Source organism: Ochlerotatus camptorhynchus, unplaced genomic scaffold, assembly GCF_037179485.1.
Source record: "Ochlerotatus camptorhynchus isolate MF236.1 unplaced genomic scaffold, CSIRO-AGI_Acam_v1.1 ptg000422l, whole genome shotgun sequence".
NCBI classification, from domain to species: domain Eukaryota; kingdom Metazoa; phylum Arthropoda; class Insecta; order Diptera; family Culicidae; genus Ochlerotatus; species Ochlerotatus camptorhynchus.
Genome location: NW_027040908.1, coordinates 337,501 through 400,670, shown reverse-complemented (window position 1 = coordinate 400,670; position 63,170 = coordinate 337,501). Strand labels below are relative to the sequence as shown.

General features: G+C 39.4%; 1 protein-coding gene across 1 annotated transcript; it reads right to left on the bottom strand.

Moving 5' to 3' along the window:
* Window positions 1-16,923: 16,923 nt before the first annotated feature.
* LOC135711110 (E3 ubiquitin-protein ligase Mdm2-like) lies at window positions 16,924-51,775 on the bottom strand. The gene is made up of 4 exons (XM_065233849.1): window positions 51,564-51,775; window positions 51,351-51,506; window positions 17,195-17,382; window positions 16,924-17,139 (listed from the first exon to the last, which is right to left on the bottom strand). The coding sequence occupies exons 1-4, from the start codon at window positions 51,589-51,591 to the stop codon at window positions 16,924-16,926; spliced, it is 588 nt and encodes a 195-aa protein (XP_065089921.1). The 5' UTR covers window positions 51,592-51,775.
* Window positions 51,776-63,170: the final 11,395 nt, after the last annotated feature.

The following is a 63,170-nucleotide window of genomic DNA, read 5'->3' as shown; positions in this document are numbered from 1 at the left end:
GCAGATTCTGTTGTTAATAGAATCAGTTTGTCCCATAATATTGAGACATTCAACCAAGGCATCATGGGTATCCATGTATCACCGATTACGACAAAGAGGCTGAGAAGCGCGTGTTATCCTCAACAGAAAACCAAAGAAATCATGGATGGGGTTAAGCGACACATATTCGATCTTTCGGAAGATGATGACCAAGGAATCCTCAACGCCAAGGCTAAGGATTACGATGAAATGATGAGCCAACTAAAGGAAAAATACGCAGATCCGGAATGCACTTGAGAAGAAAAGACACAAGTATTATCCGTTTTACCGAAATCTTGGCCAAAGAATCATGGATGAATTCGGTGTCAACAGATATACTGCAGCACAGGTAAGATTTATATTTTTTTTAAACACCATAAAGGAAAAATTAAAAATAATTTTCATTTTCTTTCTTCCCAGGTAAATATTATGTTCCCCTCGTTCCAAAACAGGACATGGACTGAGAGCAGAGTTAGTAGATACAGTTGTGAAATTCTACGAAGATGACGATATAAGCAGGTTTATGCCGGGCCAAAGAGATTATGTCTCTGTAGTGACGGGTGGTGTACGCCAGGTAATACAAAAACGTCTACTAACAATGTCGCTCAAAGAAACATACTTGCATTTTACGGAAACCCATAAAGATATCAATATTAGCTTTAGCTCATTTGCAGCCTTACGGCCAAAAAATTGTAAACTTCTTAGTAAATCAGGATCTCATAATGTTTGTGTATGTACGATTCACGAAAATGTTAATATAATGTTGAACAGCCTGACAAAAGATCGCATATTGTGTGATCGCACTATCTATATGGAACAACTTCTTTGCGATTTACAATCTAGAACAGACTTTTGCCATCTTCGAACGTGCATGAATTGTTACGATACGTCATTATCCGAAACAAAATTATTAGAAATATTGGAAGAGAAACAAATATTAGAAGTGTCATTTGAACAGTGGACTACGACAGATAGGTGTAATATTGAGTTGAAAACTTTGCCTTCCGTAGATTTTTCATTTTTCTTTACGGAAAAGTTAGACAAATTAATATATCACGATTTTATAAAAAATAAGCAGGCAGAATTCTTAAAATAAAAAAACAAACACTAGAAGATGGCGAAGTCGTTGTTATTTGCGACTTTTCTGAAAACTACACATTTGTTCTGCAAGATGAGGTTCAAAGCTATCATTGGAATAATGCTCAATGTACAATTCATCCATTTGTCGTTTATTTTAATGATAATGGTACACTAAACCATTTAAGTTTTGTGGTTATTTCGGACATTTCAAAGCATGACACAGTAGCAGTTCAGTTGTTTATCTCAAAATTATTAGAATTTTTAAAGTCGCAAATAACAGTCCAAAAGTGTATTTTTATGTCAGATGGAGCAGCATCACAATACAAAAACATAAAAAATTTTGCTAGCCTTTGTGGATTTAAAGATAAGCATAATGTAGAAATTGAATGGCATTTTTTTGCAACTTCACACGGCAAAGGTCCTTGTGATGCGATTGGCGGTACCCTTAAGAGAATGGCAACCAGAGCAAGTTTAGCTAAGCAACACGAGCACCCTATAACGAACCCTAAACAACTGTACGACTGGGCAAATAGTCGTAAAGAAGATCTTCAAACAAAAATGTCATTTTGTTATGTTTCTACGGAAGAATACAAAAAGGCTGACACGGAATTTGATCCAATTATTAAAGAAATTGAAACCTATTCCTGGAACTCGAAAATATCATTGCTATATTCCAGTTTCAAACAACCAAATTGCAGTAAAAATATTCTCTAATTCAAACGATACACCCAAATTATTCAATGTATTCAAAAAATATGAGTTGTAAAATAAAATAATAAATATATACTGTTTCTTATCTCAACAAATCTTTCATTTGACCACATCAACGTGCTTCTCTTCCGCTGCCTCTAGATAGAAACGGGTAAGTCTGACAGCTACCATATCTGAGAATGAATTGTTTGTTTTTTAATATACAATCATGAAAAAAAATCTCGTTGCTGGACATCTCGACGAACATTTGAAAATGGCCTAAAATGTTGAAAATTGTTATAATTATATTTTTTTTAATTCGCATTAATTTGAGAACGGCTGGACTTAGGAAAAAAGTTTCTACATGCAAAGTTATCGAAAGTTATGCGTAGAATCCAAATAAATTATTATTTTACTAAAAAATATGCATTTTCATCAACTTGTAAAAATCAACAAAAATTTAAAAAATTATAGATTTCTTTTTAAGAAAGTTACCAGCATACACTTTTCACAAAATTTAAGGGTATTCCATCAATTTTCTTGAAAAATAAATTATAAAGATCGAAGGGGGGGGTGTTTTGAGATAATCATCGTTTTACGTTTTTTAAATACTAATTTACGAAGTTTTTTCTTTCAGTGTATTTTTTCCGCAAAGATAATTTAATTACCTAAAACTTTTCTCATATACCATTTTCATCAGATCAATTGTTTTCAAGTTATGATTTTTTGCAAAAAATTAATCAATTTTTATACGCCCTTTTCAAAAGTTACTCTGGAGGAAAAAATCATATTTAAATGAAAAATGCAACCATTAGTAGCAGCGAACACGTGAGCAATGTTTCATTCAAATCAGAAGGGGTCGAGACAAAATTGACATTTTTTTTAACGATTTGAGCTGGAAATGCTCACTAGCAAGATCCGGTGAAATAGGCTTGCCTCTCGGAGGAAGCTCAGTAGTGCCGCTGAGCGACTGTGTCGACCCCGAGTGCGTCCCGGAGGCTGCTATAAAGGGCAGTGGCAGACAAAATGCTCAACCGGGTTCAGCATGCTGGACAGGAATTATGGAAGTCCCCATTTCCAAGGATGTTGTGTGAGAGATGGGTCTGTCTTCACCACTTTAGGGTGTGAGCGATGGTCGCTGGTTCGTCCCAACGGTGTATCTCTCCCTTGATTTTACGGATGAAAAATCCCTGGAATTTAGGCACGGACTTCAGGCCTCCCAGATGACGCGGGTGATTAAGCTTTTTAGGTCTGGGCCAGGGACATTGCGTATATACAAGGATGTAAGTCTTCCTGACGAGGCGAGGTGGTCGGCTTCAACGTTACCATGGATTCTGCAATGACAAGATATCCATGCGATAGTGGTGTTGGGTGGGGCGTATTAAAGAATGGGCTGGATCCACGGGTGGGTTGAGTCTGTCGAACGGAGGGATGTCTCCCTCGACGCATTCAGCCAAACCCGAGGTAGAAGTCAGCAAGCCAGTGGTGCAGAATGCCCTTTGATAAACCTGGGGTTAATTTTCAACGAGGGTGGCAGGTAAGCTCGATCCCGTAAGTGAGTCGTGTGTCGATGATCGCCTTAGCGATTCGGATTTGGAGTTGTCAATTGCTGTCCGGTCTGCGGTCAACTTGACATCGGCAAGGTGGGCTACAAACGAGAGACCGCGGTCAACTCGTATTCCCAGGATTTTAAGCTGCGAGATGATCTGGGAGTCGATGGTGTTTGGTTTCGTGAGGGACCGTTGGCTGTGGGCGCAGATGTGTACCAAGGCACTTTTCTCCGCCAACAGCTGGAATCCGGTATCGTTTGATCAACGGTGTACGAATTTGAAGGCCTGTGCCAAAAAAAAGTACTACTACCTACAGTTATAGAATATCTTTGAAATGGTGTTATTATTAAAACACATTAAATTTACAACAAGAAAGCTCATAATGCTTAAATTGCCCAAAGTTGTTATTTTCGAGATACTCGTTGGTTAAAATTCACTTATCGCATAATTTGAGCAATTTTCACCCTTTTAAGATGTTGTTCGTGAGTGTTTAACTTTGAAAATATTTTTAACGAAAAGCCCAATCCATTTCCTTAAACTTTGCATTTCACAGTTTTTCAATCAGACGCACAAGTCTCTATACAACAAGCGTTGAAAATCAAGCCACTGAATGTCTGGTACCTAATTGCATACTAGGTACCATCTAATTCTTCATTGATACCTAGCCACTGGGTAAGAATATTTATTTCGGTAGCAAAAACTGATATTTAAAGAGCTACTCAAGCATATCTTCATCAGTCACTAACAGTAAGCAGTCTAAGTCGTTATCTGTGGAAAATAGAAATAGTTTGAAGGACGGTGATTCAGTGCTGTTATACAAAGTTTCGTTTCTGTTAAGGTAAGCTTGTTATTCAATATAAATTTCATACGAACATAAGTTAAATGCATATAAAAAATAAGTATATTTATATTTTTACGTTTTTTTTCAGCGTTCACCAGTACAAAGATATGGATAACCGATTTGTTATGACCCAATATATTCAACCGATAAAAAATGATGATGTAAGGTATATAAAAAAGGATCTGCGAATTATTTCAGAAAATACCAAACAGAACTTGAACACGATTGGATATTCCGGAGATACAATGAATTCCAATTTACGCATCTACGGATTTTGCCGTCGAGAAGTTGAAAGACTGGCTAGAAGAGGTGAAAAACAACGTTGAAAACTCGGAAACTGTTGTTGGAAGGGTTTTGCCTGAAGTACCCAGCCTGTCAACGATACCATCAACAACTGCCACAACTGCAACAGCTGATGATGAATTTTCGCGATCTGTTAACATCGAAATATTCAACCAAGGAATTGCTGGGATTCAAGTTTCACCGATTGATGCAAAGAAGTCAAACAACGTGTACTATCCTGAACATAAAATTAAGGAAATCAACCAAGGAGTGAGGCAGCATCTTTTCCAACTAGGACCGCAGGAGGACCAAACAAGTGTAACACAGGATTTTGAAGAAATAAATTAATAATTCTTCAATTGAAAGAAAAATTTGGCAGACAAGATACCATTTATATTTTTACGTTTTTTTTCAGCGTTCACCAGTACAAAGATATGGATAACCGATTTGTTATGACCCAATATATTCAACCGATAAAAAATGATGATGTAAGGTGTATAAAAAAGGATCTGCGAATTCTTTCAGAAAATACCAAACAGAACTTGAACACGATTGGATATTCCGGAGATACAATGAATTCCAATTTACGCATCTACGGATTTTGCCGTCGAGAAGTTGAAAGACGGGCTAGAAGAGGTGAAAAACAACGTTGAAAACTCGGAAACTGTTGTTGGAAGGGTTTTGCCTGAAGTACCCAGCCTGTCAACGATACCATCAACAACTGCCACAACTGCAACAGCTGATGATGAATTTTCGCGATCTGTTAACATCGAAATATTCAACCAAGGAATTGCTGGGATTCAAGTTTCACCCATTGATGCAAAGAAGTCAAACAACGTGTACTATCCTGAACATAAAATTAAGGAAATCAACCAAGGAGTGAGGAAGCATCTTTTCCAACTAGGACCGCAGGAGGACCAAACAAGTGTAACACAGGATTTTGAAGAAATAAATTAATAATTCTTCAATTGAAAGAAAAATTTGGCAGACAAGATACCACAAGTAGTGAAAAACTACAGATTTTAACTGTGTTGCCCAAGTCATGGATTATACAAAAAATAATGGATGAATTTAACACCACAAGGTACTTCGCAACAGCAGCTAAAGAATTATTTGAAACTGATGGAGCACATTCAGCAGTTCATAGAAGATCGGGCCATGGCTTAAATGATGCAACGAAGGAACTTTTTTGAGGACGATGAAACAAGTCGGGTGATGCCTGGCCAGAGAGACTACGTGTCAGTGAAAAACGATAGAAAACGGAAAGCAATACAGAAAAGGTTATTGATGACGACACTTAAAGAAGCATACAAATGATTTAAGGAAATTAATAGTGAGGTAAAAATATGAATTTCTTCATTCGCGAAACTTTGTCCTAAATACTGCAAACTTTTAACCAGTTCAGGATCGCACAATGTTTGCGTTTGTACAAATCATGATAATTTTTATCTTATAACACATAGTTTAAAAAAGTACAATATTTTGTATGACTTAAAGTCCTTGACTGATAGTTTAATTTGTGAAAGAAAAACAGCATATTGTTATCTTAGATGTTGTGAGGATTGTCCAGACATTTCGTCAATTGAGGATTTTTTAACACAGGAATTAGAAAAAAAATGATTGATCAACTGTCATTCGAACAGTGGGTAACTACTGATAGATGTGATATAAAAACTATTGTTAAAGGGCCTGAAGATTTTGTTTCATATTTTTGTGAAAAATTACTCAAATTGATACCGCACAATTTCATTAAAAACAGAACAATCTAAATTCTTAAAAAACAACGAAAAACAATTTGCAAGTAGGGGAATTTGTGATTTTTCTGAAAATTACTCCTTTGTACTGCAGGATGAAGTTCAATCTCATCATTGGAATGTACAACAAGCTACTATCCATCCATTCGTTATATACTATAAAGAAAACTCGCAAGTGCTTCATTTTAGTTTCATAATTATCTCAGAAGAGTTGACACATGATGCAGTAGCTGTTAACCTGTTTATTTAAAAAATGATTACTTGTTTACGTACAGATCAGAGAAAAATAGTGAAGAAAATTTATTTTATGTCTGACGGAGCTGCTTCACAGTACAAAAACCGTAAGAATTTTTCTAGTCTCTGCAACTTCAAGTCTATGTATGAAATTGAAGCTGAATGGCATTTCTTTGCGACATCCCATGGCAAAGGACCGTGTGATGGTATTGGAGGTACGATAAAGTGCATGGGTACACGAGCCAGTTTAGCCAGAGAACGTGAATATGCAATTAAAAATGCCAAAGAATCATATAACTGGGCAAATAATCGAAAGGAGGAAGAGTTGACGAGTTTATCATTTGGTTTTGTAACATCAGAAAAATATAAAACTATGGCGGCAGAGCTTAATGAACAATATTGTGAAGCAAGAACAATTCAAGGAACGCAAAAAAATTTCACTCATTTATTCCTATATCTGAAAATAAAATTAAAGCAAAATTGTTCTCAAACTGTTCAGATCATGATGCAAAGGTTTTTAATTTGTTTAAATAGACGTATTAAGTATTAATGTAATTATATAATGTGAACTAAATAAATACCTAAGAACACTATTTTATTTAATAAATTTTTATTTATAAAATGAATGCCATAATTTGCGAATGGTATTACAAATCTCGGATACTCGATTTGACGCAACTGGGAACTCACCCATGCACACTAACACCACTATTAAGTTGGGGAAGGTTTCCCCTATCTGATAGTGGTGTTAGTATGCGTGGACGAGCTCCCAGTTACGTCAAATTGGCGATCGAACGCATTGTTTACAAAAGCAGATAGGGTAGAGCACTACTTCGTCGTAATCGCCCATTTCCGTTCTATCGATCAGAAAAGATCAATAATATCAATGATTTCACCATGCACAAATTAATAATAGGTTTGTTCAGATGCGTTAGTTCATTAGCTACAACATACATACATCGCATTGCATGAATTTTACGCTCATTGTTCTCAAAACAAAAGAAGCGCTCCTAGCGAAACCCCTTTTTCTACGTTTATCCGTAGGACGAAGAAAATCTATTGGTATTCAATGCTATTGGACGGAATTGAAACTCGTAGGACGAATTTATAATCAAGAAGCAGTATTACATTATACACAATATCTCAACAACGTGTGACTCTTTATCAAATCCATGGAGAGGTTATTAAATTTAGAAATCATCTTTGAGGGAAATTTTCCATTTTTTGTTCAAACCCGTTCAAAAAAAGGAGGTAAAGCACGGGTTGTGCTTAGTAGGACGGAAATTAGATCAAAAACCCTAAGTCTTTTGAAAAAGTAACCCAGATGGGGTTGTTGCGACATATTGAAAAATAAGGTTTATTGTCAAAACTAATTATGCTACGAACCGCAATATGAGCAAAAAACTAAAAAAAATTTGAGGTGGGTGGTCTTGGACTATTCTGGAGGGGGCCTGTCCGCTTTACCCGTTCCTATTGTGTAGCTACGGCACTAACAATGACCCGAAAAGGCTGTCAAACACTTCTTATGGTTGTTTTCTATTCCACCGTGGTCTTCGAAACCAGCTAGCCGTATAAAGGGCCAAATAGGAAAATACACACTCTAAACTACAATATATATAAAAAAAAAGAAAATTAAAAAAATATGCAATTTAAGTAGGTAATTTAATTTTTTTTTTTGTAAATAACAAAATATTTTTTTACAGTGCATATTTTTTCTTGAAAGGTCTTATCCGCAACTTCACCGAAGACAGCATCTCGATCAAACAAATCGTTCGCGAGATATATGTTTTTCTATTGATGCGTATCATTTTTGCATAAGCCCTTTTCAAGTGTTAGTCGTGTACAAAACTAGGCATGTTGGACAATAACAAACAACTGTGCAAAGTTTCAACATAATCGTAGAAGGTCGATCAAAAAAATTTAAAAAAAATCGTCATTTGAAATGGAACTGCCAACATCCAATACAAGTTTGATCATTGTACCCAGTCCCTTCGGGGGGTATTCTTACGGTACCCGATGAGATCCTACGAGGGGGGAACAGGGGTGGAAAACCGTTTCTTCAACAGGAATTTGCTGAGGCTCAGAAAATCATTATCACAGATGCCGCATTTGAGGGCAAGAGGTAACAATCCGATAGCCTTTTAAACTAGTGATTTTATTATTGTTGCATTTTCCATTGCATTTATTCTGATTTTTAGACCACAGATTTATAATTTTCATTATACATTTCAATTTCATATGTAAGCCGTGCTAACAGCGAGTCGTTAAGTTCTCAAGTGACTGTGTTACTATTGCTCTTTCCTGTTACAGAGACTTTACACAGTTACAAATTATTACAGACTTTGATAAATTTTACCGAACTTTCACCAGCTTTCGTTAAACATCAGACATCTTAAATCATTAGTTTCACAACTTCATCAAAATGGAAGAACCCGATTATTTATACGAGCCTGATAGTATTTTGAAATTAAACTTTAGTGATTCAGCTTTTGAAATAAAAAAGTTTTAACGAACGCTGTTGAAAGTTCGGTAAAAAAATACCGAAGTCGGTAATAATTTCTAAGCGTGTAGATTCTATAGATAAGCGGAGGCACACACAGTTTATTTTGGCAACCATGAAAAATAAACGCTCTTACTGCCATCCGTGAAAAATGTTCATGCCATAAAAGAGCTCTTCGTTATGCAGTTTTGATTCGTGCGCAAAACTTCAAAATTAAGTGCAAAGCAAAATTAAGTGCAACAATGAAGAATCGCGGAGTGGTTTGCGTATTATTTCCTCTTCCGTTTTCCGAAATCAATGGCTATTTAGAGATTGGTATAATTAAAACTGTGTCCTCAATTAATTAAAACTTTCCAAGTAAATAAATGTAATTTACTGTTGACAAACATACACTTTCGATTTATTTTTAAACAAGAAAATTAATAATGAAATGAAAAAAATTAATAATTTTGCTAATACTATAATACTTTCCCGGCACAAAACACCATGATGACGTCATGCTCGTTTGGCCACACCGACAGTTCGTTTGGCTACATTCTTCTTCGTCTCCGCTTATCTATGGGATCAATAGTATCTATATTAACTCCTATGGAAAATTCCTTAACCAATTGTCATTCTGTGCATGAAAAATAGCAGAATGTCCATTGTTCTTTCGCTCCTAGACGAATTATGAGCCATCAAATTGTCATGTCAAGCTGTCAGAGCAGATGTTGTGTTCATATGCAGTGATGACGAATTTTCTGAAAGAATTTGTTGAAAAATCTCACGTTAGCGAATGAATGTATGAAAAATCATGTTTAAACTTTTTCATCTAAATCCATCTACTTATATCGCTTTTCAACTATTTACAGGAAATCTTCAAAATATTCATCAATCTTCTTTCTATCTACTAAGCGGGCGAGCATCTCATAACAGCAAAGCGAAAATTTTCCTGCATTTCACTTTAGATAGAGTCGTCCCCCACGTTTTTTTTTCTTGATTTGTTTTCCGTCGATCTCGCCGTGCTGAGCACCAATGCTACCGACGCCAGGGAGGCAGCTCCCACACCTGGAGCCTACCTATCGACCCATCAACTCATGAACTGGGGACCATCAGCTTTAATTCCTTTCCGAAAGAAGGCGTGATCAGAGATGTTATGCCTCAGAACATCCCGGCGGCACCGACTGGGATTGAACCCAGGCCTACTGGGGTGAGAGTTAATCACGCTTACCACCACACCACCGGCACCGCTAATCCCCCTCGTATTTATGTTTGTTAGTTTAATAAACCACATTCTGGTAAAATGTCATGGATTTTACTAATTCGTTTGTTTTATTAAAAATATTTTAAAATTTCGCGATCACTGCAGATCGCAAGATCTTTAGGCCTTCTTCAACAATTGCTTTCTCGGTTCATGCATTTTGACGTTCCACTGCAAAAGGCTGTTCGGACTGGGAGGGAACTTTCCCTTTTGATAGTGGACTGTATCGGCAGGGTGGTGGAGGAAGCAAGCGTCGATCGGAAATCAACTCGTAAGGGCTTTTAAAAGAGCTGGGGATTCGACGTTGCTCCAAACCAGGGATGTGTGCAGCAATAAACTTGATCGGAACGGCTACGCTAACAACTGTTTATTCTCTCCTCTTTCTCTCTACAAATTCTGCTTCTACTGCTGCTGATGTCGGAAAAGAACTCTTTTTTGCACGGTGATGCATGCCTCTTTTAAAGCGGCGAGCGATGATGTGGTCATCGCTGATTGGTGGATGTAGTAGCCTATTGATGCTCTCCTTCTTCGCTACTTGTTGGTGGTGATCGTAACAGTTGACTTTCGGCAGAGACGGAACATACTCCCCCGGTTGAGGTAACTCAACGATTAACAACGATTGCCTAGAATTGCTGATTGGGCGTCGGTATCTGGAAGTTCCTGCAACGGTTGTGATACGACCCAACTTCCAGTGGGGGCTGATTTTTCGATGGTAGTGGAACAACCAGGTTTTCACGGATGATCGGCATGGTTCATAGGTTCTTCTTCCTGGGTAGTAAGGTATTCATTTCTGGGTGGGTACTTTGGAAAATAGTACCATTATCCGAATGCTGCTGCTGCACCATTCCTCGTCGTCCAATGAAACGCTTGAAGAATGCCAGGAAGGCATCGGTGCTCAGATCGTATAACGCTTCTAGGCCATCAGTGTAGATCGGATGCAGGTTTGCCAATTTATTACAAGGGCCGTCTGAATGTCTTCCGCCAAATGGGCAAACGGAACCACTTGGGTAATAGTTTCGGTTGCCTGACGTGGGTGCGGGATGATCAAGGGCTGCTTTTTCTTCAGATCGACTGGGTCATCTGGGTTGACGATAACTGCTTTCAGTGCAGGTAGCATCTGGTCTGGAACATTTTCGGGTAGTTCGATGTTGTACCTTTCTCTCTGGAGGAACTCAGGACCACTCCACCAAGACACGATATCGGTTTGTTTCTGGATCACAGCGATTCGGTTTTTTTTTCCGAATGACTGTAGTTGGTTCAGCACTATCGTACTTTCGCCCCATAGCACAATTTCTCGGAACTCCATATCCAGGACTGGTAATACCTTCAGTACTAACCGGTTTAGCAGGTGAGCGGCGCAAAGTGGTGTTCTCAGTCTGAGCTTGCTGGCTCGATGTAGAATGGAAAGATCCTCTGGTGGTGGCTCCTCAGGCTTTGGTATTGGAACGATATCAATGGAATCAGGATAGGGCATCTTCGGTACAGGATTAGCTGAGCTTGGCTTGTCTGGTGGATCTCTTATTTGTTGTTTCTCAGACGTCGGTAACGGAACGAGTGCACTTGGCTCCAGAGTTGGCCTTGAGTGAATTCCAGCTGACATCGAGACCGGCTTGAACATCGGACAGTTTTCGGTTGGCATCAGATACCGCTTGAACACCGGATACTTTTCGATTGGCTTCGGGTATCGCATGAATACCGAACGGTGTCCGGTAGACATCGGAAACATCGGCAGACATCGGGAACAGCTTTAATACCTGATGATTTCGAGCTGGCATCGGAAAATGCATCACCGGATGGTCTCCTGCTGACGTCGGTAACGGCTTGTTCACCGGATGGTTTCCAGGGGACATCAGAAACGGCTTGTTTACCTGATGAATTCCAAGGGTCATCGGGAACTGCTTGAACACCGGACGAGTTCCAGAGGACATCATGAAGGTCGTGACCACCAGACAGGCTCCTGTGGACATTTGGAACGGCTTGACCACCAGACGGGTCCCGGTGGATATCAGGATAGGCTTGATTACCGCTTTGGTTCCGGCGGCCATCAGGAACGGCTTGGCCACCGGACGGGTTGATCGCGGGTTGGATTCCAGCGGAGATCAGGAACGGCTTGGCCACTGAATTGGTTTCGGTGGACATCGAGAACGGTTTGACCACTGGATTGGTTCCGGTGGACATCAGGAAGGGCTTGACCACCAGACGGATTCCGGTAGACATCACAAAGAGCTTGACCACCGGCTGGATTGCAGCGGACATCTGGAATGGCTTGACCACCGAATTAGTTTCGGCGGATATCGAGAATGGCTTGACCACCGAATTGGTTTCGGCGGATATTGAGAATGGCTTGACCACCGGACGGATTCCGGTGGACATCACGAAGAGCTTGACCACCGGCTGGATTGCGGCGGACATCGAGAATGGCTTGACCACCGAATTGGTTTCAGCGGACATTGAGAATGGCTTCACCATCGGGCAGATTCCAGTAGACATCGGGAACGGTTGGACCACCGGATAGGTTCTGGCGGCCCTCAGAAATGGCTTGATTACTGGAAGGATTCCAGCAGACATCGGGTAAGGCATCAACACCAGATGGTATCCGACGAGGATACAATTCAAGACCGGTCTGAAAGTCATCTTGGAATAGCTTCGGATTGACTTCGGTTGTTTCGGGAGGTTTAAACGGTTTCGGTTTTTCATCCATGATTTGAGGTGAGTCCTTATTGACATGGTACTCGGTTGGTTCACTTGCCATGTTATTAGGCTTGATTTCTACAAACTTGGCTGAATTCTCGACGTAACGGTCCTCTGTCAATCCACGAGGAAGATAATTTGGCTTGCACGCAGAGTTGAGCTTAACATCGTCAGCTTCGGTTGGAACCTCATCTTCAATCGTACTTGTCAGCTTGGTTTCAGTATCGGCAGGATTACCGTACTCGGCCGCACTGGCAGGTGGAGGTGAATCATCGACTAGTCGGACCTCGGTCGGTCCACAATGGGAGTTCAACGGCATAATCATGGGTTTCGCCTTCAAGAGTTCGGTTGGATTATCCACTTCAGTTAGCTTCTTGATCGACTTCGTTTCGGTGGATTGATTCACAATCGTCTTCACATCGACGGTTTGGATCGGGTACGACATACGCTGCGGTGGCAACTTTATCGTCGATAACATACATGGCAGTTCCATCACGTGTGGATTCGGAACGGGCTGTTCCGTCATTCGAATCATTGGTTGATTTTGGACGATCCGAGCGTATGGTTTGCTTGTGGCCGGTGATGGTGTTCGGTGTTGGTGGTGTCTGATATCGGTATTGGAAAGGCATGCAGCAATGTTTCCACCAGTATACAGGCCTCGGTATAGAGATCATCGAAACGCAGGTACGTCCTCATTCCGCTCATCAAATTTATCTGCAGAGATGGCGGTCATAAATCTGTTGTGCAACCATTGATACTCCTGGTATTTGTGCTAGAGGTTCCTGGCGTGTATGTTGCACAACACCGGATGCATGGTGATATCGGTTTCTTGCACTTCTTTCAGGATTCGCGTTACCTTCGCCTCTACTAAGCCACGAAGTACGATCAACCTTTCCACATCGGTCATCTTTGGAACGCGTAGTAAACTTTCACACGCATGCGATTCACTTTTCGGAATATTGTTTTTCGCGACCGCTCTCACTCATACGATTCACTTTTTTGTATACTTCGCACACGATTGTCATCGGCAGCAGCGGGAGTAGTTGTTTTTGTTTGGCACTTGGCTAGCGTAGCACGTCCGTTTCTTTTGGTGGGAAATCGGCTTCGTTCCAATTTGTAGGAACATCTATGTGTAAAACTTTCACGACGAAAGCTGGCTCGTGATCCGGTTCGGATGGACTAAATTATGTTCGGACTGCAAGGGAACTTTCCCTTTTGATAGTGGACTGTATCGGCAGAGTGGTTGAGGAATCAAGCGTCGATCGGAAATCAACTCGTAAGGGCTCTGAAAAGAGCTGGGGGTTCTACGCTGCTCCAAACCAGGGATGTGTGCAGCAATAAACTTGATCGGAACGGCTACGCTAACAACTGTTTATTCTCTCCTCTTTCTCTCTACAAATTCTGCTTCTACTTTTGCACGGTGATGCATGCCTCTTTTAAAGCGGCGAGCGATGATGTGGTCATCGCTGATTGGTGGATGTTGTAGCCTATTGATGCATTTACCTACCTCGATTTTTTAAACAAATAATCAACTAATTTCATTTTAGATTTAGATCGCGAATTGGTGATTAGAACAAAAAAATGGGAAAAATGTTCTAAGTCTCGGACTTATACGGAAATAGCATAAGGTATTTATCGGCAACCACTGCACCGAATTGGACGCACCAATCTCCAAATGAAATGTATTGTGATCCTTTTGAACAAATTACACTTGTGGAATCAATCAACCTGTTGCGGAGATATGGCCAGAACATGTTCCACTGAATACGGGCCTTAATACTAGAAGCGACCTGAAACGTGTCATTCAAAACAAGATCAATGGTAGTCAAACTGAGGATCTAGGACAAGTTCCGGATACTCACGGGCCAGTTTCTAAATAGGGCCAAAAACCATCATACGACATCATGCGAGAAAAACTTCGCAATACACCCAATCCATTTTTTACGCGGGTACATTTTTCCAAATTTTCTGTTTTAAGTTCGAAAATTACTGATTGTTTGACTTCAAACTTGATTTTATTTGAACATCGGAAAATGGAAACCAATCGTAAAAAGGTTGGGTGTAAAATGCATTTGAATGTTATATTAGTCTGAAAGGTCAGATCTCACCATACCCATTACCTTATTGAAGTAGTTCCCTTTTCTTATTGTTATTATTGACCATTTCACATTTTTTATGTACGGTTGATAATTCAATTATTTTTTTTTCATTTTTCGTCGAATCGATAGACAAGCCGTTTTAGCCAAGACAAGACTTCTCCTTTCAAATTTATTCACGAAAGCTTATAAAAATAACCAATAGAATGTTCCTTTCTTTTGTAGTCGCTTTTGGGTCATTCGTGAAATGTTCGAGATAAGATGTGAAATCGTGACTTTGGTGTGAGATGTATGCGAGGACAAAAACCGGTACCGTGACAAAAACGGTAATAAAAAGTAACCTTTCCAATGATATAGAAACATTTAAAACGGATCAATAGAATTCTTGATAAATCATTTTGAAAAAAGTGTCGACTTTATGTTCAGTAAGGTTCCGGGTTTCTGCATACAAAATAATCCTCTGTAACTTTTATTTAAATACATTTACTGCACTTAGAGAAAATTTTCTCAGCTATAACCAGGGTTGCTTCCACCTGCTATAAAAAAAATTGATTTTCTGAATTTTGAAATCATTAGATGTTGTAATGATATTTTCACGCCAAGAAATGATTTTTAAATTCAAATGGATTTATTTTTGGCTCATGGCCTTATATATTTTTGGCATTGATTCAAATATATTATTCGGTTGATTCAAAGAAAAATATTTTTGAATCAACAAGCCACAAGGTTGTAGAGTCAATAATATGTGTGTTGATTCTAAAAGCCATTTTGTTAATTCCAAAATATGCTTTGTTGAAATAGTGATACAATATGTTTGAATCAATAACAAAATACATTAGGCCCTGAAACAAAACTCAATTTTTCTGCGTGTTGTACTTGTTAGATACAAGAAGGGGTTTAAAGGCCAGTGTTTGACAAATAAAACCTGTCAATTTCGATTCCAGAGTGTTACAATCAGCGATTTTATGATTTGTTGGTTTTTACGCAGAGTGAGCGCTTGCGAGTCGTAAAATCGTGGATTGTGACTGTCTGAAGGCAAATTTTACAGGTTTTATGTGTCAAGCACTTGCCTTTCAACCTCTTCTTGTATCTAACAAGTACGAAAGATCATTATAACATCAAATTATTTCAAAATTCAGAAAATCACTTTTTATAGCAAGTGAGTGGAAGCAAACCTGGCTATAACTTTGCTGAAGACCGCTTTTCAATTGAACGTCAGGATAATTATTTAGGAAAATGACCACCTTCTGACATGCTCCATGAATTGCTTAGCAGGAACCATTGTTGAAAGAATAGGTCAAAACATGCAGGCAACTATGTTATACCACAGATGCAGTGTTGCCCTGAAAGCATCGATTGATCATATCAGAAAGTTGGGTTTCAAAATCAATTAATAACTATCCTAACTATTAATCCTGACGTTCAATTAAAAAAATTACGTGTAAAGGTAGTTCGGTGAAAGATAGAACGATCGAACGATTCGACAATTTTAGAATACTTCAGTAAACATTTTTGTAGCCGAGTTATTAACGAAAGAAAGTGAAAAGTTGTGCAAAAAGTTCACTAAATCGGAGACAGCCAAAATTACTTCAGGGGAGTAATTTTGTTTCTGCTACGGGAGAATAACGTCAATGTGAGTTCATCAAGCAAACATATAATGGAAACAAATTTGAACATGTAACAAGAAATTCAGAAGCAGTTATCTATAATTTGCAGCCTAATTAATACCTAAAGCCTAAATTTAATACTAAATATTTGTAGCTATGTACCTTTCTTTTTCCTTATTTTGTATGAATATATTATTTTTTTTTTTGCTTTATTAGAGAGATTTTCAGCCTTGGGCTAGTTCATCTCTTAAAACGAGATATTATATTATAATGTGGATTAATGCATAAACCTATAATGTAGTTTCCTATCTTAAATGAGTGATTAACCCCATAGTTGCCGTTACCTTTCAACACATACCTGATAGCATCTCTCACAGTAACGATACATGGGATTGTTTTGCTTATTGTTACACTTGACACACTTCCAGTAGTCTGCCGGAGCGAAATCACTATCGTATGACTGATCGTCCGACTCTTCCGTGTCAGCAAGTATAGCAAATTCAGTAGCAGAAGAATTGTCTGCCACAGCCTGTGCAAATGCTGCTAAAACGTAATCCTAAAAACAAATATTCTCATATTCTTGCACCTTGAATAAAATCAAATAAATTTACATCGGTTCCACTAGACGATACATTCGAAAAATCATTTTCCGATTCGGTTGCGCTTGCTACTTCATATTCCAAAACTTCCATGGTGGCAATCGTATTCACGGGTTCATTATTCAGTGAATGCTGCGATATACTTGAGCATTGCGAGTTAGTATCACTATCTGATAAATCGCTGGAATCATGGCAGATATCTGAAAGAAGATGAATAAAATCAATGAATATTTAGTAGATTAATATGTTTTCACAGTTGTCCCACAACTGTCTACAGCAGCAGTCGATTTTTGACGTAGAACTACGTCTTTGTCGACTATACTGGGGTGCAAATCAAAAAATATGTGTGGTGAAGTAGTGTTAGGTTTTGAACGCTTGTAACTTTGTCATTTATAGATGAAATTAAAATCCAAATACGCCAATCGACAGGATATTACATTACAAACCTGTTGAAATAAATATTTTTCCAATTTTTCTGTAATTAAACTTTTGAAAATGTACAAATGAAAATTTTATTACTGATTTCATGAAATAAGCCTTTTTCCCAAACCCAGTCATCATAAACGAATACCACTTGGTTGCACATCATTCTGCTTGAACCTGAAAAGATATAAATCAGCGCTGCTCTCATGCCACTGCTCATTAACGCTTCGGACGGCATGGCACTAGGTCCTGCATCAAGCAGGACTAGGTTAGCGGCTAAAGGTGGATCACAGCGTATCCACCACAATGAGGAATGAGACTTGAAAAAACGTGCATGTAAAACCCCCTCCCCCTCCCCCTTAACAATAACCCGAAAAAGACATGGACTTTGACGATCATTTTTTTTTCTGGAAATAAATTTTAAGCAAACTCCAATAATGTATGAACAATTAATTTTTTACATGCAGAGCTAACATTTTCAAAAAAAAATATTGCTTAATAGGAGACATACACTCGATGAATCACCAACAACTGACTGTAAAACTTATCTGGTACCTCTATATATTCAATTATATTAACATCCAAAGTCCATCCTTTTTTACATATTCTGCACAAAAGAAACTTTCTGCTCCGCCCCATTCATAAAAAACTGCGGGAAATCCTATCAGGTTCTGAACTTGAAAAGATATAAAACAGCGCTGCTGTCATGCTTTTGCTTATTGTCGCTTCGGACGGCGTGGCACTTGGTCCTGCAGTAAGCAGGATCAAATCAGCAGCTAAAGGTGGATCGCGGCGTGACCACAATGAGGAAAAGTAAAATATGTAAACCCCCTCCACCCCTCACATTAACCCCTGCCCTTCACAACAATCTCTCCCTCCTCCCTCAACAACCTCTCCTACCCCCCCCCCCCCCATTCATCAATAACCTTTCCTACCCCCCCCCCATTCATCAATAACCTTTCCTACCCCCCCCCCCATCAACAACCTCTCCAAATTCCCCCCCCCCTCCCAATCAACAACCTCTCTTACCCCCCCCCCCCAATATATTTTAAGCAAATCACAATCATTAGTAAAAACAGAAGTTTTTCCCTTAATTTCTTCCCACACCAAAACTTTTAAACTTTAACAAAAATTGCTTGAAAGACATATTCAATGATATTAAGTTGGTGAATTACACACAACTGACGGTAAAACATATCTGGTACCTGGAAAGTATGTTTTGTGCAGAATATGTAAAAAAGGAGGGACGTCGGATGTTAACCTAAATGCATATATCCTGCATCATAGATAGAGATAGATACACTGGAGTCGCTTTTTACGCGGGTGATATGTCCCGCGTAAAAAAAACCGCGTAAAAAAAAACCGCGTAAATTCCGGAATCCGCGTAAAAAAAAACCGCGTAAATTCCGAAATCCGCGTAAAAAAAACCGAGTAAAAAAAGACCGTGTAAGAAAAAAACGCATAAAAAGCGATATACCGCGTAAATTCTGAAATCCGCGTAAAAAAAAACCAAAATCCGCGTAAAAAAAACCGCGTAAATTCCGGAATCCGCGTAAAAAAAAACCGCGTAAATTCCGAAATCCGCGTAAAAAAAAACCGTGTAAAAAAAAACCGCGTAAAAAGCGACTCCAGTGTAGATAGGTTCTACAGGGTGCGTGACGAATTTTTGCAGTAAATTTCAAATAGTAATTTCTCATGCTTGCGGATCATGATTTAGATATATTTGGCAGCACTGAATTGCTCATACTGTTAGGTGTAAGATGTAAGCAAACAGTGTTGAGTAAACGTAAAGATGTCGAAACAAAAGAGCAATCGGTCAGCCGCTGTCGCTTTGTTGCGCGCCGGAGTAAGCGAATAGAAATAATTCGGTGGATAAATGTGTCTGAAAGAACATTATAAAAAAAGGCCTGGGAAAGTGATAAAATTGAGAACCTGCTCATACTGCTAATGAAACACAGAAATGGCTTGCGGAAAATATTTCGGAATTTTGGGAGAAAGAAATTTGGCCCCCAAGCAGTCCCGATATCAATCCGTTGGATTATTTTGTACGGGGCATCGTCGAACGGAATACCAATAGAACCCCTAACACCACACTTAAGTCCCTAAAAGCTAAAATCAAGGTAGTGATGACATCTATGGATTAAAACATTGTCAAACGTGCATATGGCAGTTTCCGGAAGCGTCTAGCTACAGTCGTCGAAAGGGAAGGTGATTTTTTTCAATAAAATTAGTTACAACTTCCATATTTTGCGAAAGAAAATAAATCACATAACATTCATTGCTAGAATAGCTAACTGGAGTAATTTTTCTCAAATATGTCATTTACTGCAAAAATTCGTCACGCACCCTGTACGTCATACTGCGGTTGTGTCTAGGACACAACCCTTTAATTTTTTTTATGTCGGTGTGAACCACGCGATAGCCTGTTTTCGAGACTCGCTATTATATACCTAGTTGCTATTTGTTCGTTGCTAGCAGCTCGGTGCCTTTTGTTGCTACGGTGCAAGATGTGTGAAATAAAAAAAACACCATCAAGTTTAGTTTCAGCCACCATGATGCTAAACCAAACATCGGAGAGATTGTAAATTTCGCCAAAGCACTCGACGCTGATCCGGCTGAAATGGTTATCGCATTGGTGAGGAAAAGGGAGTCTTCATGTAGTTCAAATCAGAGGAAACGATGCTCCATGCTCTGACATACAATTCGGAGGATTTAATCTTCCATTATGCGAATGGAACGACGACAAAGGTAAGCATGTCGCATGCTGGTGAATTCATCCAATATGTGCGTGCGTATGACTTGCCACCAGAGGTACCCTACAACGAGCTGGATAAAGTGCTGGGGAAATATGGAAAAATAAACACATCATCCGGGAGAAATTTCCAACGGATCTGTGCTTTGAGGTATATACAGGGATATGCGGTATATATATGGATGTGAAAAAGAAAATCCCCACGTCTTTACATTTCTTCAATCGCAAAGGAAATATATTTTATGATGGCAACAAAGATAAATGTTTTCCGTGCAAGGCGGACGGACACCGGAAGCTTTCCTGCCCTAAGCGGAAGACTCGGAAGGAACTGGAGAAGCAACCTAAGGAAATAGGAAAGCAGCAAAGTGAAAGAAAACAAAACAGTAGCAGTACGTATGCTGGTGTAGTGGTGGAAGGTGCGTCGTTAGTCATTAGCTACGAGGAAACGGACAAGGGGTTGGAGATGTTGAATGTAAAATAACGAAATGGACGTGACGACCCCGACGACCGACGAGAGTAGCGGAGAGCATGCAACGGGAAACGACGTTCAGAAGCAGCAGCAGCGATCAAAAACAAATTCTGGAAAGAAAAAAGTTGCGTGCACGGGAGAAGATCGCTTTGTCGCCGCTTCGATCGCCACCCAAGAAAATCCTATTATAAAATGCATTTTTATATTTTTTTTTAGTATTTTGAGATCCAAAATTGGTATTCTATGTTACTCGGCTCCGCTAAGTTATTTTTATAACATTTGAGCCTGCCAAATAAACGAAATGAAAAAAATAATTGGTGGGGTTGTGTACAAGACACGACCGCAGGGTTGACGTAGACTACGTTAAGCTGTGTAGTGAAATTCTCATGCATTTTTTCTAGATAGGGTTAACTACCCCATTTCCGGCCTATTAAGCATAACCCGCACTTAGTCTTTCTTAATCTAGTTCAGTTTAGCACCAAACGGATTGTTATTATTACTGATGGCTTCCAAATTTATTTACCTTTCCGTACGTACCGTAAGATTTGAAAACGAGAAACCAATCGTTGAGATATTGTCAAAAGTCCAACACTGCTTCTTGACGCCAAACTCGGCCTACGGATTTTAAACTTGGCCTAACGCATTGAAACGCAATTGAAACACCATTGAATTTACTTCGGCCTATCGGATGAAGATAAAAAATGATTCGGTCGGAGCGCTTCTTTTGTTTTTGGGAATAATGGGTGCAAACCTTCATACCACGCGTTCGCATTGACTTCGTTCGGTAGCTTATTAACTAAAGTATCGTACCAAACGCATAATTGACTTGTTAACTCTGAAACCATGAATATATTTGAACTTTACTGCTCGATAGGCCCAAAATGGGCGATTAGGCCGAAGTAGTTCTCTACCCTATTGATTTAAAATACAGTAGAAGTAACCTATGTTTTCGGTCCTAAGTACATTTTTTGGATTTCCTACTTAGTAAAACTTGGTTAATTTCAGGACCTCATAAAAATGAGAATACATATTCTATTTCATTTGGTTCCTAAATTACAATATGATATGAGTAAGGCTTTCTTAAAGTGATTCATTGAAGCGTCCAACAATGACCGTCATGATGGCTGATATTCCCTATCACTTCAATATATCTAGGACACAAATCATGGACGGTTGTGACATCACTCATGAAATTGAAACTCCTTGTGTACTGGACTGCAACAAACGTGAAGTTCCAGTTTCTTTGTTATAAGTTTTGTGAGAGCTGATATCTGTACTCTTGAAATTTTTCTATGGTAATGAGATTGATCCTCAGCGATTCAACTTCAAAACGCTAAAAATAAATGCACACACAAAAACGGAGTGCACAATTTTGCATCAATGTTATGCAACATTTCATAGTTGATCGAGATGATATCAATTAGCCATGAATCCCTCCAATAAGTTCTCGGTACATCTTTTATCTACCGATTGAACAAATAAAAAAATATTAAGGCTGTGTTCCATTTGGAACATTTTCACTTAGATTTGACACTTCGAAAATAAATTAAGATGTTCGAAAATCCCTCTGTTGTACATCGGCCGATTTTCGAGAAAGCGTCTGTCAAATTGATTCCTTGTCTGTCAGAAATAAGTCTGCTGGAATAGCAGGTTTATTTAAAAAATTTGCATCTGTCAAATTTAAGTAAAAATTCACCAAATGGAACACAGTCTTGATAACTTGAGCACAGAATCGCTTCTTGTTGTGTTTGTCGTATTAGATGCTAGATAAAAACTTCTTTTATCGACATGTGTGCTGAAAATATCTGGGCTGAGTGGATTCAAGGAGAAATTCGATGAAGAAAATCTTGTCAGTGTTACTTAGGACCTAATGCAATGTTCAACTTGAATTAATCATTTCGTCCGACCACTTTCCACAGAGATGGCGCTGTTCCGCTGGTAAGAAGTGATAAAAATCCCCACATAGAAATTGAGAGAAGTGGGAATAATTCGCTTTCGGTGCATATTCAGTTCAAAAAAAGGAAACGACAATCTAAAGAAATTAGTCAGGGACTTTGTCGTTCACTTTTTTCCCGGAAATTATTGTTAAACAAGCTACACACTTAGAAATTTTTACAGAAATCTGTAAAATTTTACCGAAATCTCAACAGCTGAACCAAAGATGAATACTAAGATGAAACTGTCGGAAGAAAAACTTTCTATTTTAGGCTCTGAACCATTTGGTGGATTATTTTAACTTTTTGTTAAAATTTGACAGATGGAAAGTTATCGATGAACCCTGCTATCCGAGCATGGTTATTTCGGACAGACAAGAAGTTAAATTTTGACAACGGTGGGTCGAAAACCGGTCGATCGACAACACGGGGATTTTCGAACATAGAAAATAACTTTCGAAATGTCACTTTTAACCACGAGTTAATTTTAACTCGGCAAATGGTTCACAGCCTTAGTGTCCTCTTTCACGGTCCCTTTCATCAAATAAATACCCCCCGTATTCAAGGTAATTTTGTGGTTTTGCTGCCCCCTCGGTAGAGATGAAATTTTGCGCTCATTTTTATCAAAACAAACGCACCAAAATTAGAGATGTCCCATTTTTTAATTACTCGATTAACAACTAATCGATTATTTTTTGTTCGCTGTGCTGTCATTTTTCAACCAATGAGAGTGCAGCACATGTTTGAAACGATCGGTGATGATCCTCTGGAGATGTTAATGCTTATATCGGCACGATATAATCGATTACAAATATTTTACTTTAACATTTGAAGTCCCTCCTTTTCCCTTTCCCTTCAGAGAAAGATCGATCTTGAAGGAGCGATCTTATATTTGGCTCTAGGATCGATCCACTGATTAAATTGCTACCAAAGAATCGATCTTTTGATTTTTATTTTAATACGCTTGTTTACGTTGGTAGGGTAATTGATTCTGGTTGGACCTATCCAAAAACTGATGATGGTTGGACCTATTTTTTCAATCGCTAGTTTAGTCAATCTTAGCTAAATTTTTATTTTCAAAAATCACTTAACTATCATAAAAAACTCTTTTTCTTCAATTTGCATGGGTGTTTTATTGAAAAAACTTCAAAACAATTGAGTTTCAATGTGTTTTCAAAATAGTCCACTTTTCATCATGCCGTACTTTCAAACATACAAAAAAGGAATATTTTGTACATTTATTTTTATTTCCATGCAGTAAAATACTGCTTTAAGGTGTAAACAACACGTTAGTACGCCATTTATCCATTGGTTTCACTAAAATGTTTGAATAATTCACGAAATTCGAATAGGTAAATATGATCATGGTTGGACCTACGCATGATGATGGTTGGACCTATGTGTTTCCTAAGACGGTCGCTAGGTGCGCTTCGGTTTGCCTACATCCTTCATGCGCAGCTGATTTGAAATTCTAATTCGTTCGATTGAAAAAAATGGCTAAAGAAAAGAGTTATACGGTCGAAAATCTTCAAGAGGCTGTTCTTTTAATAAGAAATAAATCATTTACTGCGTATCAGGCACAGAAAAAGTACAATATTCCGAAAACGACACTTCACGCAAAAATTAAGGGAAGCCACGGCAAGAAATATGGAAGGGAAATAGTGTTTAGTGTTGATTTGGAGAACCAGCTAGAGGATTGGGTTTGTATGTGCGCTGCTTCTGGCAGTCCCAAGACGACCAAAAAGATCTTGGAAGCTGCTAAAGACCTTGCGTCACTAGTTGGGCGTAAATTTAAAGGAGGAATTCCATCTTCAGGTTGGCTGAAAGGGTAACCACCGATTTCCGAACTACCACGAAAGCGCCGAAAGAATCTGTTAATATGAATTTACATTAAGCACTTCTCATACACCTTCTGTATGTGAAATAACTTGAAATAAATTGTTAGCAAACTAAAAATTGCTAACTGAAACTTATTTCCGAAAAAAAAAACTCCCAGGAGAAAAAAAAACTATAAAACCGGAATTAAGTTCTGATATTCTGTCATTTTAAGCCCCTAAATTCTCCGGGGGCACCCAGAACATGCCCGGAATTGGCCAATGTGGTCCAAGGCACTCAATTTTGATATTGATCTTGTTATCGAATTTGGAAGTAATGTGAAGTGTCGCATGATAGGTTTTATTCCTGACATGTCAAAATTAGGTCCATGTTACATATACCCTGGAACTTGTTCCGACCATATCTCCGGAACCAGTTGACCGATTCCAAAAATATTCGATAGCTTTTAATGGGACCACAATACCTATAGTTTGACGGTAAAAAATTTCCAAATTGGGTCAATGATTTCTTAGAAAATGAGCCATGATGAATAGCTAATGCGTGGAAAATGAACATTTGTAAAAACGAAGATAAACTCAAATTTCTTGATTTTTTTAAATAGTAAATTCATAAAAACTGTATAAAAAGGGTTTTTTTCATGAAACCAATGAGCTCTTAACAAAGTTTTTGAACAAATATGGGCTAAACTAGCATTTGCAAAAATAGGTCCAACCATCATCATTTTTTAGGTCCAACCAAGATCAGTATAGGTCCAACCAACATCATAATTCTTTGCTGAATAAAAACGTTTTATAAAATTATTTGTTCATAATATTTAACTTTTTATGTTATTATTAGAAAGAAGAAAGGTAGATCTTTCCCCTAATCACGCATTTTTCATAATTATATGTTGAATTCATAAAAAAATACGACATGAATTTTGACGTCGTGTGAAACCGGCCTAAATAGGTCCAACCATCATCAGTTACCCTACCCTTAGAAATGCTTTCCTTTACAATATTCAATTAAATGTTGTCGTGGCGATAATGAGCAATGAGTACAACTGGGAGGTAGAGCAAACCTTATAATGTTACTGTATTCATAAATATCGGAAACGCAAATAGTGACGTCATTGTAAGGAGTAATGCTGATGTTGACGTATTTTTACAATGTATGTTCGTTAAATTTACCAGCAGGGTGAGAGTAAATCGTTTTTTCGAAATACACTTAAAAAATTTACCACCTTTTTTTTTACGCTCGAAAAGATCGAAAAAAGATATCGATTATTTCGATCTTTTCGTGGACAAAGAATCGATCCGAAAAATCGGAAATCGGGATGAAAAAGATCGATCTTCCAAAGATCGATCCAAAATCGTCCAATCCTAATTCATAAAAATTGGCGGGAAATTCTGTGAGAGGTGAGCTATTTTATGTGCAGAATGTGTAAAAAAGGAGGGACTTCGAATATTAATCTAAATGGATATATAGAGGTACCAGACATGTTTTGCACTGCAATGTCCTCTGTGAACAATTAGCGGAAAACATCTGATGGAACATGAATGCAGAAGCTTGACAAAATGATTAATTGTTTCACTTAGCTGTAAACAGAAAATCGATGAAGAGAATCGAACATTACGCTTACTGTTGAATTTCAGAACCTAGCACTGAAAAAAAACTCGACGGTACCTCTATTTATGCTAAGGGATAGCATTGCAAGTCCCTCCTACTTGAAGAATTATGCAAAAAAAAACTGGGGTTGTATAAACCGTTCTATAGCATAATTTTCCAAGTAGGAGGGGCTTTCATAGCGAATCTAAAAGCATAAATAGAGGTACCGTCTGATAATTTCAGTGCTTGGTACAGAAAACTGTAATATGTGTAGGAAAATCATTTTTTTCACCACAGAAACAGCCCGTTCCCGTTTTCTTATGCGGGGCTTATGGGCGTTCACAAAACGCACGAAATCTTAAAAACCATATTAAGAATTCTTTTTAATTCAATCGATAGATTAAAGATATACCGAGAATTAAATGGAGGGATGATGCTGAAGTTCGCTGAATTCCCTGAAGTTTGCAAAACTTTGCAAGGTTTTCAGAATTTTCGCAGAATTTTCCTTAAGTTGGCTGACTTTTCAGATGCTCAATATTTTTTCCTCCATTTTTTTTTTCTTAATTCAGCAATACATTCTAGATGTGCACAGAATTATCCTGAAATTCACAAACTTCCTTGAAGTTCCCAAAATTCATCAAAATGTTCCTGAAGTCAAGCCTGAAGTACACAAACTTCCCTGAAAGCCGCAAAATTTTCCTGAAGTTCGTAATTTTTTTCTTGTACGTAGTACGTAGAATTTTCTTGTAGTTTGCCCTAAGTTATCCTGAAGTTCGTAGAGTTTGTTCGATTTTCGAAGATTTTTTTTAGCTCTCAAAACTTTCCAGAAGTACGCAGAAGTTTTCGCAAAGTCGAAAAATTTCCTGAAGTTTGCAGACATTTATGATGTTTGTGTTATGATGTCCTGCAATTTATATAATTTTTCTTAAGTTCGCAGAATTTTTCAAAAGTTCATAGATTTTTTTGAAGTTCGTATAATTTTTCTTCAAAGCATTGCAGAAGTTCTCAGATTTTGTCTGAAGTTAGCAGATTTTGTCTGAAGTTTGGAAGCTCTTTAATTTTCCTGAAATGCTCAGAATTTTCCTGAAGTACGAAGAATTTTGCTGAAGTTCGCAGACTTTATTGCTATTAATTTGACTGACTTGTTGGTTTTGTTTATGTAATCGTTTAAATAAACGTTTTTCATTCCTTACTTTTTCATTGATTCGACTTTATTATTATTTCTGTTTCAACTGGTTTCAGGTATTTAGGTCATGGAATGAGTCACTTTGCTCTGTCTCGTTTATTCCGGATGGGCGTTTCAACCGTACGGGAAATCACCCAGGAAGTCACGAGAGTGATATGGGAGGTAATGTCTGGTACATATTTACCAATACTGAGTGAAGCCTCTTGGAAGGAATGCAGCGATGATTTTTTTGATCACTGGAATTTTCCGAATTGCTGTGGCGCCGTCGACGGGAAGCACGTGGTTATTCAATGCTCACCAAACGCTGGTTCACTATTTTACAACTATAAAAAACAGCATTCAATCGTTTTGTTGGCAATTTGTGACGCCAATTACAACTACTTGGCAGTTGACATAGGTGCGTACGGTGGAAACTCTGATAGCAGTATATTTGCGTCAAGTGAGTTTGGAAAACTTTTGTTATGAGGCAGACTGGGATTTCCTCCGCCAACTAACTTGCCAAACAGCACCATAGAGCTGCCTTATTTCATTGTTGGAGATGCAGATTTCCCTCTCATGAGACCCTTCCCAGGAAGAAATCTACAGGAAATACAAGAAAATTTCAACCATAGACTTTCTGTTGCACGCCGCACGATAGAAAATACATTTGGCATCACCGTCGCTAGATGGAGGATTTTGAAGTCACCATTGAGTATGTTACCAGAGGAGTCGAGTTTTGAACGCCTTTGGATACGGTTGTGTCTAAATTTGCTCTCTGTTTTGTGCGTGCATTCTCTTTCATAGTTTTCGGCTGCATTTGGCGGATTAGCGCTGGCACTCTGCCTCCCGGACGGTTATACGTGTGTGAGTGGTGGTTTTCTCGCTTTCCGAGAAGTTTTAGAATCAAGGAAGAAAACATGATTCATCATGTTTGCAAAATTGCAAGCATCAGAAGATTTGGCGCTGCGTGGTTTGATTGTTTCTCCCGGACCAAAAATTTGTGGCATCGCGAGTGAAAATTTTAATTTCTGATTATTTACGCGGTGATGAGCACGGCGCTGATCTATTGTTAGGGTTTTGCGATGAGCATTGCTTTTGTGCACGGAGTGTCTTGAAAAAGAAAAGTGAAGAAAAGTGATATTTGGTTGTTGTGTGGTTGGAGTGGAGAGAAAAATATGCGTGGAAGCATCGGGAATGCGCTCCCGGGCAGGGTTGCTTCCACTCACTTGCTATAAAAAAATATTATTCGGAATTATGCAATCATTAGATGCAATAATGCTATGTTGTACTTGTAAGTAACAAGAAGAGGTAGTAAACTATGTGTTTGACTCATAAAACCTGTCAATTTCGCTTTGAGAGCGTCACAATTAGCGATCTTATGGTTCGTGAGCGTTCACTCAGAGTGAGCGCTCACGAGTCGTAAAATCACAGATTGTGACGCACTGAAAGCAATTTTGACAGATTTTATGTGTCAAACATATACTTCATGACCTCCTCTTGTAACTTACAAGTACTAATAAGCATTTTACCATATCATGATTTCATAATTCCGAAAAACATTTTTTTATAGCAAGTGAGTGGAAGTAACCCTGCTCCCGGGTAAAGTGATTTGATGAGTACGTTCCAGTTGAAGATTGTTGACAAGTGTATTTGTGGTGATGCAAATTATGGTTTAGATGACGCATGGCTTCAAACATTTTGTGTGTCCAAATAAAACATATTACATACTAAATACGCACAGGGCATCGTCTGCTGACCATTGCCGCGGGTATATCGTGGGAGTCCCAGGTACCCGGTTCAAGCTTTAGTTGGCGGCGGTGGCTCTTCTTGACCTTCTATCCCCTGAGTAGTTAGTGTGAATAAGGGCGTCTATGTGATGTTTTGCTGTACCTGTTGTGGACATCTACTGCATCCTGTTCCCTTAACTTGTTGAGGACACCCTGTCTTGCCTCAAAAGTTCCCCTTTTTGAAGTACTAGTTTTCACAACATAAAGGGCACCATTACGGAGCATGAGATTTGATCAAATTATTCGCAGTTCTACTTGTCCAACGCCCCCGGCTGGGTGAGGGATAGAGGATGACACACACACACACACACCGAGAATTAAATGGAGGGATTTCAAGCTAAAATGTTCTGATCGTGAAATATTGACTATCAATACCAAAATTTCGCATAAATGTCCAACCCATTTTGTGTGGTGTGTGCTGCTGTCTTTCAGTGTTGCAATGATTAGGAAACTTTCATAGAGGGGTTTCAGAAGTTGGGACCGGTCATGTATTAGGTGTATTGCAAAACACGCTCCGAGGGGGAAGGCGGGTTAATTGGTCAAAAATATACGTAATTTATGGATGGCCCTAATTTTACTTCCAAGGTTGTGTCACAATGGGTGAGTTTAATTTAACATCGTGACAGATGAGTTATCGAATAACCCTGCTATACGAGCGTGGTTATTTCGGACCGACTAGAAGTTAAATTTTGGTAACCGTGGCTGAGTTCTGTTTGAAAACTGATCAATTTCCGGCATTTTCGAACATTGAAAATAACTTACGAAATGTCACGTTTAACCACGAGTTAAATTTAACTCGGCAATTGGTACACAGCCCAAGAAGTATTTCTCGATTACTTTTTCGAAGGAACGTATCAGCTTTTGTAAACAACGCATTTGATCGTCGATTTGGCGTAACTGGTAGCTCACCCACGCATGCTAGCACTACCATCAGATAGGGGAAAATTTTCCCAACCTGTACCGGTGTTAGCAACAATCAATACGAAACTAACGATTTTAAATTGGCTTACTACTTGACTAGCCTATTGGTCCCAAGCAAATCGATTACGTACCCCATTCTAGTCAAAATTCTAATACTATACTATGTTTTTTTTGATTCGCTATGAAAGTTTGACAGATAAAAAGAGGGGTTAGTGGATTTTCCTATGTTTCGAGGGGTGAATCGATTAGCTTGGGACCGAAGATAGTACCAGAGCAGAGCCAACAAGTTGAGCACTTTCTTCGGGACCTACTAGTCTTAGAGTTACCTCTATGGTGTTAGTATGTGGGGCGAGCTATTAGTTATGCCAAACTGACGATAAAATGCGTTGTTTACTAAAGCTGATATGTCCTTCCGAAAAGTAATCGAGATTTGTAGTTATCATTCAGGCAAGGAGCGCTTGCGCCATCTAGGCGACGCCGCTACCAGCAGCCAATGATCTGCTGCTGCTGCTACCTGCTTACCCGCCGTCCGCAGCGAAAATGAGTTGAGGCACATTAGCAGCGCTGTTTTATAACTTTTTCTGATTCAAGCAGCACGATGTGCAACCAAATTGTACTTGATTATGATGACTGGGTTTGGGGAGAACGTTTATTTCATGAAAACAGTGATAAAATTATCACTTTTTATTTGTCCATTTTTAAAACAGTTTTTTTTTTTTTATGAAAATTGGAAAAAAGTTTATTGCAACAGCTTACGAAAGGTATTTCCTATCGATTGGTGTATTCGGATTTTAATTTCATCTATAAATGACAAACCTTATAGCGTTAAAAAAATTACACCTTTTCGTGACGGTCGCAATTTTAGATTTTCGATTTACCCCCAGTACCTTCCCATAAGACGTAGTCTACGTCAAAATATGTTTTCACGCCTGTCAAACTGTAACTCAGAGATTCATTCTTTTTTTTCGTTTTCTTCGTAGTTGCCATGAGTAACTCCACTTTTTACAAAACTGAGTAAAATTTGTATGGGAAAAAAAGAGTGAGTCTTGACTCAGTCTCTGAGTTACTTTCCACGGGTGTGTTAACTTTACTACCCACACAGCAAAAAAATGTAATATCGATCAATGTAATTCAAGCTGATGTATGAAATAATGATGTAATACCAAAAAGCAGATACAATATTACATCAATGGATGTAATTTTGTTCGCAAAATCGATGTACATCGTACAACGTTATATTACACAACCGATGGATTGACCTGGTTGCAGCAGTTTGGATGTAATATTCAACAACTTTTTTTTCTGTGTACTTGCATCCGTGAATAATGTCTCGCATTTTTTTCAAATGGAGGATGCAGGCGCTTGGTTATTTGTCTTCGTTGATATAAAAATCTAATAAGTTGAAAATAAATCATCATCTAAAATTTAGCTGATCACGGTACACCATAATTATTAATATTTATTATATATTACACGATGAGAAACCTTTTTGACTGATTTTGTGAGATTGAGTATTAATTTTCATGAGTTAAAAATAATCTTCTGAAAATATTTGGCCAAATTACACATTACTTGGTCGTGAAACCGCATCACCTAGTGTTGCCTTTATTCGGGAAATTCATCAGATTTATCATTTTTTTACTCCCGGGAAACAGTTTATAATTCTGGAGAAAATTTGAGGAATCTAAAGTGCGAAGTTAGGAAAGCTTCCAGGCGAAGAATCTGCCATGCGACACCGGTAGATGCTTCTGAAATAATTTTTGAGAAAATCCCATGTGAAGTTGGAAGAAACTTCAAGGAAAAGTTGAAAAAAGGTCAATGCAAATTTAGACAGCCGAATGAAACTTTCAGGCCCAACAAGCCGCCCTGGAAAAAAAACAAAGTTGCAAATACCGAAGAAAGAAATACGGATCGGAACAATCGGCACAGACCTACGTGACGAAATAAGGACTACGATTGGAAACTCGGAACATGGAACTGTAAATCGCTCGGCTTCCCGGGTTGCGATAGGTTAATCTATGACGAACTTCAACCACGCAACTTCGAAGTCGTAGCACTGCAGGAACTTTGCCGGACGGGACAAAAGGTATGGAAAAGCGGGCATCGAGCGGCTACTTTCTACCAGAGCTGTGGCACCACCAACGAGCTGGGAACCGGCTTTGTAGTGCTGGGTAAGATGCGCCAACGCGTGATTGGTTGGCAGCCGATCAACGGGAGGATGTGCAAGTTGAGGATTAAGGGCCGTTTCTTCAACTACAGCATCATCAACGTGCACTGCCCACACGAAGGGAGACCCGACGACGAGAAAGAAGCGTTCTATGCGCAGCTGGAGCAGGTGTACGACGGCTGTTCGCAACGGGACGTCAAAATCGTCATTGGCGACATGAACGCTCAGGTAGGACGGTAGGCAATGTATAGACCGGCAATCCGGCCAAACAGCCTGCATGCCGTATCGAACGACAACGGCCAACGATGCGTGAACTTTGCAGCCTCCCGGGATATGGTAGTTCGAAGTACCTTTTTCCCCCACAAGGATATCCACAAAGCCACCTGGAGATCACCTGACCAACAGCGAATGCAAACTGTTAGTAGAGGAGAAGAATGCAGCACGGGCGAGAATGCTGCAACACCGCACGAGATTGAATGTGGAGCGATACAGACAAGCGCGGAACAGACAAAACTCGGTTTTCCGAAGGAAGAAGCGTCAGCAGGAAGACCGAGATCGTGAGACGATGGAAAATCTGTACCGCGTAAACGACACACGGAAGTTCTATGAGAAGCTAAATAGTTCGCGCAAAGGCTACGTGCCGCAAGCCGATATGTGCAAGGACTTGGACGCTAACCTTCTCACGAACGAGTGTGAGGTGATTGAGAGGTGGAAGCAGTACTATGACGAGCACCTCAACGGTGAAGCAGCAGAAAACGAAGGTGGCAGGGCAACAGACCTTGGAGCACGCGCAGAAGACGACAGGCTACCGGCCCCTGATCTTCAAGAAGTTGAGGAGGAGATCGGTTGGCTGAAGAACAACAAAGCAACTGGTGTAGATCAACTACCAAGTGAGCTATTAAAATACGGTGGTGAAGCACTGGCTAGAGCGCTGCACTGGGTAATTGTCAAGTTTTGGGAGGAGGAGATATTACCGGAGGAGTGGATGGAAGGTGTCGTATGCCCAATCTACAAAAAGGGCGACAAGTTGGATTGCTGCAACTACCGCGCGATCACACTGCTGAGCGCCGCCTACAAGGTACTCTCCCAAATTCTATGCCGCCGTCTGTCACCATATGCAAGAGAGTTCGTGGGGTAATACCAGGCGGGATTCATGGGTTCCCGCGCTACCACGGATCAAATTTTCGCGATTCGGCAGGTTCTGCAGAAATGCCGCGAATACAACGTGCCCACACATCATTTGTTCATCGATTTCAAATCCGCATACGACACAATCGATCGAGATCAGCTATGGCAGATTATGCACGAGTAGGGACTTCCGGATAAACTGACGCGATTGGTCAAGGCGACGATGGATCGAGTGATGTGCGTTGTTCGAGTATCGGGGACACTCTCGAGTCCCTTTGAATCTCGAAGGGGGTTACGGCAGGGTGATGGACTTTCGTGTCTGCTGTTCAACATCGCGTTAGAAGGTGTGATCAGAAGAGCTGGGATAGACACGAGTGGCACGATATTCAGGAAGTCCATCCAGCTCCTTGGTTTCGCCGATGACATTGACATTATGGCACGGAACTTTGAGATGATGGCGGAAACGTACATCAGACTGAAGGCTGAAGCTAGACGGATTGGACTTGCCATCAACGCATCAAAGACAAAATACATGAAAGGAAGAGGTTCTAAGGAAGACAATCAGGGTTATTCTGCGTGGCGAATGAGGTGAGACGACTCGAGTAACTCGTGTCACCCGATTCCAGCTGGCGAGTGAGGTGAGAAAAGTCACATGGGATGAACCCGGTGAACTCTCACCTTATTCTCACAGTCGTATTTCGGTGACAAAAGTCGTACTGAAGTGACGATTTTAAGTGACAAGAGTCGTAACCTCCGCTGCAGTCGACTGGAAGGAAAACCTTAGAGTTCTATAAGCGATGGTTGCGGTTTTCGGTAATTTATTACTTCTAAATTTGTTTCATACAATTTTTTTTTGTTTCTTCGGCTTCCTCAATATGGGTATTTTTGGAATAGGAGTGACGTGTAGGAATCGGAAACCCATGTCTGAGGCCATTTTAAAATTCAATATGGCGGCTTCCGGTTTGAGAAAAATTTGGAAATTCTGCCAAATACCCCACAAAACTAGTATTTTTGGAGTCGGGATGACGTGTAGGGACCGGAAATCGATGTCTGAGGTTAATCTGAAATTCAAGATGGTGGCTTCCGGTTGGAGAAAAACTTGAAAATTATGTCTAATACCCCTCAATATGGGTATTTTTAGAATTGGGGTGACGTATAGGGTCCGGAAATAGATGTCTGACGCCATTTTGAATTCAAGATGGCGGTTTCCGGTCGGAGAAAAACTGGAAATTATTGCCAAATTCCCCACAGTAGGAGTATTTTTGGAATCTTGGTGACGTGTAGGGTTCGGAAATAGATGCCTGAGGCCATTTTTAAATTCAAGATGGCGGCTTCCGGTGGGAGAAAAACTGGGAATTATTGCCAAATTACCCACAGTATGAGTATTTTTGGAGTCTTGGTAACGTGTAGGGTCCAGAAATCGATGTCTGAGGCCGTTTTGAAATTCAAGATGGTGGCTTCCGGTTGGAGAAAAACTTGAAAATTATGTCTAATACCCCTCAATATGGGTATTTTTAGAATTGGGGTGACGTATAGGGTCCGGAAATAGATGTCTGACGCCATTTTGAATTCAAGATGGCGGCTTCCGGTCGGAGAAAAACTGGGAATTATTGCCAAATTACCCACAGTATGAGTATTTTTGGAATCTTGGTGACGTGTGGGGTTCGAAAATCGATGTCTGAGGCCATTTTGAAATTCAAGATGGTGGCTTCCGGTTGGAGAAAAACTTGAAAATTCTGTCAAATATCCCTCAATATAGGTATTTTTGGAATTGGGGTGACGTGTAGTGACCGGAAACCCATGTCTGACACTATTTTTAATTCAAGATGGCGGCTTCCGGCTAGTGAAAAACTTAGAAATTTCACCGAATACCCCACAAAACTGGTATTTTTGGAGTCGGGGTGACGTGTAAGGACAAGAAATCGATATTGAGGCCATTCGGAATTTCAAGATGGTGGCTTCCGGTTATAGAAAAACTTGAAAATTGTGTCAAATATCCCTCAATATGGGTATTTTTAGAATTGGGGTGACGTGAAGGGACCGGAAATCGATGTCTGACGCTTTTTTGACTTCAATATGGCAGCTTCCGGTTGGAGAAAAATTTGGAAATTCTGCCAAATACCCCACAAAATTGGTATTTTTGGAGTCGGGATGACGTGTAGGGACCGGAAATTGATGTCTGACGCCATTTTGAATTCAAGATGGCGGTTTCCGGTCGGAGAAAAACTGGGAATTATTGCCAAATTACTCACAGTAGGAGTATTTTTGGAATCTTGGTGACGTGTAGGGTTCCGAAATCGATGCCTGAGGCCATTTTTAAATTCAAGACGGCGGCTTCCGGTGGGAGAAAAACTGGGAATTATTGCCAAATTACCCACAGTATGAGTATTTTTGGAATCTTGGTGACGTGTGGGGTTCGGAAATCGATGTCTGAGGCCATTTTGAAATTCAAGATGGTGGCTTCCGGTTGGAGAAAAACTTGAAAATTCTGTCAAATATCCCTCTTTTTTTTTTTTTTTTTTCTTTTTTTTTGTGATTTTTAGCCGTAGGCTAGTTCATCACATTTGATAATCGAGGGTCAGGCTTAGGGCCTGCCTCGAAAGAAAGCGTTTCAGTCTATCATTACATAATGTACAACTGGCTCTGATTACCCACCAAAAGGGACAGACAACATTTTAAAAAACTTAATGTAAAGTGGGAGTTACATCGGGACTGTGGTGAGGAATGGATGCGCGAACAAGGTAGAGCTCCACCGTAAGAGACAGTGCCCCAGTCCGGCAGAGATACCCCGACGGCAGGAAAATAGGAAGGTGAAAGAACACGGACAGCGCAGCCCACGACGAGAGGGCTAGATTTGGTTGTATAGGTGAGCGTCCTTCAAGAATGCAATCAGCGCAGTCAACGTCGAGGGGTCGTTGCCAAGTAGCTCCCTGATGCTCTCTGGGAGTCGGTGTTGTTCGCGTAGCCTCTGAAACTCTGGGCAGACACACAGCACGTGTTCCACCGAGGCAGGGATGCTGCAGATTGGACAAACCTTGTGGAAGGGTGTCCCACCAAAATTGTGGGAAATCCTCGCATGGCCGGTCCGGAGTCTTGAGATAATCCGCTGGTCTTTGTACTTGTGGCTGTCTTGCCAAGGTCGTACGGTTTCTTTGATCTTTCGCAGGAGGGTGGTGCGTGACTGAAACCATTCCTCCTGCCAGGCTTCCATGATGATATTCGCAATCCAACGCCTGACGTCTAGGAGTGGTACGTTCCTGGTGAAGCGGGGTCCGGATGGACCAGATCCCGCCAGCCTGTCCGCTGCCTCGTTTCCAGGAACACCACAGTGCCCGGGAATCCACGTAAAAACGGTTTAGGGTGGGGCAAAACGTGTAATGGCTTGTATCCAGGGGTGGCTCGGGGCTTCGGCTTCCAGCGCCTGGATGACGCTGTGTGAGTCCGTTAGCACAAGGATCGGTTGATCTGCAGGAGTGATGGCTGCGTCAAGAACAGCAGCGGCTTCTGCGGAAAAAACGGAACACTCCTCCGGAAGACTTTGACTTGTTGCGGTGTTTGGTCCTGCCACTCCGAGTCCCACTCCGGCCCGTGATCGCGATCCGTCCGTAAAGCGATGAACGTGCCCCGGATAAGCCGACCTAAGAAGTTCTGCAACAGAGCGCCTCAACGCTACAGAGTTATCTCCGGCTTGGAATCCTCTCTTAATCCGCTTATCTATTTTGATAACGTTTGATCGCCAACTTTTCTCTCCATGCCAGTGGACCCTGGCCACCGGGGGGAGGTCTACGTTGGCTGCAGTGCGGAGGGCTCTGTTCCCCTCGTTGAGGAGAAAGACCCTATCGTTCCCGGATGTCTTAGCAGCGAGGGCAGCGGCTTTGGTGGCAGAGGCTGCAGCAGATCGAAAATATCCCTCAATATGGGTATTTTTGGAATTGGGGTGACGTGTAGTAACCGGAAACCCATGTCTGACGCTATTTTTAATTCAAGATGGCGGCTTCCGGCTAGTGAAAAACTAAGAAATTTCACCGAATACCCCACAAAACTGGTATTTTTGGAGTCGGGGTGACGTGTAAGGACAAGAAATCGATATTGAGGCCATTCGGAATTTCAAGATGGTGGCTTCCGGTTATAGAAAAACTTGAAAATTGTGTCAAATATCCCTCAATATGGGTATTTTTAGAATTGGGGTGACGTGAAGGGACCGGAAATCGATGTCTGACGCTTTTTTGACTTCAATATGGCAGCTTCCGGTTGGAGAAAAATTTGGAAATTCTGCCAAATACCCCACAAAATTGGTATTTTTGGAGTCGGGATGACGTGTAGGGACCGGAAATTGATGTCTGAGGTCAATTTGAAATTCAAGATTGTGGCTTCCGGTTGGAGAAAAACTTGAAAATTCTGTCAAATACCTCTCAATATGAGTATTTTTAGAATTGGGGTGACGTGTAGGGACTGAAAATCGATGTCTGACGCTATTTTGACTTCAATTTAGGTAGCTTCCGGTTGTAGTAAAATTGGGAATTACTGCCAAATTACGCACAGTATGAGTATTTTTGGAGTCTTGGTAACGTGTGGGGTCCAGAATTCGATGCCTGACCCCGTTTTGAAATTCAAGATGGTGGCTTCCGGTTGGAGAAAAACTTGAAAATTCTGTCAAATATCCCTTAATATGGGTATTTTTGGAATTGGGGTGACGTGTAAGGACAGGAAATCGATGTCTGACGCCATTTTGAATTCAATATGGCGGCTTCCGGTGCGAGAAAAACTGGGAATTACTGCCAAATTACCAAAAGTGTGAGTATTTTTGGAATCTTGGTGACGTGTAGGGTCCGGAAATCGATGTCTGAAGATATTTTGAAATTCAATATGGCGGCTTCCGGTTGGAGAAAAACTGAGAAATTCTGCCAATACCCCACAAAACTGGTATTTTTGCAGTCGGGATGACGTGTAGGGACAGGAAATCGATGTCTGAGGCCATTTTTAAATTCAATATGGCGGTTTCCGGTTAGAGAAAAAACTTGGAAATGTTGTCAAATACCCCTCAATATGGAACATGTCCAAGTGTGTCCAATGTGGTCTGGAACACTTAACACGACTTGCATTGATCTTATTTTTGAATTCTGTAGTAATTTGATGTGTCGCATGATGGTTTTGATACGTTTACCGTTAAATCCAGCGTGAAGGCCCATATTCACCGGATCTTATTCCGGCCATATCTCCGGAACCGGTTCACCGATTCCAAAACCGTTCAATAGCGTTCAATGGCCCCCAAGACCTATCATTTGGCACCGAGTTTGTCCAAATCGGTTGAGCGGTTGCTGAGAAACGTGAGCGCATTCATTTCGTTACATACACACACACATACACACATACACACACACACAGACATGTTCCGATCTCGTCGAGCTGAGTCGAATGGTATATGATGGTTTTGATACGTTTTCCGTTAAATCCAGCGTGAAGGCCCATATTCACCGGATCTTATTCCGGCCATATCTCCGGAACCGGTTCACCGATTCCAAAACCTTGGGACCCCAAGACCTATCATTTGGCGCCAAGTTTGTCCAAATCGGTTGAGCGGTTGCTGAGAAACGTGAGCGCATTCATTTCGTTACATACACACACACATACACACATACACACACACACACAGACATGTTTCGATCTCGTCGAGCTGAGTCGAATGGTATATGACACTCGGCCCTCCGGGCCTCGGATCGATAGTCGGTTTTTCAAGTGATATCTATACCCTTCTTTGTAAGAAGGGTAAAAAGGCATTAGTTTACGGTCCCTACACGTCACCAAGATTCCTAAAATACTCATAATGTGGTGTATTTGACAATATCCCAGTTTTATTTAAACGGAAGCCGTTATCTTGGATATCAAAATGGCGCCAGGCATGGATTTCTGGTCGTCACCCCGATTCCAAAAATACCCCTAGATAAGGGGTATTTGACAAAATTTCCAATTTTTTTCTCTAACTGGAAGCCACCATCTTTCATTTTAAAATGGCTGCAGACATCGATTTTAGGTCCTTACACGTCAATCCGACTCCAAAAATACAAATATTGTGAGGTATTTGAGAGAATTTACAAGTTTTTCTCTTGCCGTGAGCAGCCATCTTGAATTTCAAAACGCCAGACATCGATGTTCGGTCCCTACACGTCATCAAGACTCCAAAAATACCCATAATGTGGATAATTTGGCAGTAGTTCCCAGCTTTTCTCTAACCGAAAGCTGGCATATGGAATTCAAAATGGTATCAGACATGGGTTTCCAGTCCTTACACTTCACTAAGATTCCAAAAATACACACATTGAGAGGAATTTGACTTAATTTTCAAGTTTTTCTCCAACCGGAATCCGCCATGTTTAATTTCACAATGGCCGCAGACATCGATTTCCGGCCCTTACACGTAACCCCAACTCCAAAAATACCCATATGGTGCGATATTTGAGAAAATTTCTAAGTTTTTCTCTAACCGGAAGCCACCATCTTGAATTCAAAATGGCTTTAGACATCGATTTCCGGTCCCTACACGTCATTCCGATTCCAAAAATACCCATATTGTGGGTAATTTGGTAGTATTTCCAAGTTTTTCTCTAACCGGAAGCCGCCATCTTGAATTTCAAAAAGGCGTCAGACATGGATTTTTGGTCCCTACACATCACCAAGATTTCAAAAATACCCAATATTGTGGGTAATTTTGCAGTATTGCCCAGTTTTTCTCTAACCGGAAGCCACCATATTGGATTTCAAAAAAGCGTTAGACATCGATTTCCGGTCCCTAAACGTCACCCCGATTCCAAAAATACCCATATTGTGAGTAATTTTGCAGTATTGCCCAGTTTTTCTCTAACCGGAAGCCGCCATATTGGATTTCAAAAAAGTGTTAGACATCGATTTCCGGTCCCTACACGTCATTCCGATTCCAAAAATACCCATATTGTGGGTAGTTTGGCAGTATTGCCCAGTTTTTCTCTAACCGGAAGCCGCCATATTGGATTTCAAAAAAGCTTTAGACATCGATTTCCGGTCCCTACACGTCATCAAGACTCCAAAAATACTCATATTGAGAGGTATTTCACAGAATTTCCAAGTTTTTCTCGCACCGGAAGCCGCCATATTGAATTTCAAAATGGCCTCAGACATCGATTAAGGGTCCGTACACAGCACTCCGTCTCCAAAAATACCAATATGGTGAGGTATTTTGCAGTATTTCCAAGTTTTTCTCTAACCGGAGGCCACCATCTTCAATTTCAAAACGGCCTCGTACATCGATGTCCGGTCCCTCCAAAAATACCAATATTGTGGGGTGTTTGACAGAATTTCCAAGTTTTTTTTTCCAAGCAGAAGCCGCCATCTTGAATGTCAAAATGCCGTCAGACATCGATATCCGGTACAACATTTCACCAAGATTAAAAAAATAACAAAATTGTGGGTAATTTGGCAGTATTTCCAAGTTTTTCTCTAACCGGAGGCCACCATCTTAAATTTCAAAACGGCCTCGTACATCGCTGTCCGGTCCCTCCAAAAATACCAATATTGTGGGATGTTTGATATCCGGTACAACATTTCACCAAGATTCCAAAAATAACAAAATTGTGGGTAATTTGGCAGTATTTCCCAGTTTTTCACTAACCGGAAGCCGCCATATTGAGTTTCAGAAGGACGTCAGACATGGTTTTCCGGTCCCTACACGTCACCTGGATTCCAAAAATACCCATATTGAGGGGTACTTGACCGAATTTCCAAGTTTTTCTTTAACCAGAAGCCGCCATCTTGAATGTCAAAATGCCGTCAGACATCGATTTCCGGTCCTCAAACGTCACTCTGACTCCAAAAATACCCATATTGTGGAGTATTTGACAGAATGTACAAGTTTTTCTCGCACCGGAAGCAGCCATATTGAATTTCAAAAAGGCTTCAGACATCGATTTCCAGTCCCTACACGTCACCAAGATTCCAAAAATACCCATGTTGTTGGTTATTTTGCAGTACTTCCCAGCTTTTCTCTAACCGGAAGCCGCCATATTGAAATAAAAATAACGTCAGGCGTTGATTTCCGGTCCCCGTACGTCACCCAGATACCAAAAGTACCCATTTTGTGCGGTATTCGACAAAATTTTCCAAAAACTTTTTAGGAAATAAATCGCAAATAATGTTTTTTACGTCTATTTCGATTTACGAACCGCCGGTGTGGTTCGTAAATGGAGGAATACACTGGAACCTGGAACCTAATTGAAAAAAAAAACCACGATTGGAAAAAAAATCTTCGTCCGCAACCGAAAACAACAAACAGCCAAAACTGAAAGGGTCTAGCACAGGCCGAACATTTTCAATCCATTTAAATGATGTTTTTATGCATGATTTCGAACATGTGAACACGGATTATGTTTAAGAAAATAATAAAATATTTAATCTACCTTGTTTGACATGAAATACGACTCGAAACGCATGTTCATAGTAAAAAATAAAAACCTGCGATTAAACTGACAAATGAACCTACAAAAACTGCATGGGCCCTCTTCGGAAAACAAAGCAAACTGACATTTCGGCGAATGAACACCGAGTCACTTTGCAACTCACCTAAGAATGAACCTCTCACCTCACCCGAGTCGACTGTCGGAATAGAGTGAGAAGAGTCATGTGACTGCGAGGTGACAATTGTCGTCTCACCTCATACGCCACGCAGAATAACCCTGAATGTTAGCCTCCCACCCCGAGTTCAGATTAACGGTGACGAAATCGAGGTGGTCGATGAATTCGTGTATTTGGGCTCACTGGTGACTGCCGAAAATGATACCAGCAGAGAAATTCAAAGACGCATTATGGCAGGGAATCGTGCCTACTTTGGACTCCGGAGGACGCTCCGGTCGAATAAAATTCGCCGCCGCACGAAGTTGACTGTCTACAAGACGCTGATTAGACCGGTGGTCCTTTACGGCCACGAGACCTGGACTATGCTCGTGGAGGACCAACGCCCTTGGTGTTTTCGAACGGAAGGTGTTGCGTACCATCTACGGTGGAGTGCAGATGGATGACGGAACGTGGAGGAGGCGAATGAACCACGAATTGCACCAGCTGCTAGGAGAACCATCCATCGTCCACATTGCAAAAATTGGGCGACTACGGTGGGCTGAGCACGTCCTAAGAATGCCGCACGACGACCCAGTGAAAATGGTTCTAGAAAGCGACCCAACAGGAACAAGAAGAAGAGGCGCGCAGCGGGCAAGGTGGATCGACCAAGTAGAAGGTGACCTGCGGACCTTTCGCAGACTACGAGGCTGGCGAACTGTGGCCATGGATCGAGTAGAGTGGAGACGACTTCTTCGGACAGCAGAGGACAACAAGGCCTTAGCCTGATTGGTAAGGTAAGTATGAAACTTTCAGAATAATTCAGAAAAGTTTTCCATGGGAAGTCCGGCTGAAATGGAAAATAATTTACACTGCCAGCGGTAGCCAGTAAGACTTCTGAGGGTAATCTGAAGATACTGTTGAAATGGAATGATGGGTCAGGTTTACTTAGTTTACAAATGTCATCATTTAAGTAACAGTTACCCAGTTTCATCCATAGGCACGTTTACTCAAATTTAAGTAAAAGCATGTTTACCCATTTTTGAGTAACTTTATCAAATATGAGTAAATGTCAATCATATTTGAGTAACATTTCAGTGCCAACATTTCAAAGGGGCGTAATTGTTTTTGTAAACAATGGCTTTAGTCGTCGATTTCTCGTAAATAAAAGCTCACTCCTCCAAATTAACAATGCTAGCTGGTAGAGGAAACCCAGATAACCAGAATGCACGTATATGCAAAGTTGTTTTCGTGATAAACAAATATATATACAAACAAACAATTCGTATATAATGCAAATAAATGGCTTATACGTACAAAAGTGGAGGCCATATACGTGCATATTTTAATTTAATTTTAAACGAGTTGATTTAACATCATATACGTTTTAATCTGTAATAACAAATTCATTTTGAAAAGTCTTACGATGTCATCCGATTTAATGTGTGATACAGTACGGCGGAAAAATGAATCATCGCATGTAAGTCGGAAATGTGCATTCTATACGATTTAACTTAAACATAATGCGAGGTATGCCATTCTTATATGCGATTTTGACTTAAACTGTAGAAATTTACAATACTATCTGTACATTGTTAAACGACTTCTGTTTGTGTGGGAACATTCTTCTTCCTGTTGGTGCAATTAATTTTCATGAGTGAGTTTTTATTTGCGAGAAATTAACGGCTAAAACCATTGTTTACAAATGCAATTACGCCCCTTTAAATTTTGGCACTGATTTATTCATATATGAGTGACATTTAATCATATTTGAGTATAAATTTACTCATTCTATGAAGGACCTACTTTTTGCGAATTTCAGTGAACGGATTTCAAATATTTGAAAAGGGCCTATCCTCGTTGATCTATTCTCTTCATCGACTTTCTCTTTGGTTTACCACGGCAACAAAAACGAATTCCTCGCTAAGCTCGCAGCACTGTTCGGCTGAAGGTGTTGTTAGCTTGCCCCTGAAACAACACAAAAGCTCTTCATTAATATATTAATAATATAATGTATGTATGTATGTAAGGTAGCCACCATCCCTTCAAGACTTGTCCTGTATACAGCTCCACTTAATAGCAAGATCAATTTGAGCTACCGATCTGAATTCACAATATCGCTGTATGAAGGGTCAAAAAAGGAAGGGCGGACCCGTAAGCAGAGACAATTACGCGAAATCCACGGGAATTTAAGAATCTCCTTCCAACGATACGCTCCAACAAATCGAATAACACAATTCGCAATACTTATTAAGCTTCCTACTGGATGGTTTGTTAAGAAGGGCGCGTCAATCGCCCTGAAACTGTTGAAGTAGAATTCACACCACCACAATCGAATCGGTAGGATAAAGAAAATGATAGTGTTTATTCCCTCCTAGACTCCGGCTGTCAATCATACCATCGTCCAGTTCCAGTTTGAATGATACCCTGATGCTCCCTCCCAACCCAGTATTTATTTATATAATGAAAATATCAGGCATAACACCTGATAACGGCACAAAGGCATTTGTAAACAAACCCTCTAACCCCCTTACACGCGAACCAAAGTACGCCCACGCAAACCAACAACATAATCGGATAGGGGCAACTATCACCTTTCCGAAAGTGGTATTGGTTTGCGTGGGCGTACCTTGGTTGTAAAGGGCCTTATACCCCGTTCACATTACAGCGTATATCACGTGATATACGCTGTCTTGCAATGAGCACTCATACATCTAGTTTATACTGGAAATCCTATGTATGAGTGCTTATTGCAAGACAGCCTATATTACGTGATACAGGCTGTAATGTGAACGGGGTATTAAAAAGTCTGTTCACAAACGCTTCTGTGCCGTTTTCAAAGTTATGCCTGATATATGTAATGGAGAAATGAAATATATCAGAACATTAATTATGAAATAATGAATATAAATTTATATGGATAAAATAGTTGATATTATGCAATGAAAACAATAAATATTTTACATGTAATAAGATGCAGCTCTATGTTTCCTCAGTTAAGAATATCAAGTGGATGTAACACTGAAATTTCAAGGTTATATTAAGCAAATTTATACTTTTATCTCTAATTATACTTGATATTCTCTCCTTACAATAATGTTATGATGTAAATGTAAAGTGTGATATATAACTAACAGGACTAACAATAAAATGGGAACCTCATCTAAATGATGCCATGCACAACGGGAAATAACCTATATAAAACATATAATAATTAACAATTACAAATTCATTTATTTCTCTATTTTTCATTTAATATTTTTTTTATCCCCATAGGATTGTAATGATCGGGGTTGATGAGAAAAATTTTCATGTGACTACGATGCCGGGCGGATTAGTCTATGGTGACCAATTAAACACCGGATTCACGACATTGACATTCCAAAATTTTTTGAATCAATCGTAAACGGCAATATTTTTCAGCAGGTGAAAAATCTAATTACAAGCAAACAGCACGGCTTTTTTAAAGGTCGCTCAACTACCTCTAATCTTCTAGAATATGTATCTTTCATTATTAAAGCGTTGGACAGTGGCAAGCACGTTGAAGCGCTATACACCGACTTCAGTAAAGCATTTGACCGCATCGACATACCATTATTAATCCTCAAATTGCAGAAAATAGGAATGGAGCCTGGACTTTTGAATTGGCTTCAATCATACCTAACACATCGTAAACAAATAGTCCGCTTTCAAAATAAACTTTCAGAACCAATTTCAGTCACCTCTGGGGTACCCCAGGGTTCTCATTTAGGCCTACTTCTTTTTATTTTGTACATAAACGACATTTCCTACATACTTAAAAAAATAAAATTGCTTGTATATGCAGACGACATGAAGCTCTTTATGGAAATAAGTAATTCTAGCGATGCAGAAGAATTCCAGAATGAAATCAATATATTCCACACCTGGTGTAGTAAAAGTCTACTTCAACTGAACGTAAAAAAATGTACTGCAATAGCATTTAGCAGAAAAATTGAAACACCGCATATTGAAATATCATTAGGCAACCAAATAGTAGAAAAAAGCAAAATTGTAAGAGATCTAGGTGTAATCCTAGACTCCAAACTAACTTTTATAGAACATTATAATACTATCATTAGGAAAGCAAACAGAATGCTAGGCGTCATCAAAAGGTCAGTCATAATTTCGAAGACCCATACACTATTAAGCTATTATATACCACATATGTAAGGCCAATTCTGGAATACTACCACCTAGTATGGAATCCATACATTTCCATACACGAAGAACGCATAGAATCTGTCCAAAACAATTTAGTGCCAACATTTCAAAGGGGCGTAATTGCTTTTGTAAACAATGGCTTTAGTTGTCGATTTCTCGCGAATTAAAGCTCACTCATGAAAATGAATGACACCAGCACGCAGAGGAATGTTTCCTGTATCAGCTAGCATTTGTAATTTGGAGGTGTGGGTTTTCATTTGCGAGAAATCGACGTCTAAAGCCATTGTTTACTAAAGCAATTACGCCCCTTACGTTGGCACTGAATTCCTTTTATATGCTTTACGTAAATTGTATTGGACTGCTTTTCCATTATCATCTTATGAAGCGCGCAGCGCGCTTATCAATATACAAACACTTAAGGAGCGCCGCCAATTTGCAATGCTTTTCTTCATCAACGACATTATTTCAATGCGCATAGATTCGGCAGAAATTCTCGCACAATTAAACTTTTACACACCTTGTCGATATCTTAGAACACGGAATTTATTTTCAGAAAAATCGTACAGAACAAACTATGCAAAAAATAGCCCAATCAATCGAATGATGCGCCTATATAATTTGCATTGCGGAACTATTGACATCACTATGTCCAAGCAGCAAATAAAAACTAAGCTAAAACAGAATAGGATTAACGCATAGTATGTAAGTAAACATTGTAATAATCATTGTATGTAGTCTACACTGGCTTGACGAAATGGAAATAAATAAATCATAATCTTCTTGAAAATCTTTATGTTTCGGTAATCGTTGGTCTGTCTTTGTCTATGTCTTCTTCTCAACGTACGTCAATTTTAATGTCTGGATGTTTTCTTGTCTGATGTCATGATGTGTTTGTGTATCTGTGTGTGTGTTTGCACCAAATGATTATATTTCTTCCTCATCTCCTAGTTTTAACTGCGTTCAAGAGTAATTGAAAAAAAAAATACGTTGCAGAAGTTCATACCATAACACATCTAACTTACTATCCACATTTTTTTGACTAATACCTAAATGTAATTTTTAATTTTATGACGATAAGTTGCTCTACTACTACTACTAAAATCTGATTACTAAAATCTCAAAATATCAAAAAGATATTCTCACAAATGTATTTCACGCAACCAGGAATTTGAAAACCATTTGACGCTATAATAATACCTCGCACATGCTAGACACAAGAAGAGGCCAAAAGGCAAGCGTCCAACACACAAAACCCGTCAAATCAACCCACAATCAACGATTCTACGAATCGCGAGCGCTCACGAATCATAAAACCGCCGACTGCGACACTCTGAAACCGAAATTGACGGCTCTATGCGTCAAACACCGTCCACTTAGCATTAACCAGACATAATTAAAATAATTTGTTCGCAAAACAAATACATTTTAGGATTACACTCGTATACCTTATTCATTCCTTTATTTAACGTCGGTCTCTGTTCCGCAATCTAGTGCCAATCACCGACGGACATCGATTGCAATCCATTGACGGCAATCGAATGTGCAGGAAGGCAGCTTCCACACCTGCGTAGGATATCGCACCCATTCAAACACACATACATGGGCCGGGACCAACGGCTTTACTTCCCTTCCGAACCCAGACCCATTGGGGTGTGAGAAAGCAGTCACGCTTACCACTATACCACTGGCACCGGCTAAACTCGTATACCTCACCATGTAAAATTTTGAAACGATCATCACTTTCATAGTTCTTCTATTCTCCACGAGTTCCAACTTGTATTTTCCAATTAAGATGTATTAAATTGTCCCAACGGAATGTGTTTTTTTTAGCAATATATCAGTTCAGACCAGATAATCGAAAAATAAGACTACTCCCGATTGAAATTTGGAAGAACCGCAATAAAATATACACTATTTGGCAAATCAAAGTTGGCGCTCGTGGAGAATAGAAGAACTATAAAAGTGATGATGGTTTCAAAATTTTCCACGGGGAAGTATACGAGTGCAATCTTAAAATGCTTTTATTTTGCAAATTGAACATTTTATTTAAATCTGGTTGCTGCTACAGTGGTAGAAAAGCTCAAATCTATGTGTACACCTAAAAATCTGAAAAGAAATGAATTTTTGTATATTATTTGTCTATTGAGTAGTCCTTAAGTTTTCTACTAACATAGCACCAACCAGATTTAAATAAAATGCTCCATTTGCAAAATAAAAGCATTTTAAGATTGCACTCGTATACTTCCCCGTGGAAAATTTTGAAACCATCATCACTTTTATAGTTCTTCTATTCTCCACGAGTACCAACTTTGATTTGCCAATTAGGAGTTTTTAAAGTTGTCATTATGACAAACAAACGGATCGGATGGATCTCAAAATCGCCTAGCGCACTCTACATTGATGGTGCATCAAAAAAGCCTACACGGTGTTTCGTGAAAACCCATTTATGGGTAAAAATACCCGCAAAATACGCAAAAATGACTATAAAGGACTCAATTTTGATTACATACCAAAAAAAAAAATGCAATATCGATCAATTTAATTCAAGCTGATGTATGAAATAATGATGTAATAGCAAAAAGCAGATACAATATTATTTACATCAATGGATGTAATTATGTTCGCAAAATCGATGTACATCGTACAACGTTATATTACACAACCGATGGATTGACCTGGTTGCAGCAGTTTGGATATAATATTCAACAACTTTTTTTCTGGATATTCGGCTAAAACGGGACTACACCTAAAATTTGTGTATTTTTTATACCTTTTATGAGTATCTGTTACTCATAAATGCATAAATTTTATTCATTTTTGTACTAGCAATTACTCACAAATGTGTAAAATTTGAGTCATTTGATGGGTAGTCTTTCAAAAATGCGTACTTTATTGGCAAATCAAAGTTGGCACTCGTGGAGAATAGAAGAACTATGAAAGTGATGATGGTTTCAAAATTTTACACGGTGAGGTATACGAGTGCAATGTTAAAATGCTTTTATTTTACAAATGGAGCATTTTATTTAAATCTGGTTGCTGCTACAGTTGTAGAAAAGCTGAAATCTATGTATACACCTAAGAATCTGAAAGGAAATTATTATTTTTATATTATATGTCTAATGAGTAGTCCTCCAGTTTTCTACTAACGTAGCACTAACCAGAATTAAATAAAATGCTCCATTTTCAAAATAAAAGCATTTTAAGATTGCACTCGTATACCTCTCCGTGGAAAATTTTGAAACCATCATCACTTTCATAGCTCGTCTATTCTCTACGAGTGCCAACTTTGATTTGCCAATAGTCATAAGAGTTTTTTGCAATTACCGTGTAAACAGTTCCACTGATATGTCAAAAAGGTGCAGCCGATTAAAGGCCGGCGCACAATAGATACGTTTTCGGATTTTTTGACAGATAATGCATGGGCTAACTGTCAAAAAACCTGAAAACGTATCTATTGTGCGTCGGCCTTAAGGCTGTGAACCATTTTTGCCTGAGGGGGGGGGGACGTGCTGTCAAATCAGCCTACTGATCATTCTTGTATGAAACTGGTTCCAAACGTAAACAAACGCTGTATGTTTCTTATGGCGTGTTTACGTTTGGAACCAGTTATGCGAGGCATGCGAGGTAGGCGACGATTGTTCGTATTTGACAGCCACCTCCCCCCCTTGATTTTTGCTGAGTTAAATTTAACTCGTGGTTAAAAGTGACATTTCGAAAGTTATTTTCTATGTTCGAAAATCCCCGTGCGATCGACCGGTTTTCGAGCCACGGTTGTTAAAATTTTACTTCTGGTCTGTCAGAAATAACCATACTCGGATAGCAGGGTTAATAGATATCTTTCTATCTGTCAAATTTTAACCAAAAGTTAAAAAAAATCCGCCAAATGGTTCAGAGTCTATAAACTGATAGCGAATTTATTCGTTCATTATCGGAGTTGGAACCAGTTCCAACCCAGTGCGAAACCGAACTTTTTGTCAGTGCAAACCTCAACCTGAGCTGGGTTTTAAAAACAAACGATCAAACTGACGTTTGTCAGAAAACAAGCAGACCCAATCTTGATACCCGATCCAGGATGGAACTGAATAATAGAGCTTGCTGACGTTTATCGTATGCACACTACGTTACGTATACGTATACGCAAATGTTTTCATCGGGAAAAAAAAACTTCATAGTGAAAATTTTTCCAGATGAAAACAAATCACTGACACAATCACACTTTAGCAATCTCTATACGAAATTCGCTGAGTTCATTCGTGACGTCACGATGCAGAACCTAATTATAATTACTACTATAGTCCACGTAAACAGTACCGATGGAGGTTAACCCCGGCGGTGCGAAACCTTATTAGGTTTTGCACCGTCGGGGTTAACCTCAATCTGATGACAGTTCAGTGGTACTGTTTACGTGGACTTAGTCGATTTTTTCTTGGGTAGATTTTCTCGATAATTTTTCAGACTGCAGTGAGATGTAAACCACACTTCTGCATTGTCCACGAGCAACATCTTTTCACCGCGCTGTTCCTCGACAATTTTCAAGTTAAAATTCGGAAATTTTAGAATATTGTTTTCGAAAAAAACGACTAAGTGCTCGTAAACAGTACCACTGAACTGTCAAAAAGGTTCAGCCGATTAACACTGAGTTCATTTGTGACGTCACGCTGCAGAACCTAATAAGCTCCCCCAGGTCAATGACATTTATATAAGGTCTGGGCCAACAGGCAGCTTGCTGGTGTTAGAAGCAAAAATGTTGTAAACATTGCTGAACATCTGCGAACAGATAGATGCACGTCACTGCCAACATACTGAGAACAGATAGATATACGTCACTGCCAACAGCTGTTTCGTGTAAATAATACGTGCAATATAATACGAACACCACTAACCATTTGCACATTTCACTAACATCAATAAGCCCTTTGGCCCAGACCTTATATAGATTCATTGCCCCCAGGTTGCCACCGTTCGCAATGAATAGCATTTCGACAGTGAGCATGCATAAGGGCGTATACGCGATGATCGATTCTCTTCATCGTTTTTCTCTTTGCATTGCAACAGCTAAGCGAAACAATTTTGTAGAATTTGTTCAATGTAGAGTTGTAATAGGTTGTATTGGCTTTCAAAAGCAACAACAAACGCACCGACAAACGTTAAATCTAGCGAGTAAGAAAAGAGAAAAATCGATCATCGCGTATACGCCCTTTTGAATGCTCACTGTCGATTTAATGATGGATGATAGTTACCCGTCTCTTGTTCATTGATGCTGTTATAAAAATCCTCATCCGATTCGAACACTCGAATAGGACTCTCCTTTGCCAGTGTTATGTAAATGAAATCCGTCGTATTCGGTACTGTTACTTCTGCAACTTCACTACTGCGACATTTATTTGTTTTCCAGCCTACGAAATGTTTCGTGTCATTTTAATTTTTTTCAGCCATTTTTGTTTTATACGTACCGATACTTTTCAGTTCGCAAGAACTCATTTTATCTATATAATTTACCACAAATAACACCAATATAAATAAAATAATTGAAATCACTGCCAGGAATACTGAAAATTCGTTCAGTAGTACTTAATTTTAATCATGAATAACTGGTCTCCTATGAAAAGAATATTCTACTCCAAAATGACCCAACACGTATACACATGGCTCGTATATACACACGCTACTTGAAAAATACCCAAAAATTGGTAGAGTCTATCCAGAATGGTGGCCAGATTATTTTTTAAATTATCGGTTAGTTGTTAAAACTTTTATCGGTACACGGAACCGAAAAATTACCCAAAATTGTTTTTTTCCCTCATCTTCCATCCCGCATAAACGCGAACCATAAATTGACCTTACCTAAAATGGTTAAAAATTGTTTATAATCCCTGCTAAACTTCAACTGAAATGGTTATGGAACTTTACATGAACGTTTAATGATAAAGTTTCAACCTTATGTATTATGGTTTTTTGGAACTGGACCTTACAAATAATGGGTTGTTAAGAACCATTACCGTTCCAAATTCTTGTTTTCTCCATACATTTTCGGAAAGAGAACTATATTAGAACCTTTTAACTTATGGTTTGAGAACTTTAATGGTAATGGTTATGGTAGTCAGTAAGGTCCACGAATGGTTTTGTAACATCGATCAACTTTATGTGGAATATATCGCGAATTGGTTGCCTGTAATTTACTGATTACCAATTCACGATATATTCCACGTAAAGTTGAGCGATAATACAAAACCATTAATGGACCTTACTGGCTACCATAACCATTACCATTAATGTTCTCAAATCATAAGTAAAAACGTTCTTATATAGTTCTCTTTCTGAAAATGTATGGAGAAAACAAGAATTTGGAATGGTAATGGTTCTTAACAACCCATTATTTGTAAGGTCCATTTCCAAAAAACCATAATACATAAGGTTGAAACTTTATCATTAAACTTTCATGTAAAGTTCCATAACCATTTCAGTTAAAGTTTAGCAGGGATTATAAACAATTTTTAACCATTTTAGGTAAGGTCAATTTATGGTTCGCGTTTATGCGGGATGTTTCGTTCAATAAGCTAATTTTCAGTAAACCGCATACACACCAAATTTCCTAAATTGTATCGGTAATTTTTTTGCTGAATTCATCCTGTAAAAAAAACATTCCACATCAAACGCTCGACTGTTTCGGTCAAGTATTGCTTGCACTCCGTAATCGGTACTAGTTTTTTTTCCCCTATTGAGGTTTTTTTTCAATCCGCTTTCATACTGAGTGGTGTTGTAGTAAACAACAGTGTAGTGAGCATCGCGGAATTGAAATTGCCGCTCAATCGTTCGAGAAAGGAAGCAGTCATTTCCGGCCGAGTCCGGCAGATGAGCTGTACATCTCTAACCAACAAGTTTCATCGCATCACGAAACGGCAAAATCAAGGTCATCGAGTTCACCAGCCGGCGAGCCAGCCGATGCTTTGTTTTTTTTTTATCTAGTTCGTTTATTTGTAAGGCTCAATCGCGTTAGCTTTACGGAGCCGATAATTCATTGTTCACGCAGAAAAAATTACCGTCGAAACAAAAATATTTGAGGTAAATTTAAACGTAAATTCAGTTTGTTCTGGCCACAAACATAAACTAGGTTGATTTCAAACGTATTCTACGTTTGAATCCATTGATAATAATGTTTAAAACAAAAATAATGTTACGTTTATTTTAAAAATATTCGTGTTGAAAATAAACGTGAATATTTTTGATTTATTTGAAAACTATATGCAATCAAAAATTAATATGTTTATTTTAAACATGCTTTTCATGTTTAAAATAAACAAACATATTTTGAAATTATTTTAGCATTTGAATGCTGAATAAATCAAAATAAAATGGATAGCAAATTAATGGAAATTCCTGCGATTATGGAAAGTCTGTGGATGTTTGGATCCGGGGGGCCGTCGGGGTGGGTGTCCGATCCGATCCAGTTTAGTAAAACTGGTGAAACTTTGTGATATTAGCGTCATTTTGTCGTTTATGACGCTGGTCCTCATACCGGCCTCTTTCTACGTTTAGTGTTCGGGGATGATCTGTTTTTCTTTCGACGTCGGGTGGGGGGTGAGGATGATATGGGGATCGGTATCAGAAACGACGGATTGCCGTTAATATTGTGATGTTCCACCGGTTTTGTCGAGCTTGGAACATTGCGTGGGTTTCCGGACCCTCTACTACGGTTTCGCCGCTTGCAGGCCGTTTTCGGTTAAGTTTGCCGAATGTAAACAAGAAGGAAAAAAGGACACGCTAAAAATTGATTACCCAGGTTATGTATTGTTGAAATAAACATGCTTTTGAATTTATTCTAAACATACATATTTTTGTTGAGAACATGTTTGTAATTTACTTTGAACTATTCATATTTTTATTTAATAAACATATATATTTTTAACTTAAATGAACAAAATTTGGTTCCGTGTTCTTTGTTTGTAACAAAATTCACTTAATTCTATGTCTAGTAGGAGTTGGGCCGAATACTCGCGGCTTACTCGAGGTTAGAGGGGTACATAATCGAAGGATAGAAAAAGGGGAGGAGCTTGGGGTAGGGTTTCGTTGTCTCATCAGAGTGATGTCGCCAGTATGAACGGTAGTGTGGTTCTAGATTCGTCTGGAGTTCGACCGGCTATGGTGACCAGTGGGCGACGATGAGACTCATCGAGACGGGGGACAAGACAAACAAAAACTAATAAAAAGATACAAAAGACAAACGAATTAAATTTTTATACTAGACATTTGCAGAAACACATAAATCGACTGCATATAGCAGAGATCGAGGCAGAGATCGCGGGTACCCAACACGTCTCTGATAGGAATATAGGGTTGTCTTCCTTGGGCCTCGAGGGTATTCAAAAGTCGCTCTCTGGCGGCGTCATTATCCGTACATTGCCAAACTGCGTGATAGATGTCGTCGTAACCGTTTCCACACCGACATATGTTGCTGTCCACGAGGTTTATTCTATTGAGATGCACATCTAGCGAGTAGTGGTTGGACATAAGTCTACTCATCACGCGAATGAAGTCACGACTTAAGCCCAAGCCTTTAAACCACAAACGAAGTGACAGACGACTAACTGGCGAAGAAATCCATTCAAATAATGTGGTTTACTGTAATAGAATTTTCTTGGAAGCTTATGCCATCATCCACCAGATGGGTTAGTGTTTTTGTTTTGATTTGAACAAAGTTGATTTTGTGTACAATGATTCTTTGACAGTGTGCAAAGAGTGTATCATTTTGTCATTTTTTTATGCAGTTCAGTTTTGAGTAGAGTGAAAGAGATAGAACCAAAACATTCTAATACATTTGGTGAAAATGCTAGTACAATCCAGTAGTAGTGTTGCCATGTGGTACAATCTAGTAGTAGTGGTGTTGCCATGTGGTACACTGAAAAATTGAAATAGCAGGTTAGTCACCAAAGTTTTCGAGCCGTTCCGTCTGTCACTTCGTTTGTGCTTTAAACCACGCTCTCGAAGAAACATTAGGAATAATTGAATGTAACCACCGTCCAAGATTTCCATTGTCCCAATCGGTTTGCCAACTCGAAAGGGTACTCTGACGCACTAAATGGTAAAATTCATCGTGTGAAATTTGCCTGTCATAAAATTCGCCTTCCTGTGCACCCACCTTTGCGAGAGAGTCCGCCTTCTCATTGCCTGGGATTAAGCAATGTGAGGGGAGCCATACAAAGGTAATCATATATGATCTTTCGACCAGCACACTCATCTGCTCCCTTACCTTTGAAAGGAAATAAGATGAGTGCCTACTTGGTTTCATCGACCGAATAGCCTCAATAGAACTGAGACTATCCGAGAAGATGAAGTAATGGTCTGCGGGCATGTTGGAAATCATCCCCAAAGCGAAGTTGATTGCTGCCAGCTCAGCAACATAAACGGAACAAGGTTCTTGAAGTTTGCAGAAGGCGCTAGAGTTTTCATTGAAGACACCGAAGCCAGTGGATCCACTGAGACGAGACCCGTCTGTAAAATATCTGTTCACGCAATTGACGTGTTGGTACTTTTCAGTAAAAATACGTGGGACAATAATAGTTCGAAGTTGATCTGGAATCCCATGAATAACTTGTTTCATGGACAGATCATATTCAATTGAGGAACTGCGATTGGTGAAGTGAGCACGGTCTGAAGTATAACAAGGAAGACACATATCCGAGGATATGTATTGGTGGTAGATTCTCATAAATCGAGATTGTGTGTTCAGCTCAAAAATTTCTTCAAAATTTGAAATTATAAGTGTGTTCGTCACTCCGCATTTGATTAGTATTCTGAGAGAGAGCTCCCAGAAGCGGTTCTGGAGGGGTGTTACTCCTGCCAGAACCTCGAGACTCATGTTATGCGTTGAGTGCATACAGCCGAGAGCAATACGCAGACAACGATATTGAATTCGTTCCAATTTTATTAGGTGACATTTTCTTGCCGAGAGGAAGCAGAAAGAGCCGTACTCTAGAACAGAGAGAATTGTTGTTTTATAAAGCGTTATGAGGTCTCCCGGATGAGCACCCCACCATGTGCCGCAAATTGAACGGAGAAAGTTGATCCTCTGTTGACATTTTTGCTTCAAATACGTAATATGGGTATTCCAAGTGCACTTCGAATCAAACCAGACCCCAAGGTACTTGAAAGACAATGATTGAGTAATGTTTCTGCCCAAAAGATTTAGTGGCATTTGGGCTGGGTACCGCTTTCGAGTAAACACTACCAGTTCAGGTTTCTGCAGCGAGAATTCGATCCCTAGATTCCTAGCCCAATAGGACAAGTTATCTAAGGAACTTTGCAATGGTCCTTGCAAGTCCACGGCATGTGGACCTCTTACGGAAACCACACCGTCATCTGCAAGTTGTCTTAGCGTGCATTGTTCTGCCAAACAGTTGTCGATATCTTTGACATAAAAGTTATAAAGAAGAGGGCTGAGACATGAGCCTTGGGGCAGACCCATGTAGCTAATTCTGGAAGTTGTCAGTTGTCCAAGGGAAAAGTTCATTTGCTTTTCTGACAACAAATTGTACAAGAAATTATTTAAAATTCCAGGAAGTCTTCCTTGTGCGCAAAGGCCAGTTAAATATCTGTGGAAAGCAGCGCTAAACAATCGTTTGTTCCTTTGCTCTTGCGGAACCCAAACTGTGTATTTGATAGCAAGTTATTTGTTTCGACCCACTGATCGAGTCTCCGAAGGATCATTTTCTCCAACAATTTCCTAATGCACGAAAGCATAGCAATCGGACGGTATGAGTTATGGTCAGACGCTGGTTTGCCAGGTTTTCGAATGGCTATTACTTTGACCTGTCTCCATTCAGGTGGTATAATGTTGTTTTCTAGCAAGGAATTGAATAAGTCTAGCAAGCGTCTTTTAGCAATATCTGGGAGATTTTTCAGAAGATTGAATTTAATCATATCGCTTCCCGGTGAGGAGTAGTTCGATGAAAGAAGAGCCATAGAAAATTCCAGTATTGTGAATGGTCTATCCAGAGAGCCGCCGCTCGGAGACGCTTCTCGAAGAATATGTTGTGCTGGAACTGAGTCCGGACAGACCTTTTTTGCGAAATCGAATATCCATCGGTTGGAGTATTCTTCACTCTCATTAGAAGATGAGCGGTTACGCATGTTCCGAGCCACCCTCCACAAGGTGTTCATTGAGGTTTCTCGTGAGAGTCCCTCGACGAAATTGCGCCAATAACCGCTTTTCTTTTCTTTGACTAATTGTTTCAGCTTTGTCTCAAGCTTTGAATATTCCTCGAAATATGTGGAAGTTTTGTGTCTACGAAAAGCTTTGAAAGCATCAGATTTTTCTACATACAATTTTGTGCATTCTTCGTCCCATCCAGGTGTGGCTGGTCTCCTTTTGAAGGGCGCGTCTGGAACTTTTCTTTTTTGTGCTTCCAGTGAACTTTTGTATATCAAATCGGCGAGGAATCGATATTCTTCCAATGGTGGAAGCGTATCTATTTATTCGGCACCGATTGTCACCGCCGTTGCATATTTATGCCAATCTATGTTCCTTGTAAGATCAAATGGAACTCGAGATGGTTCTGCAGAGTGAGGGGCACACTTAATTGAAATGATGATTGGCAAATGATCGCTACCATGGGGATCATTGATAACCTTCCACAGACAATCCAGTGATAGCGATCTTGAACACAAAGATAAGTCGAGTCGGCTTTCTCGAGCCGGAGGTTTTGCTATACGTGTCGCTTCACCAGTGTTCAAAATAGTCAAGTTGAAATCGTCGCATAAATCGTAAAAAATAGCCGCTCTATTGTCATCATATAGATCGCCCCACCCAGTACCATGGGAGTTCATATCACCCAGAATTAATACTGGGGATGGAAGAATCGAAACTAGATTCCAGAGTTGACTACGGCTAATGGAGGTTCTTGGTGGAACATAAACTGAAGCTATGCAAAGGTCTTTGTTCTTCACATTTATTTGGCAAGCGATGCCTGATAGAGCCGGAAGGGAAATTTTGTAGAAAGGGTAGCACTTTTTGATCCCTAAAAGTACTCCTCCATAAGAGTCGTTTCTATCCAGGCGTATAATGTTAAAATCGTGGAAGTTGAGTTCTCTATCGGAAGAAAGCCATGTTTCACAGAGATCAAATATATCACAATCAGAATTGTGAAGTAAACATTTTAACGAGTCTAGCTTAGGCACTAGACTACGGCAGTTCCACTGTAGCACAGTGATCATATCTTCAACCTCGTTCGACGAATTATCCATCGAAATATATGATTGATGCAAGGAGGGGCCATGAAACAGTCAATTGCTTAAGATATGATTCTAGTGTTGGAAGCAAGGCAGAAACTAAGCTTCTAAGAGGGTCTTGTATGTTGAACATATTTAATATGAATTCCACAATGTCCGAAAAAGCTAGCAAACCTCGTTCGGACTTGGATTTCTTTTGAGAAGTTTGAGGAGCAGCTTTTTTGTTTTTCTTATCTTTGTTGGGTAATGGCGGAAAATCCTTACTGCAGCCAGGAAGTGGAGCAGTAGGAGCCTTCGATTTAATTTTTTCATCCCCATTACCCTGGAAATTTTGCAATCCTATGGGAGTGACTTTAGTTTTCTTACGGCGCACTTTCGGGGAGGAGCATTTTCGTTTTGAGGATCCGTTCGTTTTCAAAGGTGCGTGTACCACCGTAGAGTCACCCTCATCGGATGAGTCAGAGTCCGATTCTTCAGCTGACAAAATCGAAAATTGATTTTCATCTTGGACGGCTGATGCAGCCTTCACCATTTGTGCATATGACTGCTTGGAGCGTCCAGAGATTGAACGCTGCACTTTATCGGAGTGCTGTTTGTACATCGGGCACTCCTGCAAGTGGTGAGGATTCTCGCCACAATATGCGCATTTTACTGATTCTTTGTGGCAAGAATCCTCTTTGTGGTTTTCACCACATTTCCCACAACGAGTTTTGTTGCCGCAATGGCTGGCTGAGTGTCCCAGCCTTTTGAAGTTGGTACAATTATATACCCTCTGTACAAACAACAGCACCGGAAAAAAAGCACCATCAACTTTAACAAAGTTTGGGAGAACTGAACCAGCGAAAGTCACCCGAAACGAGTCTGAATGCTGATAAACTTTTTTGCCATCTTGCAAAGATACTGAATGCAGTTGCCTGACATCCAGTATCTGTACCTGATCTCCGATTTTCGAGTTTTTGAAGCAACCCGATGCTCGTTTTAAGTCCTCGACGATAGGTATCTGAAGACGCCATAAGTGTTGCGCAAACGCGGTGCACAACCGCTTAAAAAGGAAAAAAAAAATACTTCAAAAAACCTTCACCAATTAATCTACTTAACTACTAGTTGTTAATATTTTGTTGCCCAGTGTATGAACAACCAAACAAAACAATAACAAAATTATAAAAAAAAAACTTTTTATTAGTTGCAAGAAATTGCACCACTATAGCCCTCACAACCCTATCAGGGGAGAGGGCAAAACCACGCGCAAAATTCAATAACAAAAGCCGTGCAATGGGCTAGAGAAGACTATTGTATAGAATACTTAACACCGGCCGGTGCCGGCTGTGTAAGCTGGTGCAGCCACTCCGTTTGCTCCTTTGTTTTTGTTGCTTGCTGCTTTGGAGTGGTGATGAGCCACCTTTAGCGTCGCTAAAGGTGGCTACTTCCTCTGCTGACTGCGGTTGTCTTGGGCACTGATCTTCGTCCACGGTAGGTAAAACGCGCGATATAAAAAAACCACTATGGTGGGAAAAAAAACTCCACCGGCTACGAAACCAATACCCGCAACGGAGACACGAACAAACTACGTCCGGCTACTTCAAGCTATCGGCGAGGAATCAGTCGGTGCTTTGTTGCAAACACTCGAGGGCCACAATAGAATGATCATCACCATCATTGTCACATCAGGATAGATCATCGTCATCAGCCACACTCCGTGCGCTTGTGTGGAGAGTTAAGTAAAGGTCGGCGAACAATAGATACGTTTTCAGGTTTTTTGACAGTTAGCCCATGCATTATCTGTCAAAAAACCCGAAAACGTATGCATTGTGCGCCAGCCTTCCCGAAAAAAAATTACAGTGAAATTTTCAGTGGAAACAATGCTCTAACATTAATATTTATTGTCGACAATAAAAATGATTGTTATAATGTTGTACCCTTCCGAAAACGGAAAAACTGCTACCTAGCTGTACAATTAATGTACATAATAAAATGTTGTTACAATGATTTTTATTGTATTTTTCATTTATTTTATTGTTAACATGATTCGATCACGAACAATAATGAACAACTCTATTAGGGTTTTTGATCTAATTTCCGTCCTACTAAGCACACCCCGCACTTCACCTCACTCTTCTGAACGAGTTTAAACAAAAAATGGAATATTTCTGTCAAAAATGACTTCTAAATTTATTCACCTTTCCATACGTACCGTTGGATTTGATAAAGAGTCACCAATTGTTGAGATATTGATTAAAATCTAACACTGCTTCTTGATTCTAAATTCGTTCTACGAGTTTCAATTCCGTCTTAACGCATTGAAACGCCATTAGATTTTCTTCGTCCTATGGATAAACGTAGAAAAAGGGGATTCGCTAGGAGCGCTTCTTTTGTTTTGAGAACAATGAGCGTAAATATTCATACAATGCGCTCTAACAGGATTTATGTTTTAGCTAATGAACTAACGCATCGGAACAAACCTATTATTGATATGTGCACGGTGAAATAATTGATATTATTGATCTTTTCTGATCGATAGAACGGAAATGGGCGATTACGACGAAGTAGCGCTCTACCCTACACTAATAAAATTCCACACATTTTTATTGACGAATTTCCATGCAATCCACCCAGAAGCACACATGAAATTTATGAGTCAAATGAATAGTATGTGTGGTTACACATGGCTTTTATGTGTACACATATTAAGTATGTGTCCGACACATAGATATCATTTGTTGATCACATTGCAAAAAATCATGTGTGGAACACATAAAAACAATCTTTGAAATTTTATCAGTGTACAATAAAAATTGTTGTTACATTAAAATATTGGTGTGTTTTCATTGTGGGTTACTTCACGAAAAATAAAAATAAGTCTGATTGAAGCATGCAGACTATGAGAGGATCAGCAACACTGCCAATGTAATCAAGATAGGCGCTGCTCGTCACAGAAATTCAAAACAACCCAAAATTAAGTTCTTTTCACTCATCTCCTATGTTCCGTACGATAAGCCAAATTTGGGTAAACCGGCCCAAAGTAGTTTGCATTTAAGCACGGCAAAAAAATTACCCATTGCTAAGTTATTTTCAATTTTTTCTACCCAAAATTAAGTTCAATTAACTCAAATTTGGGTATATCGCATATTACTCAATTTTGGCTTCTCGTACGGAACTAGACGGTTGAGTCGAATCTTTCGTTCTATTTTTGACAACAATAGCGAGAGGAAATGAAACGGGCAGAGGTCAAATAACTCAAATTTGAGTTTAAAAAACCCAAGCGGTGGGTAGTTTTGTTTTTCTATGGCTCTTGCTTTGACAGTAACTGTTCGTTTGGCTCTATTCGTTGCCAAGTCAATTGAACGCCTACGACCAGTGCAGTCAATAATCATACGATAATAATAAAAAAATCCACCACTTGAAGATGTCAGGAAATAACTCTTAGGTGGAAGCATATTTCATGGGCGATTCTCTCCAGTTGAATGCATTAACTTATCAACGATGCTCACCTGAGCAAAGTCGGTTATCAAAATGAAAGCAAATCCATATTAAAGTTTGCAGTTCCTATCATAATGAAAACTCATTTTGATTTCAATTGGCGCAACATAAGTCTGACATCACTGTGCTTTCATTATGCAGTCAAGACTTTTTAAATCAAAGCAACTTAACTTGAAGTTCTGCTGTTAATTTCTTGTTTAAAATTTGATTTTAGTTCATCTGTCGTTGAACTAACGATTATTGTTTATTTGTTTTGTTTAACACATTTTAGGTCATTCGTGACTAGCCCGAGCTGACATTTGAGCTCAAATCTTTCAGCGTGAGAAGCAAGGATGCTAACCATTTACAACAGGCCCGTATTCAGTCAAACATTATGAATGCAAAATCAGTAATCAAATTGATTTCATTGATAGCAGAATTAGTTTTCCGTTCGATTCAACAGTGTAAAATTTTGCTCTCATTTTTGCTGTGTTAACCGTTAAGTCAACCAAAATGAGATCAAATGGAGTATTCAAAATAAGTTACATCATAACAGCAAATTCTGATTTCAATTTGATCTCTAACTTTGCTCGGGCAACCACCAAGAAGACGTGATAGAGAGATCGAGAGCAGGGGAATTGGCCTCCATTTATCACAAGTTCCGGATCGAATCTCAATCCATAACCAGTAAAAAAAGGACTCACCCGTAACATACATAATGCCACCCCCTTCCCTTCCCGGGGCGATGTTTTATTTTTTCGATTTATTTTTAAAATCGATAAAGTAGATCTGTCAAGCCAACACATACACTCTAAAGTACACTGTTATTTTTTTAATCAATAAATCCACCAACCAACAGTAAAATAACAATAATATATAAATGTTATTGAAAAAAAATTATATGGGGAAATCACGAAAATTTCATTGTTACGATACTTAACAACCCCCCTTTTTTATTGTAAATTTTCCATTTACCATGAAATTTACTGTTTTGTACAACATAAATCAAGGTAAATTTATTGTAGACGTAACAATATAAATCATTGTTAAGACAATAATTTTCGTCTTATTGTTACATTGTTTTTTATTGTATTTTTGTTGTTATTTTTTTCTGGTTAACAAACGGTTATCTTCCGTTCTCCGCAACCTGATTAATCTCCATACAGTGTTGATTAACTTTTCTGACACCTTTTTGTTTTTTCCTCAAAAAGTTTTCATTTTTTTTCTTTTTTTTTCATTTTCTGTTTTTTTTGCAAGTTGATTAATCTCCCTGTAGCGTTGATTAAATTTCCTGGCACATTTTTTTCCATTTTAAAGGTTTTTTTTTGCTTTGTTGGATTAAGTATAATTTTTACCGTTATATTTTTTGGATAAGTTTT

Bases quoted from the DNA above. Each gene is read 5' to 3' on its own strand.
- LOC135711110 (XM_065233849.1), bottom strand. From the start codon at position 51,591: ATGAGTTCTTGCGAACTGAAAAGTATCG. The intron at 51,507-51,563 runs GTACGTATAAAA...AACATTTCGTAG, and splicing joins TTGCGAACTGAAAAGTATCG to GCTGGAAAACAAATAAATGT. The intron at 17,383-51,350 runs GTAACTATCATC...ATCTTCTTTCAG, and splicing joins CATCAATGAACAAGAGACGG to ATATCTGCCATGATTCCAGC.